This window comes from Toxorhynchites rutilus, chromosome 1 (assembly GCF_029784135.1).
Source record: "Toxorhynchites rutilus septentrionalis strain SRP chromosome 1, ASM2978413v1, whole genome shotgun sequence".
Taxonomy (NCBI): Eukaryota; Metazoa; Arthropoda; class Insecta; order Diptera; family Culicidae; genus Toxorhynchites; species Toxorhynchites rutilus.
Genome location: NC_073744.1, coordinates 135,320,700 through 135,392,788, shown reverse-complemented (window position 1 = coordinate 135,392,788; position 72,089 = coordinate 135,320,700). Strand labels below are relative to the sequence as shown.

The 72,089-nt window shown below is 39.6% G+C and overlaps 4 protein-coding genes across 8 annotated transcripts in view; 3 read left to right on the top strand and 1 right to left on the bottom strand.

The window, feature by feature from the left end:
* Positions 1-4,851, top strand: part of LOC129762898 (trissin receptor-like) — a 311,968-nt gene extending 307,117 nt beyond the window's left edge. The window contains exons 9-11 of one of the 3 annotated variants that reach the window (XM_055761499.1): positions 3,869-4,047; positions 4,128-4,226; positions 4,297-4,851. In XM_055761499.1, coding sequence (XP_055617474.1) covers positions 3,869-4,047; positions 4,128-4,147 — 199 coding nt within the window. In that variant the 3' untranslated portion in view covers positions 4,148-4,226; positions 4,297-4,851. Of the gene's footprint in view, positions 1-3,868; positions 4,048-4,112; positions 4,227-4,296 lie in introns of those variants that run through there. The other 2 variants (XM_055761498.1, XM_055761500.1) reach the window with 2 other exon arrangements.
* Positions 4,852-15,591: 10,740 nt separating this feature from the next.
* Positions 15,592-25,544, top strand: LOC129762193 (dihydropyrimidine dehydrogenase [NADP(+)]). Of its 3 annotated transcripts, none has more exons than XM_055760220.1 (7): positions 15,592-15,663; positions 16,589-16,749; positions 22,088-23,251; positions 23,305-23,437; positions 23,496-25,018; positions 25,093-25,250; positions 25,313-25,544. In XM_055760220.1, the coding sequence occupies exons 2-7, from the start codon at positions 16,702-16,704 to the stop codon at positions 25,398-25,400; spliced, it is 3,114 nt and encodes a 1,037-aa protein (XP_055616195.1). In that variant the 5' UTR covers positions 15,592-15,663; positions 16,589-16,701; the 3' UTR covers positions 25,401-25,544. The 3 variants fall into 3 exon arrangements, with proteins under 3 accessions (XP_055616195.1, XP_055616196.1, XP_055616194.1); XM_055760221.1 differs by having other exon boundaries at positions 15,645-15,663; positions 16,635-16,749; XM_055760219.1 differs by lacking the exon at positions 15,592-15,663 and having other exon boundaries at positions 15,822-16,749.
* Positions 25,545-33,082: 7,538 nt separating this feature from the next.
* Positions 33,083-34,624, bottom strand: LOC129761461 (uncharacterized). Its single transcript, XM_055759184.1, has one exon. The coding sequence runs from the start codon at positions 34,622-34,624 to the stop codon at positions 33,083-33,085; it is 1,542 nt and encodes a 513-aa protein (XP_055615159.1).
* Positions 34,625-37,211: 2,587 nt separating this feature from the next.
* LOC129778461 (polycomb protein Pcl) lies at positions 37,212-71,857 on the top strand. Its single transcript, XM_055785365.1, has 7 exons — positions 37,212-37,387; positions 38,063-38,985; positions 39,045-39,150; positions 55,407-55,775; positions 55,834-56,069; positions 56,128-56,923; positions 65,239-71,857. The coding sequence occupies exons 2-7, from the start codon at positions 38,093-38,095 to the stop codon at positions 65,926-65,928; spliced, it is 3,090 nt and encodes a 1,029-aa protein (XP_055641340.1). The 5' UTR covers positions 37,212-37,387; positions 38,063-38,092; the 3' UTR covers positions 65,929-71,857.
* Positions 71,858-72,089: the final 232 nt, after the last annotated feature.

Below are 72,089 nucleotides of genomic sequence, written 5' to 3'. Positions count from 1 at the left end.
ACATTTTTATCGATGTAGTGGGGGAATATGGACAGGTCAATAATATACGAAGCATAGAAGTTTATCGCTCGCGAGAGGAATAATTTCGCTCTCTCTCAGTGTTTGTGCGCCCTGTTATGAAATAGAACAAAACGAGAAAGCAATATAAAAAAAGTTCAATATTATTCCCTTCACTTTCCATTATGCATTGGATGTGATTATGGATGTGACTGTCCATTTCAACCCCATCAGTGCAATTATTTCAATAATTTAAATTTACCACTTACGAAGGAATTTACTTTTCCGTACGTGCCTAACATCTCTTCTCTGTCAATTCACAAACCGAAATATAACCATCAGTGAATTCAATTTTGCAATTAAATCACTCAAATCGAAGGTGCAAAAATTACATGTTTCATTTTCGGTTTTTATTTCCCTATTTTTGATCAGTATTCATCGTCATAGGATGGTTTAAATATTCTAGAACAGCATGTAGAAGGGGTCCCATGAACAGAAATGTTGTGTGTTATCGGTGCGATACCAGTTGATGTGCCCGAAGAAGTAACTAAAAATGGTTTCCTAATACAGGGTAACTTCGATATAACGTACATTTTGCTTTCAAAATTGTACGTTGTATCGAAATGTACGTTATATCGAAGCATAATAAAGAACTCTGAAACGTAGCTTATATTACTTCATTGTGTTGCTGTTTGAGTATGGTTGATGAATAAAATCAATAAGAAGACGAAGCCAACTTTTCTCATGATGTTTTCCTTTGTTCAGTTGATTGAAGTTTGATTCATTTAGAATCCGGAATCACAAAACAGTAGTATTTCGGGATTGATTAATGTTACAACACAAGCTTTAGTATCAAAATACAGATAATTTATTGTTCTTTCAGAAAAAAAAAAATTTAAAAAATATTTTTTTTGGACTTCGATCATTTGTACGTTATATCGAGGTAAAATGTACGTTATATCGAGTGACGTTATATCGAGGGTACGTTATAACGAGGGTACGTTATATCGAAGTTTACCTGTACACCTATCACTCCAATGGATCACCTAAAATGAAGTCGTGGCCAACATTTACTTGGAATATTCTCTCAAATATATATGGCAAGGTTTGGTTTTAGCCCCCGATAATAGATTTTATAATTACGAATTAAAAACACAGTATCCGTGCTGTATTTTCTGTATTTTTTAAACGGTTTTATTTAGCTTGCCCTGTAATTTGTATGTTTGTAGGTTTGTATGTTTGTAACATGTTTGTCTGTAGCGCTTTACCACATTAATATAAATTTGAACCCCTTCCTGTTGACCGATTGATCTGAAATTTGGAACACACCTTTATCTTTGCTGTTATTATAATACTGTGTATTCCATTATCTTGAAAAACCCAATTTGACCGCCGTTAAAAAATTGCTGAATGGCTTGACTTTCAGAACACACTACATTATGAACAACATAAATTCAAAAAGGTGTATATATATTTTTTTTGTAATCCCCTCAATATTGGTATCGAATAAAAAAATGATTTTGCCAATAGAAGTACATCATCAAAATATTTCGAAGAAAATCTATATAAATAAAAATGTAAGGCAAAATCTGTTGGTAAGCGGAAAACCCGAAAAGGGATGGTCCGATTTTAGCCTCCTGTATTTTGTTGTATTCGTCTCTTCCCGTAGATCAATATAGTGGAGAGAAAAATCGGAAAATTCGGAAAATTGAATTCCCATATGTTCAAAAAATACATCATAATAAGCGTTGTTAGTCCATTCGATATTTGCGCTATCGAAATTGATATTTGTTCGTAAGTAGAAATGGATTTTCAAGCAAAATAACGCATTTCCATATCTTCATATCATATCTATATAAATAAAAATGTAAGGCAAAATCTGTTGGTAAGCGGAAAACCCGAAGAAGGGATTGTCCGATTTGAGCCTTCTTTATTTTGTTGTATTCGTCTCTTCCTGTAGATCAATATAGTGGAGAGAAAAACCAGAAAATTTTCGGAAAACTCTGAAGGAAGGTCGGAAAATTGAATTCCCATATGTTCGGAAATTACATCATAATACGCGTTGTTAGTCCATTCGATATTTGCGCTATCGAAATTGATCTTTGTTCGTAAGTGGAAATGGATTTTCAGGCGAAATAACGCATTTCCATATGGAAATGCGTTATTTCGCCTGAAAATCCATTTCCAAATGTGTTGGTAAGCACAAAACCAGAGGAAGGAATGCTTCAATTTGAGTCATCTGTATTTCGTTGTATTCGTCTCTTCCCGTAGATCAATATAGCGGAGAGAAAAATCTGAAAATTCGGAAAATTGGATTCCCATATGTTCTACAATTAGCTAAGCGTTGTTAGTCCATTTGATGTTGGCGCTAACGAAATTGATTTTTGTTCGAAAGTGGAAAAGGATTTTCAGAATAATGCTTTCCTATATCTTCTATCTATATAAACAAAAATGGAACGCCAAATGTGTTGTTGTGTTCTAAACCCGAGGAAGGAATGGCCCGATTCGAGCTGTCTTTATTTTGTAATATTCTCTGTATCAAGCATGTATTCCATGCAACGGAGAAACATGTTATTTCCAAATGCTTGAAGAATCTTGAACGAGAATTGTGTCTGAAAATAATTTCATATTATAAGGACAATTTTTTGTAGAAGTACTAGACAATTTATAGTAAAAGGAAATTGTAAAGGGTCAAAGGGTAATCAATCAATGGAGAGTTCAGTGATTGGACTCACTAACGTTCACTTAGTAAGAAAACGTGGATGTTTGAAAGTATTCAATTCAAAAAACCTATTTTGGGCGGGACGAAGTTCGTCGGGTCAGCTAGTTAGAAATAAAGATAAAGAATAACTTGAAAGGTTTTATTGTAGAGAAGTAAACTAATCATACAGGTAATGTACTAAAACTAGAAGATAAAAAAGAAAAAAAAATATTTAAGTTAAACGGTTTGATGTATTAAAAGCTAGAAAATAATTAGGCAAGTAGCAGTTAGTAGTTATCACATCCCTTCCTTCATTAATCTAGGGCAATGATGAAACTTAAATAAAATCGGGGGGCACATCGGATTTCCATTATCCACAGTTAGTTGATTCATCATATGCCCACGATATGCCAGTCTCATCATTGCCCTAGATTAATGAAGGAAGGGATGTGAAAACTACTAACTGCTACTTGCCTAATTATTTTCTAGCTTTTAGTGCATTAAACTGTTTAAATTAAAAAAGTTTTTTTTTACTTTTTTTATTTAATTTCGAGTGCATCAGTAAGTGTTATCTTAGTCTACAGGGAATAACTTTTCGGTTGATCGTTTTATTGTTGACAACAGTTTGTCTCCGGTTTTGCCAGACATTGATTTGTAACTCGTCATGAGAAAAAAAAAATTGCCGGTTTTATACCTTGCAGCGACAGACACTGATACACTCATGTGGTGATCCTCTTACTCCATACCTCTGGAAATATTTGAACTAGACGATTTATGAGTAGACAATATATGAGCTTCTGTATGGAAATTAAACGGACATTGATCACTTATTCAGAGTACGCTCCATCAGCATATGTATCCTGGAATACCCATTAGTGTATACAAGGATTTTGACTGAATTAACTGCTAAAATTACATTTTCTAAACCGAATATAATTAAAATCTCTACCAAGATCTCATCCCAATGCTATATTCATACGAGCAATGCGATGGTCGGAAGAAGCTGAGATCCTGAAGCTTCGCATGAATGTCACTAAGAGGATAGATTTTGACGACAAATATTTTGGCTCGCCATTCCATTGACATGGTTTTTCATTAGAACAACTCACTAACAATAAACCATTTTTCAAACATTTTTTGAAAAGCCGAACATTTTACATCCATTGACAGTGTATTCCCTTGCCTGTGCTGCTGCTTCCGGTGCACTGCTGATGAACAGCAGCTCGATGCGGATTCCAAGTCAGCCGGATCGCGAACCAATGCGAACAAAGTGAGCGGTGGAAACAACGGGGATCACTCGGGAAACGATTCTTTGGCCTACGCAGGACGCAGCATCGTACAGCGCTCTGGTAAGTCCTGTTATCGGGGCATTAATGCGAATATTGTCATAAACTCTCAGCATAAATCATCACAGAGATCATGGTTCTAGAAGCCGAGGATCGGGTTTAGCAGTGGCTCCGATCACGTGACAAGCTCTGTTTCAATAGTCAACTCGATCAGCTCGAATCGAATCGCACAGGTGACGCAGGTTAGTGGGCATCCTCAATGATCCAGTCATCAATGTGCAAAGCTTTATTTTTTTCCTTCTCATTTTTCAGATAATAGAAACAGACCCCGAGGATGCAACGTTTCGTTTCAGAATCACGTGGTCAAAATCTTCATCCTCGGCTAATCAACCCAAGACTGTGAATGGTTGTGATAATGAACGGTATTCTTAATACTCTCCCTCGGGAGTGCAGCAATCAACGGAGGAATATGCCGGATATGCTGGTTGATATGTTTGGTATGGTTGCAGGAGCCAAAATGGAGATCCCAAAACAAATGAACTTTTTTCGTAGAAGTAATTCTTGTTAGAATTGATGTATTCGAAACAGTCCTTAGAAACGTGTTTCAGTTCATAAATCTGTTGTTCACGCGAAAAAAAACACTGCATGTAAAGTTAAATGTTACAACGAAAGTGGAATCGTGACTTCCAATCTTCATCTATATATAGTTATAACGCAATCTGTTTGCCAACTTTGTTTAAATGTTGTGGCCCGGTTTCTATCGACATGGAATGTAATCTCGAAATCCTACATCGAATGAGCGAAGTTCTGATTCTAATTGAAAGAAATCGATACGTTCGATTCTCAGAATAAAACTTCAATGATTTATATTTGAGTTTAAACATATCTTATTTCGAAAATCCATACGACTGCAAAAACAAAATACCTTTCAACGTGTAAATGAATACTTTTCCCGGACGTTTGCCTTCATCGGCTGTTATGAGATTTTAGATTAGATCATAACCAATTAATTAGTCAAGAGAGTTATCGGTCCATAATTACATTATCGCCTGGAGATGTACTGGCTATTGGTTGAGTTCGCCCAACTGAAAACACACCCAACTTGACAAATTCCTGGAAAACTCTGAGGACGAGAAAAGTTTCGGCTGACTGATTTTCAACTTTTAACTCTTCCCTCCTATAAATTTCAAAAGCGAAACCAACGCTGCCGATGGATTGTTGTTAAGGATAACCTAATTTCAAACTTTTCTATTTTACAGATCTGAATTTGATATGAAGAGGAGCTAGAAAATCCAGAAGACTTCCAGCAGATGATTTGCTGTTGAAATTCTAGTTGGAAAGATTATTAAAGATGTTTATCCCTATTTGAAAATACAACTTGATTAAAGTATCGCTGTTGGAACACACAGAATTACTCCTAATCGTGCTTATATTAACTTCTGTTGCATAGCTTGCTGGTGATGCTACTCTAGCGCTATTCGCAGATGACACGGCTATATTGTATAGAGGATAGAATACACATCATCAATCGAACACTCACAGGGTTAAGGTCTTTCATAAAATACCTTTTAACATGGAAGATTAAAATCAATGCGACAACAACTCAACTAATAGTGTTTCCTCATAGAAAATCTCGGAACCTAATTCCTGAAGCTGGATCAGAATCCAAGGACAGCAAGTTGATTGGTCTAATTGAGTGAATTCCTTGGTCTCACTATCGATAGGCATCTCACCTATCGGAAACATGTTGAGAATCTACCACTGAAAGCATAATACTTCTTCGAAAATTGTACCCGTTAATTAACAGAAGACTTTCAATTCGTAACAAGCTTACCACCTATAAGCAACTAGTTTTACCGGTTCTCGAATACGCGTCCCCAATCTGGATGAACTGTGCCAAAACTTACCTGCAAAAGATTCACAAAAACAAATGCCTAAGAATGATTATCAATGCACCTCCACGAACACGAACCACCGAGATCCATCGCATTACTGGATTAGTAACAATCGCCGAAAGATTTAGAAAAAAGTTGGATAATATTCGTAGACGAACGCAGCATTCTACCCAACCAATACTAAGAACTCTGTTCAGAAGATCAACATTTATCCTTTTGTTTTGTGTTTATTTTGTAGATAGTTGGTATTTTATTATTTTTTTTGTTTATATATGTTAAAATATAAAAAACAAATCTTGTTTTGTAATAGTATTTAAAACGATTTTCCTAGGGAAAACGAAGATTAGCTACATGAAAACCTCGTTTATGAAGCTGGAAAACTATGTTGTGTCACTTAAAATTAGAACTAAAATTTATGTCAAACATGTAATTACTTTGATTAAGATAAATTTAATCAAATTCTGTTGCTTAGATGGAATTCACTGTGAATAGAAATGAAGCTGAGTTGATTGGAAACGTTCGAACAACAGAGCCCACCATCACATCAACCAAAATATGACGAACGGTCTCGAGAGAGATAAAAAAAGTTTATTGTTGATCTGAATGATAAAAGTTGCAAGTGCCTCATAGACCTCCTACGAGGAGTCAATTTATCTCTGCTGAAACATCAATTGGTCAATTGATTCCTACACCCAAACTAGCGTTGGCTGAAAACATTTCATCTTTGGGACAAATGATGCCATTTCGTGTGCAGGTGGGTTAAATGCGCAAATAATGAGCTGTTTTGAAAGCTTAAAAATGGTTTGTATGTATGCGATCAGACATCTCTTTCTGTTTTCTTTTCTCATTTCATTCGGGATTGTGCCAAAAAAAAGTCCATACGACGTCAATGGGGATCGAACCAAGGCCGGCTGGTATGTAAAGCTATTTCACACGACCACGCTATCCATATAGCTGCCAGTGCTGTTATAAAGAAGTGTGATAATATTACACCTCATCATAACATGAAGTTGGGAAGTATTTTCTAAGAGGATAAGGAAGAGCATGAACGAGAATATATCTTTCTCTGTCTGGGCCGTGTATTTGGCAAGCTATACGAAAAGCTTTCATATGCTTACATTTAGATTTGTCTCCTATTTCACTCGCTCATGTTGGCTCTAACATATATATTATACAAATGATATACATGTATTGGGGAGTAGAACATTTTTTGTCATTTAATGTAATAAATCGGGATGCCATAACATATGCTAAAAATAAACTTTGGGTGTACTATCCCTATGCCAAGAAAATGTGCATTCCTGACCATTCTTCGATGTTTGATGGCTATCCACCGAAACAATCAACTTCAGTACAAGCAGCAACCTCTTCCGAAAGTACTTCTTTTGTTAAATTTTCTGTTTCATGATTCCAGAAGTAGTTTTTTTATTTGTCACTCCGAGGATACAGTTCCTTTTTCCGTCTCAACGTATGCATTAATTAGCGTCATTTATTAATACTTAGTTGAGATTTCTTAAGCCAAATAACACGCCTTGAATGTATTCCGAGGGGCAAGCTCTAGAATACGCGTGACCACAGTGCAAGTCGAAGGAAATTTCTTTGACTTGCCCCCGGCCAGAACGGGAATCGAACCCGAGCACCCGGCATGATAATGTGAGACACTAACCACTCGGCCACGGGTGCACGTCATCCAAACCAGACGTTCCTGAAATGGTTTCAGAACACCTCGAACCATGTATATGGTATGATTGAATTAAAGGAGGCTCTAAACAATATCTTAAGTGCCTTCTCAGTTTCTCAACACTCTTACTGAAGTCGCAGGAATTACGAAAGCTTCTAATGTACCCAAAGGCAAAGGTCATATTGTGTAAAAGTTATTCCTAATTTCATTGAAGCAGCATGAAGAAAATATAATTCAAAACAGTGCTTCAATCAATTTATTATAATTTATTTGCATTGTTCGCAAGAATTTATAACATCGTAGTTAAAAAAAATAGACATTCATGAAGAAAAAAAATTCGAGGGGTTGTATCCGAGACACGACCGCTTAGGTTCTTTTTCGAGGGCCTGAAGAGGTCTTTCTTGGAGGCGGTCGTGGAGGGCATTAAACACGAAGGTTTTGGATCGTCTAAAACCTCACATGCTTCTTATTTACATAATAAATACTCATCAGGATCCGGACAAATATTTTTCACAGTATTTTTCTGTCTCTTGAAACAGTATTTTCTATCTCTTGAAATAACCGATATAGCGCTTTTTTTCTAAGTTCCGTTAGGGTCACCATGAATAAAAAAACTGTTGTTTTGCTCCAACTTTTATATTTCAAATTCTACATTCAAAGAGTTTTTAAAAGGCTTTTAGCATTTTTAGCATTTAGTTCTGCATCGCAAAATGTTTACAAACATTTTGCGATGCAGAACTTGTCAATATCTCAACTCTGCTCAAAGTTATTGATATTTCTTCCCGAAAAATATGCTTCCTTCATTTGCTCATCTTTCCTTTTGGGGCAAACATGAATAATGTTTATTGGCGGTATTTGAAACAGCATATTTCACTCTACATAATGTGAGATTTTAAAAACTATGTTATTTTTTGTATTTGAGTAAATTCAAATTGAAATCATGAGTTTATGGGTGACAAACCATCATGTGTAGGATTATGATATTAACAAGTTTTGCATCGCAAAATGTTGGTATTGATAAGCTCTAAAAGTCGTCCGAAGACAATTATATTAGAATTTCAAATATAAAAGTTAGAGCACAGTTTGGATGTAGAATTGAAAGAGTATTCAGGAAAAATATACTATTTTAGACTCGCAACAAATCAAGACCATCTTTCCCAGACATTTCACAAAATTTCTTCCAAACCTGTTTGATTTTATCCGATAACAACTTAAACTACCTACGGAGACTTTTTTGACTATTATCGGAAATGTAAATACTAACGCTACAGACAGAGCAACCTGATGATTACGTCTAGCTATGCGAACAAATGTTCATTGAAACGATTGATTGTCCGCATAAATAGACGTAAGCGTTTTCCAAATGGAAAAAATATGTTTTAATCCGCAAAATCTCCTAGGTCCTCTTTTTGCCGATCATATCCTTCAACTGGACAGATTATTTTATTGGAAATTTGCATGGCTACGCTTATAGGCAAAAACAGCAGAATTGCGTTATCCCAACACTAATGGCATTGGTGATTACGTCTCCTATGCAAACATGGGCAGTATAGGGGGTCGTGTCCAAGACACGACCGCTTAGGCCGTGTCTTGGATACGACGCATTCGTTTTATTTAATTTGCCTGTTTATCATTTCGAATATTATTTATAAATGCAACGAATTTTCATAAATCACTCTTTAGTAGAAAATTTCGGCGGGCCTGAAAATGGTTAATGACTTGGGATGCTTTGTAGAAGCAGCGTTTCTTTTTTGCCCTTGCGAAAACAATACACCAACTAGTTATATGTGGCAATTTGTTCCTTTGTATTTATCGCGCTCCCGGCGGTCTTTTTCACATTTCACACACATACTCGACCGCCTGCGAGAAAATATTTATTTCACGAGCAGTCACCGTTATTCCGCATTCCTTAGCCACTTCACCATATCTTTGGCAATCAAAAAAAAAAACAATAAAAATGGCAATATTTGCAAGTATCAAGTGTCATGTTCATGTTGTGTAATGTTGCTCCAGTAGTATCGCCCCTACAGACATCTTCCATGCATCGCCATTCAATCCTCCCCCACCCATCCTCCTAAATCCCATCCCAATCCATTCCACTCCTTTCTGTCTCATTCCACTCTTGTTTTTCGCTACGTACTTTGCTTGGAGTCAGGTTCGGTTGTGCTTGGTGACCACTTTGGTCCTCGGAATAATAAATTTATATTCTCTTCTTTACAGCTTAAATATCTTACGTAGCATAGGATTCCTTGCTACCTTCGCCTTGAATTTATAGCTGAGCGATCAGGTCTGATTGGTATATTTTTGCAGTCTTTTCTTTTCGCCAGCCTCTACAACGGCTCTTCTCAGGGCTAGAGGCGAATGAACTGAATAGTTTAAGACCTCTTAAAACAAAGAACAGCACCAAACAAGCATCGCACAGAGATTCCACACGACAACACACAGATGCGTCGATAAAAATGAAACATCGCCAGAATAATTTTTTCTGAGAAAACGTTTCTCGAATTCTCGGTCTAAACCGTTCACAAAGCTAGGAAGTGAACGGCTCCCACCGCATTGCATTCTAGAATCTTCTAGTCATCCCAATAAGCACGCCTTCTAGCATCTTCTAGTCGCCTTTTGTCTCAATGCGAATCATTGGTTCACTGTACATACTAGTGCTAATGTCACAAACATCGAATAAAGTGTAGTTAAAGTTTGAAAAAGGTTTTCTTATTCACACGCGGATAGAGGCAAAACTGTCTTTCTCCAGACACCCCAAAAGAGTTTACAATAGCCCATCCAAACAAAGTCCATTTCGCAACGTGAATTGCAGCAGTGCTCTGAAGAGTGTCTCAGCCGATGGTGCTGTTGGAAGAGGAGCTTCAAACGAATCCTACCCTAGGAGTAAAGTCCGAGGATTTTCTGTCCCCCCATCCTTGCAAATGTTCAACCAAAGAGTATTATTGGCCTCGAAAAAAGACGATCTCTTGGCGAGGTGCAGTTGCAGTTATAATGCGCAGATGTCATCCTTGATGGAGACAGTTTTGCGACTAGAATGCGAAACTAAATCACACATAGTATTCCAGCAGAAGATTCGTTTCCTTGTGATCCGGCGATGATGGCCAAGCTTGATCTTTGCCTACATTATGATTACGTCTGTTTTACCAGGGCTCGGCACGATGTGTTGATTGTAATGCCAGATGTAAAGCGAATGAAATATTCGCTCGCATCCACAGCTCAAGGGAAAGCGGGGCAAAACGAGCGGAATAAGCGATGTTAGTAGTTTTGGGTATAGAAAGAGACTTAAAATTTTCCTCTGAGGAGACACAATACATATACGCCAGCGACGGCGAACTTAATGGGCAATAGTGGAGTTTATGACTGGCAAACGGAGCTGGCTAGATACTATTGGGTATAAGCCGCTTCATCCATGGTTACTATGGTGGTCTTCACGGATTACTTCGAGGAGATCTTCAAAGAAGACTCCCCGGAGTAGAAAAAGATTCAGATTACGGAAATGCCCTGTTAGCTAGTCTCAATTCACTAAGTTGTTTGATGATACTTATGCATATTCTTGCTAACCTTAGACTGCTCACCATTTGTTTGCTAAAGGTTTTGAGCTTCCACACGATTGCGTTAATCATATGCATGTGTCTTTTCTGCGACAATAATTTTATCACATCAAACAATCTCACTTTTGGGGCACGGTATTCGTATTACAGCTCTTGTAAATCTCTATCGCAGAGACCCAAAAAACGAGTTCCATTATTACATTGATGTTTGATTGAGAAAGTTTCTAGGATTTAACATTGCAGCAATTCGAATCATTGAAATCGAATCTTTTTCTCATCTGCTACTACTGAACCGATCGACATGAAAATTGGTATGTAGGAGTTTTCGGGGCCGGGGAAGATTTTCATGATAGTTTGAAACCCCTCCCCCCTCTCTAAGGGGGGCTGCCATACAAATGAAACACAAATTTCTACATTACTCGAGAATTTATCAAGCAAATGAAACGAAATTTAGCATGTGGAGGTTTTAGGGTGCAATAAATGATTCTATGGTGGTTAGATACTCCTCCCCCTCTCTTAGGGGAGGCTGGCAAACAAATGAAACACAAATTTCTGCATTACTCTAGAATTAATCAAGCAAACGAAACCAAATTTGGCATTTGGAGGTTTTTGGTTGCAATAAATTATTCCATGAAGGGAACAGAAAACGTTTCTATGGTGAATAGACACTCCTCCCCCTTCTCTAAGGGAAGAATAAGGGAAGGGGTCTGTATTTATTATATCATATTTTCTGTATCAAACATTTATTCCATGTAATGGAGAAACATGTTATTTGCAAGTGATTGAAAAATCTTGAACGAGAATAGTGTCTGAAAATAATCTGATATTATAATGATGAGTTTTGGTAGATTGGCGACTCATGAACTTAGTAAGAAAACTTGAATGTTTGAAGGTATTGATAACAATAAACAAATTTTGAGCGGGACGAAGTATGCCGGATCAGCTAGTAATAAATAAAATAGAAATTTCCCTTGAAATACATTTCATCCGACTTGATATCTTCGAAAAATTCTTGTAGAGGTAAACAGATATTTTGTTTGATTTCTGGGATTAATTCGCATTCGAAATTACTTTGATGTTTGGAGGCAAAATGAGCCACCACTGGATAACGACTTTCAATGTTATATTTTCTAAAACTGATATACCTTATCACATTTTGCTCTTCAAGGGGTTCCTTCTGTGGTATTGGCAATGGAAAAATATCCCACCCCAATCAAAACGCAACCTCTTTATGCGAAACGTTGTTCTTACAACATTTTTGTACGCTTTTTAAAAATTCAATTAGGCGTCGTGCACAAAATACGTAACGCTAAACATCCGGATTCTGGACCCCCTCCCCCCTAACTAACGCAATTTCCTATCTCTAATATCCAGTAAGTAACGCAACCTCGACCCCTCCCCCCTTTCTCGCCTTACGTAATTGGCACACGACGCCTTACGAGTCTAGGTGAATAATCCTAGCTTATATCATTTTTCGATAAGAAACAACACATAAATCTATCCCATTCAGAATGATATGTGTAACTGTTCGTTTTACATTAGGGTGGCCATTTCCATTTCAGAGTGGTCCGAAAAATCAACTTTTCCTCCTTTTTTCCAGAAATGACTTTTTTTTAAATCGTAACTTGTGAACTACTGGAGCGATTCAGGTGATTGACATATCAATTTGTTCACACCCAACAAGGGAAAAAAGGATTACTATGGAACTCATTTTTGCGGATAACCGCGATTCTACTAAGGTAATCCACACTTTTTGACGTAGGACTACGTCTTTCATTTCTATACCGGGGTGTAAAATCGAAGTTTCGAAAACGAAGGCGTTACGCCGGACACCGAGATTTTGGGCGTTAATAGCTTTTAAACAACTGAACGAAATGGTATGATACACACTTCATTCGAAAGATAAAATGTCTACGCGTTATATACTTGTTACTTTTTCATCCAAAAACTTGTTTCAATAGCCTTAAAATTGCTTTCAAAACAGGCTATTGAAATCACCAATCGGTATATAAGCGAGCGCCGCTCGTAAACCCACTCAGTTATAATTGAACAACGATTGGAGCATGTTGTCGCTGTTGGGGTGAAGCTCTTCGTTTGTCATGAAAGCGCGGATGAACGGTGTCACCAAGAGCCTGTTTGTGCACCTTAGGCCAGAAGAGAATCCATCAGGAGGAGAGTGATGCCCAAACTGTTCCCCGGGAAGAGATCGGAGCAGCCGCCACACACATACACGCGCGGAACTCTTCGTTTGGGTGCCATTCAGCATCGAGAAAATTCCGGAAAGATTCAATCGTTGCTGAAAAATAATCTGCCAGTTCCCCTGGGAACTGAAAAATACATTCATGCGAAAGAGTTTGTTTTAATGTTTTCTAATCATATAACACAGCGACCAAATACATTTGGTTTTGTAATTTTTCAATCAAGTGCTATTAACAGGTGGTTATCGAGTTAGCATTAACCACTGGTGGGCTTCGAGTATCGAGGAAAATCTAGAATGAACTAATCGTTGCTGAAAAATACTCTGCCAGTTCCCCTGGGAATTGAAAAATACATTGATGCGAAAGAGTTTATTCTAATGTTTTCTATCCATACAACACTGCAACCAAATACATTTGGTTTTGTGATTTTTCAATCAATCGCAATTAACAGGAAAGCTTCTGAACATTATTCTTCCCCATCAGTAGGATATGTTCGTTTCCAATATTGGATGCGCGCGCAACGGAAAATGTTTCACATCGCGAAAAACATAATTCTCAATCGATTATTGCTCAGTCGCCAAAAGTTTCAAACTCAGAGAATTCATTCGCCTCTAGTTTGCATTCCAAATTGCCATCGTAAACCACACCTTCTTTCGATTCAGTCACGGACAAAAAGCATACTTAAGCGATATTCTGGTGGTGAAACGCATCATTCTTTGTGTGGACACCGACTGGACAACATCGTTGCTGGACGAGCTGGACGGCGAGGGATCGAGTGCCTTTCTCAAAGCAATGAGGGTGGAGGTGTAATGCAGGAGTTAGAGTAGAGTTCCAAGGGCCTTTCTCAAGGCTAGAGACGAATGAACTGAAAAGTTTAAAGTCTCTATAATACAAAACCATTCTATCCATGAAATGCATTCATTTTTCGTGAGGACATTGACAAGACAACATCGTTACTGAACGAGTTGAACGAGCTGGGACGAGCTGAATGGCCTGACCTAACCTGAAACGCATTCAGTTTGTTTGGGACTGTGACGGAGCGCAGAAAAGTCGATCCATCAGAAGGAGAGAAGGCGACCGAAAGAATACCAGCATCGAAAATTGGTTCCGCTTGAAACATCGGAGCAACCGCCACACACACACACACACACATACACGCGCGCAACTCTTTACGTTTGCTGGTTATCGAGAAGAATCCGGAAAGAAGTGATCGTTGCTGCAAAATAATCTGCCAGTTCCCCTTGGAATTGAAAATTACATTCAAGCGAAAGAGTTTATTTTAACGTTTTCTGTCCATATAATACTGCGACCAAATACATTTGGTTTTGTGATTTTTCAATCGAGTGCAATTAACAGGTGGTTATCGAGTTAGCATTACCCATTGGTGGTGGACTTCGGGAAGAATCCGGTAAGATACCGCTGCTGCAAAATAATTTGCCAGTTCCCCTTGGCATTGAAAATAACATGCAAGCGAAAGAGTTTATTTTAATGTTTTCTAACCATATAACACTGCGGCCAAATACATTTGGTTCTGTGATTTTTCAATCAAGTGTAGTTAGCAGGGAAGCTTCTGAAGATTATTCTTCCCCATCAGTAGGATATTTTCGTATCCAATATTGGATGCATAAAACCTTGTACCTCCAACATAACGCTCTCGTTTTCGAAGTTCCCCAAATATTCATTTATTCATTCATTCAGAATGGATTCAACAACACTAAATCAACGATAGTCCTACGTCACCATTGCGGTTATACCATAGATATAACCCACTCCCTGTTTTTGTTCTTTTGCTCTGGGTCACCCCGTGTGTCCTCCCGCAAGTGGAAAGAATTTTGGAAAAAAAAATCTTATTTCAAAACTACGCGAAACTTTCCTTCGAACGCCAATCCTATTGGAAACAGAATTGAAATTGAAAGTGGAAAGATAAAATTCATTCATCCAAACATTATTCGCTTCGGCGATGAGCGAATCAAGTTCTTTTTTTTGCTTCATATCGGAACACAATACTATATGAGCTAACGATTGCAAAAATTTCATAACACAACAGCTGACGCGAAATCAGCTGAACCCCGAAATCGGATACGTGTTTATGAATATTTCATTGGTAGTAACATAGCTCTCCTCTCTGGAACAACTTTTGAATTGACTCCGCTGTAAGCATTGGCAGAGATATTGAAAGAGCTAATCCTACAAAAACATTCTCGCTCCATCTACAGCAATAAACTGATAACAGCTGAGCTATGTGTGTTGGCACACAAACTACCCGACAGATTGGATCTTGCAGAGATTCCAACTGGTCTCGAACACAGAAATGGACTCAGTCTATTGGTGATCGTTGTGGCGTTCGGAAGGTTTGTGATTTGTGCTATCCCGTTTGAGTTGTTTCGTGTGAGCAAAATCTCTAGCTGATTGATTGTGATGGCCATGCGTGTCAGCCTTAGCTACTGATTGAGCTAGTGGAGTTGAGAAACGTGACTGACCCTTGCGTGCGTTTGTGTAAAATAGCAAATCGAAAGACTTCGAACGAGAATAGCTTGATTGACAGTAAATAGGTTACTCTACGCCAACCGATATTCTAATTACAATGCGCAGTAGCGCATAAAGTAGAATAATGCGTCGAAATAGAATAATGGTTGCGTCAGTGTAAATTATGGTAGAACAGAGGAAAAATATCAATTAAAAAAGCAAATACATCGTTTTTGAACAGACCCAGAAATATTTTTTTAAAATGGTTCTACTTCACGTTAAGAACTGTCGAATTATAGATTCATTCTGAATGTTCTCCCATCTTGTCTGGTGTCGACAGGCAGACAAAGTCGAGGTTGCGTCGTTATATACATACACCTATTCGCGTACTATCGCAAATCAGATGGAACCGCATTTTTCCGACAAGTAATATCTGTTGCGACTTTTGTTACGCTTATCTCGTCCGCTTGACGCGGTGGAGGCGCGACCAATATAGCATCATATTATCAAACAACAGCCAGACAGTCGCAAACTGGTTTCCCATCAAGGTTAAGTTTATAAAAGCACAAAAATCATATTGACCGAACCAATGTTCACGACCAGTTCGCGATAACGGCTTCGATCTATACACAAATTCAACTGACGTCGTTTGAAATAGAGACTATCTAAAGTGTGAATATTTATTCCGCATGGGATGGCGCGTCACGCTCGGGCTCGTTTGTTTACACGAAATTTGTCTCTGAGAATTGTAGCTTATAATCAAAGTTCGCCGATTTTGTCAAAATAGAAATAAACCAATGAATATTACAGGAAAAACTAATCTGTGTCAACGGTAAACATTTTTGCCACCATTCAGCGTGCTCTTTGTATGGCCCACGTTTAGCGGATTTCGCGAAACAGTTTGAAGACGGAAACATCTCAGCATGAGTTGTGCTAGTGTTTTGACCAGCAAGGACCTGCCGGATATTGAGGTAAGTTCCAATAGCACTTATTCATTTTCGTTAGAATCATAATCATTAACCAAAAGGATGAATTTAAAATCCGCTAATAACTTGACTTAAACATATGTGTACAATAAATTCAATAACGCCATAAGGCTTGAACCATTTGTCTAGCGATATTGGACTCTCATTCAGTAAAATGATCTAAATAACGAAAGTGTCTAAACTGGCCGCTTTTCGTTATCAGTGCTCAAAGTGGATGCGAACAACTAGAGGATGCAATAGATAATGATGAATCGTGTATTATCACTAAAAAATGGAACTGGTGTTATACCAATGTGTAACCTCACAATTGAAAAAAGTGGCTTTAAAACTTTTGATACACTCAACGTACAGAACATATTTTATTTTTTGAACGAACAGATTAGATATTTTATGGATGGATTATCTATCCCGGATTCACGAATTGCTCAAAAGGATTTTATCTTTATTAACTATGCAAGTTATCGTTGGATTGCATCAGTCATTAATCAAAATACGCTGCGAAGTGTTGTTGACGAAAACAAAATCCCCTAGGGGGGGTGGGGGAGGGTTTTTTGGTGGTCTGCCATACAAATGAAACACAAGTTTCTGCAGAACTCGAAAACCAATCAAGCAAATGGAACCAAATTTGGCATCTGAAGGTTTTAAGGGGCAAGAAACGTTTCTATGGCGAGCAGACACTCCACTTGCTGTTTGGGTAAGGTTAATGAATAAAATCAATAAGAAGACGAAGCCAGCCTTCTTTATGATGTTTCCCTTCGTACCGTTGATTGAAGCAGGCTTGATTCATTTAGAATATGTGATAACGCACCGGCTGGTGCTTGAAATGAACACCGGACGTCGAAGGCTTTACTGCTCGGCACACAAATGAACCGATCCGGAAACCGTACCGTTTTTCGGATGAATTAAGAAAAAGCGTTTGAAATTTGAACTGAGTTCTCTCGAGTCTACCTTTCGAGTGGCTTTATTGGGCTTTTTTACTTACTTATATATACTTCGTATAAATTGAATCATGAACAAAACCTTCTGTATCGTATTACAATGACTATTTGTGTGCTTTTAGATGAACCTTGTGTAGCGTAACAAGTGGGATTGTTGTTCAAGACGGGTCATCGTGATGATGATTGTCTTAGCTTTCTATACTGACAATGTTATGGCTAGATGAGCTTTGTTAGTGTGACAATGATAATTGTGATAATGATTCTGAGATTGAGCTTACAATGATATACCTAGGATGAACTTTGTTCGCGTGACAATTATATTGTCATGATTAGACTGGGTTTTTCTAAACTGACAATGAATAAGCTAACAAGAACTTTGTTTGCGTTATAAAGTTTTTCTGTTTTATAGCACTGACATTACGAAGTTTTTATGATGATCGTTTGGCTAATACAATATCCAACAATATGTTGAATTTCGGGATTGGTTGAAGGTACAAAACATGTTTCAGTATCAAAATACAGATAATTTATTGTCCTTTCAGAAAAAGATATTCAAACAATTATTCCTTTACACTTTGAAAATGTGTACGTTATAACGAGGGTACGTTATATCGAAGTTCCCCTGTAACTGTAAAATGTCAAGCGCTATCTAAACGCCCTAATTGCCTCGTTTTGATTGACCCGTTTCACGGTTTCCCCAACACTGCCATCAAAATCAAGATACCTGTGGAAATTGGCATTGCAAATGGTGGTAGTGAGGGCAAAGTAGAGATGGGCAAATCAGCTCATCATGGTGAGCGGCTCAGAGTCGTTCAGCTCATACAAGTGAGCTGATCATACGGAACAGCTCTTCAGCTCAGTTGAATTTTGCGGTTATCCACATAATTACATCTCAAACGTAACTACCATGAGACATTGTAAATTGTATGTTTTCTTAATAGACAGGAAAAAATATACGAATTGTATTGTAATTATATACAAACTAAGACTGATACGAATTCTAATAATATGATATGCAACAAATATTGAACGCAAAATCCAAATTTAATATGCCTAATTTAAACAACGGAAGAACCAGGAGTAGCCAAATGAAACCGTTTAAAAATATGAATATTCAAAATTTGTGGTTTTCCTCACATTCGCCTTTTTCTTATTTCCATCTTTCCATATTTTGTTTCTATCCTTTCCTTCTTTTTCTATTTAACAACGTTTCTAGATAAAACTACCGAGAGAAACCTTTTTTCCATCCACACTCGCAAGGATAATAAAAAAAATCCACTAACAGACGCAACGCGAAATAATTATTCTCTATGACAATGGTCAGCTCAGTTGGGCAGCTCATCAGTTCAACAGCTCATCAGCTCATCAGTTCAACCGCTCAGCAGTTCAACAGCTCAACAGCTCATCCGCTCAACCGCTGAGCAGCTCATCAGCTCATCAGCTCAACAGCTCAGCAGCTCCGATGTGAGCTGAAGAGCTGCGTTTTTTTGATTGCACTACGACGAAGCGATTCGGATGAACAGCTCATGAGCGGATGGCACATCTCTAGGGCAAAGTGGTCATGTAGGGTAAAGTGGTCAACTGCTTGTTTGGAAGTATAACTATTGACGCATGTCGCATGTTAAAATATCAATAAAACAAAAATCGTTCTCTAAAATCGTAGTTTTGTGCATTTCGAATTTAAGCAATTTCTAGTGAAATTTAGTTCGACTGATCCAATATTTTCGACAAATCAACAGCTTGGACGACTGCTCACATATAGTAGAAAAGCTGAACAGATATATTGTTCAACTTCAGCGATTATTTTGCATATAAATTGTTTTGTTGTTTGGGGGCAAAGTGGTCAGTGGAAGATTACTGCAGACAATGTCCTGTTTTCAAAAGTTGTTATGCCTTATCATCTTCTGCTATTTAAAGAGTCCCTTCTGTGGTTTTGACCCAGAAAAAATATGCCACACCAACCAAAACCAAGCCTCATTATGAAAAACGTTATGTGTTTCCTACTACGTTTTTGTACGTATGAGAAAATTTCAATTACGACTCTAGGTGAATAGGCCTAGCTCATTTCATACATGTACCTACTATTTCAATATTGATTTAAACGAATTTGGACAAGAAACCACGCATAAATCTATAAAGTTCGATTTTTCATTTTTTTTTTCTTCTAATAATGGAAATGTACTATTTGCAAATCTATATATACAGCCATTCCATACCAAACCAACATATTGGTTCTCAGATTTTCGTGAAAACTGATAGGTTTGTTCCTTATGGTAAAATATGAGACGGCATTTTTTTACTTTTTCCATTGGGGTGCCCATTTCCATTTTAGAGCGGTTCTAAAATTCAATTTACTCCTCATTTATAAAAAATGACTTTTTTCAAAAATTCATAACTTTTAAATCACTGAACCGAGTAAACCATAAAATTGAAGAATATTTTGTAAAAATATTACATTTGCAGAAAATTTCGATTTTGTTTTCGTAATTATTGATTGTATTTGTTTTTATAGTTTTCATGGTCTCGGGACCAATGGCACAATGTATTTTTATATTTTTTTCCTGAAAGCTAATCTGCATAACATATCCAAAATTCAGAGAGGCGTTATTTTTTGTTTATGAGTTATGATTTTTCAAAATTAACCGATGCTCCAAAAAATCATTTTTCCCCTTTTTTCCAAAAATGCCCTTTTCCAAAAATCCATAATTTTTGAACTACTGGGTCAATTCAGATGATCGATATATCAATTTAAAGCCAATGAGTTGGTATACTTTACCACACTTGCGTGAAAATCGAATTCTGGTCGCATAGATGTAGTCTAGCTGCATAGGAATATTGAACGAAAACTGAAAACATGTTAACTTTGAAAAATTATAACTTAAAAATGGGTGGGTTCTATCTATGATATAACCGCAAGGTTGACGTGGGACTACCTTAGCTTATCAATCATTTGTTTGTATTGAGTTAATTTTTGATTGAATGAAACAATTTCCGAATTCAATTAAATTCAATATATTTGCTTTGTGAGTAAAAAGATTGTATAATGCCATGTGAGGTCAATTAATGCATTTAGATAGATTATGTTCTTCGTTATAAGTAAATTTAATGACAGTCCTTTTACGTTTGGTATGATGACATCTTGGTTTTTAAAGTCTGTGGTTAGCCGTAATTGTTTGTCTAACAAACACATTTCAGTCAGAACAAAAATGCCCCCGAATGGCATGTATTTGCAATACCAATTTCCTCACGCTCCATGAATTTGAAGTCTGTGTTAGGGAAACATATTTTAGTCGGAATAGAAATGCCCCCAACTTGCATGTATTTGCAATGCTAATTTCCGCACGCTCCATGGATTTGAAGTATGTGAGTAAAAACAGATTTCAGACGGAACAAAAATACCCCCCCACTTTCATGTATTTGCAAAGCGGATTCCCCCAGGCACATTGATGTTAAAGTCCGTGTTAGGGAACTACAGCTCGGTTGGAACAAAAATACCCCCTACTTGCATGTATATTTGCTAAGCGGATTCCCACAAGAACATTGATTTTGAAGTCTGTGTTCGGGAATCGCCAATCAAAACTAGGCAGTAGGGCGTTTAGATAACGCTTGACATTTCACAGTTATTCAATTGATTATCTAATGAAAAATAACATTGTATTAATTGCGATAGAAGCGTGGAAATATTCCGTATCGATTGATGCAAACATCTTTCCGATCCAGTAAGAAATTTTCGAGTTATAAGCATTTGGTATCTTTCATTTTTTCCTGCATGTTCTGTGTTTAGGTTTTCATTTAATGTTTTCATTTCATGTTGTTTGCAAGTGGTTGAAAAATCTTGAACGAGAATTGTGTCTGAAAATAATCTGATATTATAATGACGAGTTTGGGTAGAAGTACTAGGAATTTTATAGTAAAAGGTAATTTGAAAAGGTAGATTAGAAGATCAATCAATGAGCAGTTCTGCGATTGGACCCATGAACGTGCGCTTAGTAAGAAAAATTAATTTTGGACGGGACGAAGTTGGCCAGGTCATCAAGTTTCACATAAAAGTGACCCCAAGTTTCATAAGTTAACAACCCCTTACCACATAGTAATAAACGGGCAGGTTAAAGGATATGTTCAAACGACCAGAGATGCTCTGAAAACCATGGGAACTAGTTACAAAATTCACGTTGCACACCAGCTTCAATAATTTTCTCCAATTATATCGTTTGGAAACGGATGCAACTATCAGTGAAACTTCTCCTAAATTGTTCCTTGGTCGGAGTCTTCGAATGTGATTTGGTCTTTTGAAGCCGGAAGACGTTCAAATAAAAATGACGGCTAACTACAATTACTACAATTACGGCTAACCACAATTACGGTACTACAATTATTCTTTTCAGAACCTACTGGCACTCAACCCTAGGGTCAAAACCCACGGATCGTTGACGCCAACCGTTCAGACCAAATCGAACAAGAAGCACTGGAAGCGTAACACCGACCGATCCTGTGCGAGTTGCACTCCCCTTACAAATGACTTCTCCGACATCAAACATACAACACTCTCGGAAAGAGCGGCCCTACGGGAGGCAGCTCGCTGTCTCAAATGCGCCGATGCTCCGTGCCAGAAATCCTGTCCCACTCAGCTCGATATCAAAAGTTTCATCACCAGCATTGCCAACAAGAACTACTACGGGGCAGCGAAAGCCATTTTCTCTGACAATCCTCTTGGACTAACTTGCGGGATGGTTTGCCCCACAAGTGACCTCTGCGTTGGTGGTTGTAATCTGCAAGCCGTTGAGGAAGGAGCGATCAACATCGGTGGCTTGCAGCAGTTTGCAACGGAAGTGTTCAAACGCATGGGACTGCACCAAATTGTCCCACCTAATGTGACCCCACTGAAGTTCCCCAATAAAAAGGTAGCCTTGCTAGGCGGCGGTCCCGCTTCGCTCTCCTGTGCGACGTTCCTCGGACGGTTGGGTTATAAGGACATAACTATATACGAGAAACGTGACTATCTTGGCGGGCTCAGTTCCGCGGAGATCCCACAGTATCGTTTACCGTATGATGTTGTGGACTTCGAGATACAGCTCGTGAAAGACTTGGGGGTGAAGTTTGAAACCGGTCGCTCTCTCTCAACCAAGGACCTCACGGTCCAGGGACTTCTCGATTCCGGCAACGACGCAGTATTTTTGGGAATTGGTTTACCACAACCTAAAGTCGATAAAGTTTTTACCGGACTAACCCAAGCGCATGGATTCTACACCTCAAAGGACTTCCTCCCGCTGGTGGCGGATGGCAGCAAGCCAGGTTTATGCCAGTGCAAACTGTCCGCAGGAACCCTACCTTCTCTCAGTGGGAACGTAATCGTACTTGGCGCCGGTGATACAGCGTTTGATTGCGCGACTTCGGCGCTCCGTTGTGGTGCCCGTAGAGTATTTGTTGTGTTCCGCAAGGGTAACAACAATATACGGGCAGTTCCCGAAGAAGTTGAGTTGGCCCGTGAAGAGCGCTGTGAGTTCATTCCATTTATGTCTCCGAAAGAGGTTATCGTCAAAGATGGAAAGGTGAGATTCACGATGGTTTTTGGGTGCTTCCTTCTAATGGTTGTATTTTACAGATCACTGCGATTGAATTAATTCGAACTGAACAAAATGAAGCAGGCAACTGGGTAGAAGATCCTGATCAGATCACACGCCTCAAAGCTAATTTTATTATTTCAGCCTTCGGCTCGGGATTGAGCGACAAGGAGGGTAATTATAACTGATGCACTTGAAAAGAAGAATCGTTTAATACGTATTTCCATTACAGTAATCAATGCGCTGAATCCAGTTCCACTGAACCGCTGGAACCTTCCTCAGGTCGACCCAAAAACCCAACAAACTCCCATCCCATCCGTATTCTGTGGTGGGGATTTGGCCGGAGCTGCCGAAACCACCGTTGAATCGGTTAACGATGGTAAAACAGCTGCGTGGTTCCTGCATTGCTACTTGCAAGGGATTCCCTTCGACGCTCCTCCCCAGCTTCCACTGTTCTACACCGAAATCGATAATGTAGACCTATCGGTCGAGGTGTGCGGGATCAAATTCGAGAACCCATTTGGCCTAGCATCGGCTCCGCCCACCACAAGTACCGCAATGATCCGTCGTGCTTTCGAGCAAGGCTGGGGCTTCGCCGTTACCAAAACATTCGCTCTGGATAAGGACACGGTGACCAACGTCAGTCCCCGAATAGTGCGTGGAGTGACTGCCGGGCATAACTATGGTCCACAACAAGGTGCTTTCTTGAACATTGAACTGATCTCGGAGAAATGTGCCGACTATTGGCTAACAGGTGTCACGGAGTTAAAGCGGGACTTTCCCACTAAGATTGTGATCGCCAGCATCATGTGCACTTACAATGAAGCGGATTGGACGGAATTGGCAAAGCGAGCAGAAGCAGCTGGTGCCGATATGCTAGAGCTCAACCTCTCCTGTCCACATGGTATGGGTGAATCTGGTATGGGTCTGGCATGCGGTCAGGACCCCACATTGGTGTACAACATTTCTCTGTGGGTTCGAGCAGCGGTGACTATTCCATTCTTCGTCAAGTTAACCCCCAACATCACAGACATCGTAGCAATCGCTCAGGCAGCTCAACGCGGGAAGGCAGATGGCGTATCCGCCATTAACACCGTCCAAGGGTTGATGTCGTTGAAGGCGGATGCTTCTCCCTGGCCAGCGGTTGGCATTGACAAGAGAACAACTTACGGTGGAGTTTCCGGCAATGCAACCCGTCCACAAGCCCTGCGAGCGGTTTCGTTGGTTGGAAACAAACTACCCGGTTTTCCTATCTGCGGCATCGGAGGTATCGACTCAGCGGATGTTGCTCTACAGTTCATTCAGTGTGGAGCTCCAATTCTACAAATATGTTCCTCTATTCAAAACCAAGACTTTACCGTTATTGAAGACTACATCTTGGGACTTAAGGCACTACTATATCTGAAAGCTAATCCTCCGCCGGAAAGTCTATCGTGGGATGGACAGTCGCCACCAACTCAGAAGCTACAGAAGGGTAAAGCTGTGGCGCCGATCCGTGATGACGATGGAAAGCCACTGCTCCATTTTGGAGAATATATGAAAAAGCGCGAGGAAAAGTTGGCTAAGTTGCGTCTAGAGAAAGGACCACTGTGGGATCCGTGTGTGGAAGATGACAGAACAGTGAAAAATGGAACAAACGTAACTGTTACGAAACCGGCTCTGAAGATCAAAGACGTTCTGGGAGTTGCGTTACCCAAGATAGGATCGTACAAAAATTTGGATAACAAAAAACAAGTGGTTGCATTGATTGACGATGTACGTTTTGTGTATTTATTTGTGATGATGTTTTTTTTTTAAATTACCATGTTTTATCTGGTTTCTATCGACAGGATCTCTGTATCAACTGTGGTAAATGCTACATGACCTGTGCCGACTCCGGCTATCAAGCCATTCGGTTTGACGCGGACACCCATTTGCCACATGTGACGGATGATTGTACGGGTTGTAATCTATGTCTGTCGGTTTGTCCAATAATTGATTGCATAAGGTAAATACTTGGTCATAACCTATAGCGAGCGTGAAAGCATTGATTTTTTGTTTTCTTTCCAGCATGGTCCCAAAAACTATTCCTCATGTGATCAAACGAGGACAGGTGAAGCAAGGAGTTGCCGTTCATGCTCTTTCCCCAAGTCAGTAGCATGCTCGATGGCTCACGTTGCTGGAAAATTACATTCTAATTGCATTTAGATAGACGGAAGTCAACTAAACTGCCTTCCAATAACTGTCGTTTCTTATTCCAAGGACACATTTATGTTGAAGAAATAAAAATATTATTAACAAATTGCGTATGGCTTATTTTTTCATGAGAATCATTTGGATAATTATGGTCCCGAACTTGGAAGTCGTCAGCACAGATCGACACTGTATATCTGTCATCGCGAATTGAGTGCGCTACACATACAACGTCTCGTCACCGCAAAGTCAACGTGAAAGAATGAAACATCATATATTATCCCATGCAAATTGTAAGGTCGTATTCACATACACCATCAACGGCAACTTCGACTTCGGCAAGATAAGTCCAAGAGAGTAGTTGACGGAACGGTGACGGTGACGTTGTATGTGCATCTCATCTTAACCAACAGAAATTCATTGTACCATTCAGTACAGGGGTTCTCGAAGTGGTCAAAGTGAGTTTTTAAGGGTCAACGCGGTCTACAAATCGACTCCTATTAATTAACACAAGTTCTTATTTGAATCTTTCAATATATTACATAAGTTGTGTTACGTGAACCAATTTGTTATAAGAATAGCTAATATTTTAATACAAAGTATTATTGTTGTAATTTGTATTAATAAGTATTAATTACACTTGACATTTACTGAATTTTATGTATATTTATTGATGAGAAAAGAATGTCAAGTTAACTCATTTAGCTAACCGCAAAGAGTTTAAATTGATAAGTATTTTATATGAATAAAATAAAGATAAGTTTTTGAAAGAAACTTCATTCATTCTGGAAAAGGGGGTCTCTGCATTTAGAAAAAAACCTCGATAGAAAACTATCAAATACCTTTGGTGATGCGTTAGTAGAATGTACAATCTTTTAGTACATATTGCCAACTATCCCACATCCATACCAAAAGATAGTATATTTTACTCAATAAAATTAGTAAACTTGAATGTTGTCATATCTGGAGACCGGAGAGAAAAGCGCGTATTAATCATCTTTATTGTTGCCATAAGACAATACGGAGGTATAATGAGGATATAATTCTAATACGTACATTTTCGCCGGTAATTGTAGCCGATATTGATCTTACGAATCATGGTTTTGCTTGACATATATGTTTATCAGTATGGTAGATAATGGCTATAAATCTATAGCATATAGGTAGCATTTACCAGAAAAATCGTTATATTTAATAATTATTCCTCTCAGTGTGGTCCAAAATAGTTTGATAATCCCTAGTTTAGTGCAATATCTTCTTGAAGGGTGGAACAATTAAAATTTGGCCATTCTCAATTTAGAGTATTTCTTCTGATTTTGCATTAAAAAATCTGAACACTCCACATTTTGTAGGTGTGGACGTGTAGAATAGTTCCTCTATCTTGTTTTCTATATAATTCCTCTTAAATTTTCATAATGGTGTTCAAGCAATAGAAGCAACGTTTGGAAATCTTGCTCACGCTACACAAAAATAGTGTTGGGAGTGCAACTTAGTTCATTCTCTTTTTGTAAGGTGCTATAGGCAGCAGCGATTGCTGATTGTTGCTGAATCGTAAAGTGTGTATCTGTCAAATATTGTTCACAAGGCTTTGGGTTTTACACAACAAGTTCAATTTTTACTGCGTTGAAAAGGTCGAATTTCGTCTCAAATAAGCACTATTGCGAGGAGTTCTGATTATTTGTTTCCATTGGAATAAAACTGCAAATAAATTGCCTGCGGCGAGTGTCGCGATAGGTTTGATTGGAGGCGAATCTCGACGACCGTCCATAGAAAATTGTGCCCGTCGCTACGTTTGGGGCTAGCGACGCTATTTATGAAACACCGAAAAGCACAGAATAAATGTATGGGAAACCAGGAATACACAAATGAACAAAACTTAGTGATATTTCGCATCGATTGGTATATAAATCAGCAACATTTGAAAATATTGAACATTGACAACTATTATTAATGTTATTTTTCCACAAAGTGTGAAAAATGATTTGCTCTAAATATTCTCCGTTTGAGAATATTTTCTATCGCTCATAGCTGGGGAACGTTGGGAGGGTTATCGGTTTTCGGTACAACATTCTTCTTCAGCCGGTTCATTTCTTCCAGCGATTTCTTAGCAAAACGAACCTTAGCCAGGTCCGGTCAAAAGACCTACTTGCATGATATTTCTTGATGAAGGCGTCAACAAATAAGGAAATAACAGCAGTTTGGACATCCCCGTTACGCTGAGTTTCAGCCACAGAAGGACCATCTTCGGGAATTTGGTGTGGGAGTTATATTTTCTAGTCGTTGCCGTCCAGCATCAAATAGGCGTCGTCATCTATTATAACCAGGGCGCTGCATGTGAGGAACGATGAGGCCACCTTGCCTTTCAGCTTCTGCTGCACTTTACGAACACACCGTCGGGCGACCGGAACCAGACTTACGTTACGCCACCTCATCCATTTTGAGCTCTGCAGAACGTCAGTTTACCAAACCGTTTTTTATCCTTCTTCAGATTCCGCTTCGCGATAACCCAATGACTCGTCGATTTGGCAAGCTCTTGTTCCGTAATGGCTGAATGTCAAACTCGACCTAAACAGCACAGAACAATCGTGTTACTTCAGAAAAAAACACTAAACGTTTTTCCAGACACTTCACGTCAATTTTCAGGTTGATCATCCAGTTTAAAATAAAAAGCCATAGCCTACCGAATTACATTTTCTTAGCAAACTTTCGCAGTTTCTCAAGCTGAAATATGTCTGCACCTCCCGGTTGTTGAATAAAGCTCCTGTCGTCTATCACCACGCAATCGAATTTCTTCAGCATCGTTGTGTTTTATTTGCATGCACGTGAGCTATAATTCATATCATAGTAGACTGCGAGTAAAAGAAGACAATTTCTTAGTTAGACAGTTGCACCATGACGAAGTGGTAGCGTATTCGTGATTTGTCCGCACAAATGTCACAAAAAGACTTTTCAATCGCCGTAGGACGTGGGGCCGTCAGACCCACGGTCTACCGGACAGTCAACTATCCGAGAAGGTTCGCAAAGGTCGTCCGAGCTCTGGATCAGAGGGTCATCGTTTTCATCAAAGGAACATTCAGGCGAATCCAATGCGTTCAATGTGGAAAATGGCGAAGGAACGCGGGATCAGCGACTTTACGGCATAGTAGATCGTAAAGAAAGATTGCGGGTGAAATCGAGGGCATGGATAAAATCTCATATAATTACCAACCGCGTCCGGGGGCTACGAGACGAGCAATGTGAGAAAATCTAGAAGATCTCCAAGAGAAAAATCCGGTAATCCTAATCACCGACGAGAGCATCTTTACCATCGATCCCGTATAAAATTCCAAAATCGATCGCTATATTAGTTCTCTCACGGAAAAAACGTGGCCGACGAACATAAAAACGTGTATCGAACCAAGCATCCTGCTAGTACTATGGTGTATGGTTCAGTGGCTTCCGACGACAAAAATGAACCTGGTGTTCATGTCAGGTGGCGACAAAGTAAAGACGGGATCTATATATTCTAAACACCAGCCGAGTACAGCATCCCTCAGAAAAACATTGTCCTGTACATAAAGAGAAAATGATCCAGGTTTCATTATTATGACCTATCGTGCATTCAGGAAGCGTGTGTGGGTAATAATTGCAGCAAGTGGACACTCGATCGATAGTAAACATAGCTTAAATTTCGCAGAAACATCCTCCTTTTGAATGAAACAAAAAAAAATCTAAGGGAGAGTTTTGAGAATTTTTGAGAAACTATTTTCGAACACTGCCTTTGAACGAAACAACACGGAACACATAGTAGAATCAAGTTGCTTAGAAGTACAGAGAACTTCGATTATACGTGGACCAGTCTGGCAAGGTCACCGTGAATAACGAAAATTACGGATAACGCATTCAAGGACTAAAAGTGAGGTGCAAATACAAACAAAAAAGATATTTCAGCATGAAAACTATGTTCCATCAATACAGAAATCATTCATTTAACTATCCATACCCAATGTCCTGGAAAAAAGGTAATGAAGATGGTCGAGTTTCGAGCGACACAGCATGCTCTGCTATAACTATTTCGCAAATAGTGACGTCAGTCGTTGTGTTTATCTTTGATTGCCCACCGCATCCATGTAAAAATGCTATTTTCAGGAAGTAATTTATCAATTAAAAACGTACATTTTTGTAGAGCTCCCGCTGAATATGAGGCTAATGTGATAGTGTGGAATGAATATTTGTGAAATCACGTCGAAAAAGACGGATAAAAGTGATATTTCCATGTGCGATTTTCACTCCCCCACGTTCATAGAAACAAACGAAGTTTCATGATTTTACCGTTATTGAAGTTGATATTTCGAAGGCTCTCAGTGTCGGTTTGTATGTTGTGAGATAATAATCGCCAATGAATCAAAATTTCACCGAAAATGTTACTGCTTTCGAGAACTAAGCATACGACTGCTCTCTGGACCATTTTACCACATCAATAATCGAAATAAATCCCGATATAAATGTCATCTGTTAAAAAACAACCAGTTGAATGATTTCATGAGAATTTTGGCTCAAATTATCATGCAACCGTGAGTACTTTCAACATTGTTTTGTTTCTTTCATATACATTCCATATTGAATGCAAATAATTACGACACGATATTTTACTTGCCAATACAGATACACTTCGCCTACTGCTTCACCTCTATATGTACACATTGATCCATACCTATGATCGTGTACAGTAGTAGTCAGGTAATTTGAAAGCCATGATTAAAACAAAAAAAAGCAAAATGCTACTACTCATTGACGATTTTCGGGAAGCACTAAAGATTTACTAGGCAACTCATTGTCGCAGATCGTCCGCTTGCGGATGATTGAGGTTCTACTGTATATCCTAAAGTGGACCAATATGTCAAAACTACTCTGCAGACATATAATGAAAATATACTGTGTTTTGTTTGTAGATAAAATACAATACGCTTGTGCACACTTTGTGTACTCTATTTAATACGATACCCAGGTTGTGAATGATTCGTCTTTAGTGTACTAACTGACCCAGCAAACGTTGTTCTGCCATAAAACCATAAAATTATTTCTAGCGAATATTTTAGCTGTTCAATAAAATATGACTAATGTATTGCGAGTGTTTTTAAATGTTTTAACGATCTATAAAATTATTCGATTGTGATCGATGAAGGATAAATTCCACGTAGATATCGAGCAGATACGTGAAGATTTGACTGTGTATTGCATTGTGCCGTGGGAAAATGAACTTCCCGAACCCGAAAGTGATGTGGTGATGGAGATAAGATCTATAGCATACAGAGAAATGGAGCGCTCTAGACGATGACCGCCGACAAAAATTAAACCAAAAAAATATTTTATCAAATTGCTAAAATTTAAATGAAAATCATTACTCGATGTTGCTTAGATACTTAGCAGACAGTCCTAACTTAACGTCTTCTCTACAAATCTCTTTATATTTCCGCCAAAACATCATCCATAATATAAAATCATTATCAGAAGCAATTTTCGTTCAATATTTTTCCCAACTTGCAGAGAATGTGTTATCCTGTTACATAGAACAAATATTAGAGACTATTTTCATTTTTTCCGTATTGTCCTGTTTTCGTTTATAATTTTTGTTCTGAAAGCATGTTTATTCCACCCGAAAGTTTATTACCATTTTCGCTTCACAGATATAGTGCAATGTGGAATTGCACGGCAAGGCTGCCACATTTTTACAACTTGATTGAACTTGGGTTACGATCTGTTTGGGTAATTCTGATTCGATCAAATTTCAGAATACAGGATAGTAGTTGATCAGTAGATGAATCTTGATTTTCCAAGAAAATTACTCTATATTTTCGCTCAGAGCGTATTTTGTTGACTAACCAAACTAAAAATGTGGACGTGGATGTGGATGGAATACGTGTAATTTTGTAATTAAGCTCATTGAAGACTTCATTTCTTTTGTTAGAACACACGTGCTGTCATTTGAATAAAGACTGTGTGTTGGTGTTGCTCATGATAGCGTCTCGCAAGTGAATGTATTCTTCCTCAAACCGCTTCTGTTGATTGTGTCATAGAAATCGCAGTAATTCGCTCTCTACCTTTGCGTATATGTTGATCATGGATTATTGACACAGCTCAAGACATAGTAGAGTGACGTTGTCTTAACCGCGTCAATTCATCAAACGACACACATAAGAATCAATCGATCACACTCTCTTGTTTGTTTCGTCTCCTCCAACCACATGTTCGAAAATATTTATTGAAAATTAGTAATGATGTTCCTAATGATTGAAGTAACTGTGGCACATTGGATCTACACACGTACTCTTCAGTACCAGGATTGACGACAATAGTTTTTTTTGTTTATTTGTTTATTTGTTTAGATATAACATTTATCTGACAACATCGTCTTAATGAACAAAAATTAGTAAAATAGTCGACCAAAAACATGGAAACATAACATTAAACACATCGGGATTCTCAATTCGGTTTCTGAAGCGTAGTGATGATTCTCCAAAGTCATAAAACTGCTCTACGGATGAAAAGGTTCTGATCATTTCCGTGACCGGCTCATGTTGACCATACGATGAACGATGTGCAAGCGGTTGCAGCAAAAACGAGGATCGTAGAATTCTACTGGGAGCGCGAAAGTTCATCTTCTCGAGCAAGTTTGGCGCATCGATTTCACCACAAAGAAATTTGGCAACGAAGGTGGCTTGTTGAATACGCCTACGACGCTCAAGAGTATTCAAGTTCAGTAAGCGACATCTAGCTGTATACGACGGCAGGTTCCGCGGGTCACGCCAAGGCAGATTCCTAAGCGCTCTACGGATGAACCATTTTTGAATCCGTTCAATCCTGACGATCCACATGTGTTGGTAAGGGCTCCATACTACAGATGCGGTTTCAATAATCGGCCGACACCAACTCACGAACTGGTCAAGCAGACTCTGTAACCGTCGGCAATCCTCGAGGGTTTCGATGGCTAGATAGATTTTCAAGTCGTCTGCATATATCGACACACAGTCACATGCTAGAATAAGCGACACATAGTTATAGAAGATCGCGAACAGCAGTGGTCCAAGATTGCTGCCTTGCGGAACACCCGAAGAAACAGCAAACGGAGATGAAGTGTGAGACAGGAGCTTGACACGGAGCGTTCTTCCAGACAGGTATGATCTCAGCCAGTTGGCGAATCCGTCGGAATCACCAAGACAGAATAGTTTTCTCAGTAGGATGCGATGGTCAATTCGATCGAAAGCGGCTTTTATGTCGGTGTAGATAGCATCAACTTGAGCGCGTTCCTCTAGACGGTTGATACAAAACGACGAAAACTCCAGAAGATTGGTACTAACCGAGCGTCCTGGCATAAAGCCATGTTGTACTGGTGAGATATAACGCTTAACTTCAAAAAAAAAGCATCGTTCACGATCAGCTCAAAAAGCTTAGAGGCGGCAGATAAACTGGTTATGCCACGATAGTTAGCCGCGTTACACTTATCACCTTTTTTAAACATGGGAAACATAAAGGAATGCTTCCATACATCTGGAAAAATCCCTTCCCTCAGCGAAGCTGTGTAAATACGGGAGAGCGGTAAAGCCAAAGATGTAGAACAGCGGCAACGCCATCTGGGCCAGAAACTTGATCGTTGAACGTTTCAATTTTTTACGCCCTTCTCAACCATGGTTGCAAGTCTATTAAACTGTCTGGAACGATAGCTGCAGCTCTCTCGGCTTCTGACGGGGTGGCTGCATCAGCGACAAACACCGATGCAAAGTGTTTTGAAAATAAATCACACATTTCAGAAACAGAGGACGATTCCTGAGCGCCCGAGAACACCTTAGACGGAATATCTGCTGTTTTTCGCTTGGAATTGACAAACTTCCAGAAGCTCTTTGCATTCCTACGCAGGTTTGTCTGGACACGAAGCACATATGATTTGTAGAGGGCACGGTTAAGACGTCGGTATACACTGCTAGCGAGTTGAAAGTTGTATATGGTTTCAACAGTTCGTCGACGGCGTAATTTACGTTGGCAGGAATTTTTGTCGCGCCGTAGAACGCGAACAAGTGGAGTGCTCCAGGCTGGAGACATTGGAGGTTTCCTTCGTGGGGTATTCGTCACGAGCCAGCTGCAAACGATTTCGCAAAAACGCGTCGCCATGTCGTTAACGTCCTGACCAAGAGCGTTCCAATTGTAGCTACTCAGAAACTCGTTAAATGCAGCGAAATTAATTTTTGCGTAATTCAACGCTTGTTCGCCTTCGTTCCGATCCTCAACAGCCAACACTGCTCCTCTTGTATCCGATAACGATAATACTAACGGAGGATGGTGCAAATCCACCGCTAGCAGTAGCGATACAGATTCGTTGATAGCGATGTTAATATCGGGAGCACAAAAAACCAGATCCAGTGTTCGGCCACGAAAATTGCGAATGAAGTTGCGCTGCTGGAGATCGAGAAAGTTGATTCCATCCAATAGAACAGCACTCGCCGCAGAGGTCAAAGACGGATTCAGATCAACAACAGAGTTAGCATGTAATTCCCATGCAATATGAGGCTGATTGTTATCGCCACATATCAATACGGTGTCATCAGAAGACGCACGGTCACACAGCTCACGCACAGAAGCCAAATGGGAATCATAAACCCCCACGTCACGACTGCGGTCGGGAGGAATGTATACTGCGCAAAGTAATATCCTTTTCCCACGTATGGTAGTGGAGACATAAATCTGTTCCAAAGAGTTTCCATTCCTCGTTTGAACCGATACAGCAGAGAAGTGACGAGCTACTGCGATAAGGACACCACCAAATCTTGACTTGGAACTGTTGGAAGGACTACGGTCACAACGGAAAACGTTAAACTCAGCTCCAAATAGCTGTATGGAGTTGTTGCTCTCGTCAAGTCCGGTTTCAGTCAACATGATGACGTCGTAATTACAATCGCATACTGCTACATAGAGATCGTCAATTTTCGTCCTCAGGCCGCGTACATTCTGATAATATAGCCACATAACATTGGAAGTCGTGTCGTTGCCCCTAGAAATGAGAGGCAGATCAGGTTGCGAATGGTGCTCGATTGAATCGTACTCGCCTAGAGTGGCTCGTTGGAAGACCCCTTCCCCAGACTCAACAACAGAACCGGGACGGCTAATCTGACGCTGGCTACAAGGTTCGACTGAGTTGGATGGGTTAGGGGCTTCCATGATGCCGTTAATCGTGCGTCCCAGTAGTCGAAGCTCATCATCGAACTGATCAGTTCATATAAGTATTGGCTGGAAATTTGAACGAAGTCAGGCAGATACGAGTGATCATAAAATGCATACTTCCCTGAAGATTCAGGTTGGGAGACTCTCCTCTAACATCCGACCACAGGACCGGGATGACTTGAACGGCAAGGGTCAATCCGAGGTGGATGAAGTCCGGCGTGTGGCACGACTGGGTCGGAGTAGTTGAGAGCTCCCATGGTACTTTGTTTATTGCATCCCGGTTGTACAAACGTTAATGATTGCGGCTAATGTGACTCGCTGAATACATATTCTCCCCGTTCTCCTCGTCCAATCTGCTTTTCTACTTCAGACGGGGCGTTTAGGAGAACCCCGACTGAGTTTTCCGATCTTGATAGTCAATGAATTCACGAAAGTATACTCCATCAGGCCACGTGTCAGCACATAGAGCCACTTCCGATATTTTTCGTCAATTCCAATTTTGAACGAGACGAAACGCGTCGAATTCAGATCAGCGTAATTTTTTTACCAGCTTTTTAACAACTATGGGTTCGTCGCACGGAATGCACTCGGTGACTAGCGAAAGTATGTCATCTTCAGAGGCTTTTGGATCGATTCGGAACATGTATACATGTATTAGGCTCTGGGGCAACAACAGGGATGGTGGTTTTTGTTTTTCTCCTACCGCACGACATTGTAGGTAGCATTGGAGATTCTAGTTCCCCAGCATCAACGGATCTTTTAATAATTGGTCGTTTAAGGCTCGGCCACGGATTGGGAGTTGTAGGAGCAGTGGATACTTTGGTTGCTAATAATTCCACTTGCTCCCGGTTCTTCACCAACTCTGATTGGATTCCTTCCAATGTAGTACGATGTGTTTCGCTCAGCTTGTGAAATGCATCATTCAAAGCGGCGAACGCATCACGAACATGCTTTGACTTCATGATCGCAGTGCAATTGTTGCAAAACCAAAACAGATTGGGTTGATCGTTGATGAAATCCATGTTCGCTCTAGTGAATGAAACGCAATCCAAGTGCGCATTTTTTTCTCAAAATCCCTGACATTTGATGAACTTCAACGTTTTCACCGGCTCAAAGCACTGAAGGCAGCTGGATTCCATCATAAAGCTTAATGCGGGAAAAAAACACTACGCCAACAGTTATGCAACCCTCAAGGTAGGTAATCTTGTGTGGTAAAAGTTGAAATTGTACGCAATTTTCAGTACCGCTGCTGACCAGCAGATGTCGCTTCGGGAGAAAAATTTTGCGTGGAGAGGTGATAGAGCGAGGCTCTTTTCAATACGCCAAAAACAATCACTACACTACACTGCCGAATATTAATGAATTCGGGACAAAAACAAACAAACTGCACTACACCAACGGATAAAAACTGTTCACAAAGCGAGTTACGCGTTAGTATGAATTAAAACCAATAGAAGTATTTCAAAAAACGGTAAACAAAAATGAACAACAAAAAATCGTACTTTCAGTCAACTAGTGTTGCCATATTTTTATTTTACAGTGATTGTTATTTTACATTCCGAACATTGTACTCATCCAAAAAGGTTTCCAGTTCACCGGCGATGCGCCTAGCTTTAGTCGAATTGAGTTTACTTGCGTATGTGTGTGGTGAAACTTCGATGAAGAGGACGAAATTCCATCTGGCATTTAAAAGCGTAAATAAATACGTCCAGTTTGAAAAACGAACGACGGATCAATTATTTGGTATTATTTATATAACAACACAAATATCACAATTAAAAATAGGAGATAGGGTTGAAATTCGGTGATATATAGTTATATGTATTTTTTTTTCCAGTCAAGTTTATGCAAATAATACAAAATCAAAATTGCTCAGATTTTTTTTATAGAACCACCCTAATCGGTATTAAATATACAGTAATCTGTATCCTAGCGGTAGTTTTTTGAGTATAATTCTATTAAAATCAGTCGAGCCGTTTCGGAGGAGTTCGGCCACGAACATCGTGACACGAGATTTGGATATAGATAATAGATAGAATAGATACATTTAGATAGAATAGATAGATTTATATTTCTATTCTATAATATATTTTCCAGGGGTATGACTAAAACGTCAAATCCCTCATATTGCCAATGTACCCAATATTGCTGCGGTTTACTGACATTTTGGTTCTGACAATTACTGTTGTTTACAACACGGGCCGGTTATATAGTTGAAAAGTGGTTAACTTTAAACTCCATGTTGAATCTGAACACCTCCATGTGAAACCGAAATATGAGAATCGCTTATGCAGTTAGAAATAAAGCAGCGCAATTTCCGCGATTTCAACGATTTCAATCCTCGCAAATGGTATGTTGGTAAACAAATGACGCCATATTGATTTTGACTTTGGGTAGCCTATATTCAATTGATGTCTAACCCCTGATATTTTCGTTATAAATACACGATACACCCTTTGCTTTTCTTCGATCTGTTCAAAAGTCGCGCCACGAGCTCTCGGCCTGCCAGCTCTCAAAAATAACTGTCAGTTTCACCGGGTTGTTGTACTAAAACTTCGTGAGTGCCCTCCCAAAAGTTTTTCCTCTTGCCACAGCCAAGTGTAAGCAAAGAGAGCGAGGAAAAAGATGGCAACCGCTGCTGCTGTTGGAATTTTCAATTAATCCGAGCAAAATTACTCGATTTTCCAGTGTCTAGCGGGTGGGAAAATACTGCGATCAGTTAGATTTCCGTCTCATCAATGGAAATTTGATCCAGCCGTGGTAAGTAGCGGTCGATCGGTGGCGTTTGTTGCCAAAGTAAGAATTGTCTCAGTGCGAAGCGCAAAGTTTTGATCGATGGAGCTCATCGATGTCGAAATGTTTGCGCGAGAAGGGAAGAAAGTACTTGACGTGGGAAACAATTTCTGGGCGCCAATGGTGTCGATGATGTCTTGTGCGAGTAGTGTTTTTTTTTTACATAAGAAATGAATGATCAATGAATCCTAGTGATCAATTTAATTGAGGGTGTTGCTCCGAGTGGAGTGAAATAGCATAATTACCGCTGCCCCGTGTTCTATCGCTGCCAAATGGCTGCGAATAAAAACGACAAAAGAAGAAGAGAATTTGAAATTCCGCTGTATCTCGGTTTGCCCCAAACCATAGGCAGAGTAGGCGTCGAAACATTACGGTTCTCATCGACTTCGCGAACAGCAGCTAAAAGCAATAAACGCGGTTTTTTTTTTCGTTCGTTTCCTTCTCGCGTATCTTTCCGACGAAAGGTTTGTGTTTATGCTTTCCTGGAAGTGACGACAACTTTTCTGAAGACATACGATACTGTCGTAGAATCATTTATTTATACTCTGTTTCTTAAGATGAGAATTGAGAGGAAACTTGTTAACTTACGCAAATGTCATTACTATTTTATTAAGTTTCACTACTATTATTCTCTCTTCGCAGCTCACTTAGAAGCAAGGAGGTTTCGTGACCATGTCCACCAGCAAGGATGGCTTCCTGACACCTACTTTGTCGTCCACATCTATATCAACCGGTGATTACGGTCACCCGACTAAGATGGTGGATAAGCCGCTAGTGTCCATAGAAACTTCCTCCACCTCCAACGACGCAGTGGACGACAAATACTGCTGCAAGCAACTGGAAGAATCCCATCCTGGCGGAGGGCAAACGAAGCAGCAGATCATTATCCATGAGTTCCTCAATGGTCATTCCGGGCCGTTCATTAATCACCACCACCCTGCCCCGGTGACTGGAGATGGGAGTCCATCGAGTACAATCAACAATAGTTCCATAACGATTCTGACATCCCACCAGACCAACTCTTCGCCAAATGCCAGCGCGAATGTGCCGAAGCGGTCCACCATGGTGGTGGATCGGATCAACATTTGTATCAACAATCATTTCAACGAGCCGCCGCAACCGAATGTTGGGACGGAGAACGGCCCAATTCCGACGCCGAAGGCGGCCAGTCACAAGCGATCGAGCACCGATTTGGAACCGGACTCGACCACATCCTCACTTGGCCAGTTGTTACCGGTGACACCGGAGAAAAACTCAGGGGAGTACAAGCTGCAGGAAGACGTCCTGGTGGAGAACAAGGACGGGAGATTTTATTTGGGTACGATCATTGCGATTGGGAACAGCCAGTGTTTGGTGCGGTTCAATGATAACACGGAGTGTTGGTCGGATTTTCGAGAGCTGACCAAGTTGAGTAGCGGCGAGGCGGATGCTTCGCCGGCTTGCGTGGTGTGCAAACAATACAGTGCGGAGAATAGTGTGGAGGTGTGCGAGAACTGTGGCCGTGGATACCACGTTAAGTGTATGGATGAGAGCTTCGAACGGAACGGGTACTGGTTCTGTCGGATGTGAGTGCTTTCGATGGATGTGCAATTGGAGCGGGCATTAACGTGCTGTTTTATTTTAGGTGTACATCGCCAAATGGAAAGAGACGAGATATAAGATATGTCTGCTCCGGTGTTCTGTCAGAGTCACTGGATCCTTTGTGTAACAAATCCCAATTGCCGTACGATGTAAGTTTTTTTGTCTTATGTTCCTGGTGCCACAATCTTCTATATATATAAAAATCTCGTATCATGGTGTTTGTGGTCAAGCTCCTCCGAAATAGCTAGATTGATTTTGTTGAAATTATACAAAAAAAATTGGCAGTTATGAGAATAGGTCGTAAACTATATATAATGTCACTAGGATACCGATCAGGGTGGCTCTATGCAGAAAAACATTGTTTTCTGATTAGGGTCTGTCCACATACCACGTGGACACAAAAAGCACGAATTTAGTTGACGATAATTGATTGATGATTCATTCTTGCCCTCGCAAAACAATTGTATGTCGCAATTCATTTCATGTCAATGCATTGAAAATTTACCTCGAAGGCTATTCCGGTGGCCTTTTTCGAAATTGACATAGACTCGGCTACAGTCGATTATATACATGTTGCACCAGCACCATTATTCCATATCTCATACATCATATATCTCATACATCAATATATCTTTGGCACCGCATGTAAACAACAACAATGACAACACTTGCAAGTATCAAATATCATGCTATATGTTATTTAGTATTGCCTCAAAGGAATCGTACCTCTCGATATCGTTCGTACAAAACTAAGCATAAACCAAGCGCCAAACAAGCGTTCACCATAACATGCATACAGAGCCATACATTGGTGGCTTGAAACTACTAGCAATATAAACATTTTTCATCATTTTACGCTATTCTCAAAAGAATCGCTTCTGTTAATATTACTGGCCTCGAAAAGAGTTGCATTACTTTCTCATGATCGAGAGAAGCGCAGCTGTCACCCCTAGTGGAGGAAGTTTTGCTACTGGCAAGCAAAACCTAATCACATACAAAATTTCAGAACATTTACTTTCTTGATGACTAAACAAGAGAAATAAACTCTTTTTGTTAATAACAACCTTCATTATGATCAATATTAGCGCAAATGCAATCCTAGTTGAAGGCAGTTTTGCGACTGGCACGCGAACCAAAATAACTTATAACATTCCAGTAAGACATTCAAGAAGCTTGGTATTCCCAAATAATTTTTTGGTGCACAACCTTAACGTCTGCTTCGCCATAACGTCAGTTTAATTCATTGATGCATTCTCAAAGGCACAAACGAAGCCCTTATGAAGACGGAAAATAAACAATGTTAACTGCTTGGAAAAAGACCGAATTATGCCACACAGCTTGTACTCTGCTGTAACACCCATCGATGCGAATTCGCTGATGAGTTTGTCAAGAGCGACCGCCTTCACCACCAGCGGGGGGAACTTGATTTTGGTTGCTGCCCTGGCGTTTACATTTTCGACCGACGCGCTGAAATCGCCTACTTCGCTGTTTTTCGGTGCGGTGTCACATTCGCGAAGGATCGGTTCTGTGCGAGCGCTTTTCACTGCACCAACACCGCGTGCATCATTAGATGACGCTTACCTCGAAATTTTATTGCCCCTGGCAATGCGTTTGTTTTTTGCAGGGCTCGAGCCTGCCTTCCTCTTCTTCTTGCTCATCACACACTACGCGAAGTGTCCAATTTATGACGCGGAAAGAGGAACACACGATACGAATAACGCGAAAAACGAACAGAAAAATCAAACGACGATTTCCAAGTTGGACTACCACTGGTCCAATCTTAGATGTTCTGCCGATTTGTGTGCTAACCCTACCCGTATTTCGAGTGCTTATAACTCGAACATTTCTAACAAATGTGTGCATCAATTGAGAGGAAATATTTCTACGCGTTTATCTACGCATTAATAATGTTATTTTTCATGAGATGAACAATTGAATAACTGTAAAATGTCAAGCGTTATCTAAACGCCAGACAACCACATGACTCGATGAGTGGCACCCGGCTCGAGTCCAACTCGAATTATGAAAACATATCCCACAAATTATCATTTCATCGATTCCCGATGGATGTGACCATTCGGAAGAAATGGATTCCATTCTTCGGACAGGTCCTGAACAGCAATACTAAAAACATGTACATTTGCTCGCTTCACTTCAGTACAGATTGTTTCGTGCATCCCCCTTCCCCTTTCGTCCCCCTGTTGTCCACGTGGACATTCCTGAATATTTTTTACATTTAAGATTACCAAGTAAACACCTCGGTTGTACCCTTGTTCCATTTCAAATTTATTTCATGTTAGATCTTATCTATCAGAAAGGACTGTTTAAAATGATTTTTCCACTCACACGAATAAAAAGGTTGGGAGTTAAAGGGTTGAGAGACGTATGAACGGGAAAGTTTAAAGCCTCTTTGAAACAAAGAATGTCAATAAGAATTAAGAAAGTATTCCTGAATCATTTGCTGCCGTTTTTGCATCGAAACCACCGTGCTATTCCAACAGAATAAAGCATCATTTCAAAAACGTCAGAAGTCCTTTACATGGTTTATAGGACTGGGGCATCGATTCTGGACTACTCTGCTTTTTTACCAGTTCCAACCCCAATCGATAACTTATGTAAATTGATCGCACGAAGAATAGAGGAATAGAGCTGCCAAAGAATAGGCAGTATGTGATTTTTATTGAGCTTAAACAAGCAGCTACCTCTGCGTGGAGCGAGATTCAAATTTCCACATGCCGCAGCTTGGCCGAATACATTGTTTGGATAGATTGGAAACTAAGGATGGCCTACGAATCATAAACTTGTAGTAATTCGTGCGAAATTTGTTGTTAATTTTGTAAAGAAGTGACAATTTTTCATTTTTTTTTTCAAATTGCTCGAATTTTAATTCCTCTCGAATGTGTACATTTTTGGAAAAAGCAAGTGAAAAATTGAATCTTCGCGTTCGTATGTCTGTTCTCAGCCAAAAAACCTTTTGAGGGACTGTTTCGAAAGATGACACACGAGCGAGAGTTTTAGAATATATTGTTTTATATAAAAACAGCATTTTCAAACACATTATTCAGTAGATATACATCTAAAGTTCACAACGAATTGAAAAAATCTTGTTTATCTTTCATTGTCATACACATTATGCATCACTGCTCTTTCAAGGTAAATAATTCCAACCAGTATTGCACCCATATCCGAATTGAATACGACCGCAAAGGGTTAACATGCAACTGTGTATCTATATAAAGATTATCATTATTTTGACATTTTTATACAATTTTGGTACTTATTCACGATTTGCAACTAGAGTGTGCATTTTGCATGTTTTATATTGAAATGAAAAAAATCTTCTGACGGTCCACGACCAGGAGCTCTGACTTCTGTAAGAAGATTGTTTGGACCGATTAGAGTAAGTTTGAGGTTAAAAGACACAAGGAAATGACAGCCTGAAATCTGAGCTATCCAGCCTACTCAAGCAACAGCAAGCAAGTGGAGGATCACTGCTTGTGTGAGGCTGTTTACTTGGAATAGGGTGGACAATCTCGTCAAGATCGATGTAAAGAAGACTGATGAGTCCTACGCCAATGTCTTGGAGGAGAACTTAAAGCCGTCACTGAGGAAAATGAATATTAAAGGCTATATTTTTCAACAGAACAATGATCCCAAGCACACCTCGAAGGTTGCGAAACGCTATTTTCAGTCCAAAAAGATTAATATGCTTGAGTGGACATCCCATTCCCCAGACCCCAACTCCATTGAACATCTATGCACAATACTGGATGAAAAAATCCAATTGGAGTTTTATAATAATTTGAAAATGAATACAAACAATGGCTTGTTTACATCATGTTCATTTTCAAAAACAAAATCATGAAAAAGTATTTTGTGTAATGATGTTTACTATTTTTCCTTCCAACACTGTACATAGGATATTTGGAAACTTATCGAGAAGCTTTTAATCAACCTGATAAATCTTCACAAACTGCTTTGTGATTAGTTCTCTGACACCAAATTGCTAGATTATTTACTTCCGTAGCAATTTCATGTTGAGTATCTTCAAAAATCACGAATTCTACCATTGTGTTCACAAAAGTATTTGGAAAAAAAAAACATCAGGCAGCTCAACCTTTTTATTGTTAAATATGCAGAACAAGCATGAAGGAAAGTTTGAAAGTTCTTGAAGATGAAAAACAGATTCCGTTGATTTTTAAATATATATGTGATTTTTTGACGTAGGACTACGTCTAACCGGAAGATATAGGGGGTGAAATGGAAATCTAGGCACTGAACAAGTAGAAAAAAATGCAAGATTTGGAACGCTTATAACTCGAGCATTTCTCAATAGATCGCAAAGGTTTTTGCATCAATTGATAGGAAATATATATACGCATCTATCATAACGAATAACATTTCATTTTTCTTGAGATAAATAATTGAATAATTGTGAAATATCAAGCATTGTCAAAATGCACTATGTGCCCATTTTTGATTGGTCCATTTTGTGCTCCTCAAATCGTACCGACCAAATCGGGCGACCAGAGCAGCAGCGAAATAGAATGAAGCACGATTGGAAAGGAAAAAGAAAAAAAGAACGAAACATTGGTCGCAGTCTCACACATGTGTAATTCTCGAGCCAGCCAGTCAGCTTAAAAATCCCCGCTCCGCTGCCGTAACGATCATTCTCATTCAAACCGTACACCACATCGTTTCGCATCACAACACATCAACAAACCAACCCAAGCAGCCATGTCTGGACATGGTAAAGGAGGAAAAGTAAAGGGAAAGGCAAAATCCCGCTCGAACCGTGTTGATCTGGAGTTCCCCGCAAGGGTAGCTAGGCCGAGCGCGTTAGTACCAGTGCACCAGTCCACCTAGCCGGCGTTATATAGTTTCGGCCGCCGAAGTGATCGAGTTAGCTGGCAAAGCTGCTCGCGACGATAAGAAAACCCGCATTCGGAACAGAACACATTCGGTTCGGTGGACATCAAGACAACAGCCAGTTGCAGCGAGTGGCGAGTGGCAAACGCAATCGCAAAACGGCAGCTGGTAGCAGAAGACAAAAGTTTGTTCTTTATACATTCGTTCGTCTCGTTGGACTCGCCCCTCTGGCTGAGTCTGCCGATTTGTCTCTATCCTGTGAGTGTCTACCGCTAGAGTATAAAACTCGCGGACCCCAAAAAAATATCTTATTTTCTTTCAAACCGTAAACCCGTGTGGTTGTACGGCATCGGCATCGTGGACGTAACAGAGGAGGACAAATTAAGGGAAAGGCAAAGTCTCACTCGAACCGTGCAGGTCTCCAGTTCCCTGTTGGTCGCATTCACTGATTGCTCCGCAAGGGTAACTAGGCCGAACGGATTGGTGCCGGAGCACCAGTATACCTAACAGCGATTATAGAGTTTCGGCCGTCGGAGTGCTCGAGTTGGCTGGCAAAGCTGCTCACGACAATCAGAAAACCCGCATCAAGAACAGAGCAGCTTCGGTTCGGCGCTCATCAAGGCAACAATTAGTTTCTGTGAGTGGCAAAGTGTTTTTCCGGCACGTCGCATTAAATGTAATTTACTGAACAACATGTCACAAGCTGGATGGGAAGAAATTTTCCAACTGTGAAAGCTGTGGTGAGTGGCAAACGCAATAGCTAAACAGGGAAGGTTTAACCGAACAAGATGGGAATATCGAGTGATAACAAAAACACAACACCAAAGGTTCTTTTGAGAACCATCAACATATTCATTAAGAGTAAACAGTAAACTAATCTATTTTTCAGGTAGATAGGTAGGTATTCACGTAGGAGAAGAAAATGAAACAATATATTTAAAATATATATTTAACAAAAGCTGTCCCCTTTGTATAGTCCTACGTCACTCCGGTTATGTCCCCGACATTACCCACCCGTCTTTTTATCTCAAATATTTATTTCACTTATCCACGTGGACATTGACTATACCCTTACCCCAGTTACCGTGGACAATCGTGGACATTTTCGTAACTCCTACCTCCCTAAAGTTGTCCACGTGGTATGTGGACAGCCCCTTATTTGTTTTTCTTTTATTTTAATTTTATTTATTTTTAAACCATACATATGACCCTAACTTTCAACTCCCATCCAGGGTTGCCCACTAAAATTTTAAAAAAATCAGGAAGCAGTCAGGACAGCTTATATGTATGTCTGGAAAATTCGTGACAATTTTTTTAGGAGAACGAAAGCATTATTTTTATAGACAGACTAGCTGACCCGTCAAACATTGTTCTGTCATAAAAAATATTTCTAGTGAATATGTTGGTTGTTAAATAAAAAACAACTAATGTATTGTAAGTGTGCTTACATGGTTTAACGACCAAAACTCAGATTTTGTAGCTAAAAACCCAATTTTTGGTAGACTGGGATTTTCGGATACGCTGAGTTCATTTTTCAACTCTGTTTCACCAAAAAACCAAAAAGGGAGGAGGGGCAAGGGGACAAAGTTCAAAATTTTCAGTTTTTGTCATGTTTGGTATCAAAATGTATGTTTTCGAATACACAGAGTTCATTTTTCAACTTGGTTTCACCAAAAAACCAAAAGGGGAAGGAGAGGCAAGGTGGAAAATTCCAAATTTTCAGTTTTTATCGTGATTAATACCAAAATGTCTGTTTTCGGATACGCTGAGTTCATTTTTCATCTCGGTTTCGCCAAAAAACCAAAAAAAAAGAGAAGAAAATGGATTTTTCCAACCATCGGTCAAGTTTGAAAAATCATTACTCAAAAACGAACAAAATGCCTCTCTGGTTTCGACATATTATGTAAAAAATCCTCAGCTTTTCAGAAAAGAATATGAAAAAATATAGCGCCCTTGGTCCCGACCATATGAAAACAATAAAAAAGCAATACAATCAATAATAACGAGAATAGATTACGAATTTTCTGCATTTTTTCAAAAAATACCAGGTGATTGGCTTTAATTTGATATGTCGATCATCTGAATCGGGTTAGTAGTTCAAAAGTTATGAATTGTTGAAAAAAGTCATTTTTGACAAAAAGTTGATTTTTCGGACAACCCTAAAATGGAAATGGTCACCCTACTGGAAAAATAAAAAATACGGATCTAATGTTTTGCGATAAAGAACAAACCTACCACTTTTCACGAAAATTTTCAGTTGAGTCAACTCTTTTTTTCAGTAATGTATTTGAATCCGGACACTTTGCATTACGTTCAATATTATACCACAGCCATAACATTTTTTTGCATATTGAATTAGTGCGATTGATAGTTACTAATATAGTTACTGATAGTTACTTGATAGTTTTCTTGATTTTTCTCTGCAATTTTTTTTTCGACACCACGATTTTCGCTAAATACTCCTTTAAGTTCGGCCTGCAGAAACTTTTCTGAACTCTTAATTCATCAAATTTGGTGTCCCTGAAAAGGGCCGTTGATTATATGCTAAGGTAATAATGACGAAAGCGGAAGCGCGGCTGTTTAAACACACTCTGCTCAGATACGACGGACCATCTGGATGTCCTTGGGCATGATGTGACGTGTTTTGCGTGGCTTAGCACACAAATTGATATCTTCGAACAGGCCGACTAAATATGCCTCGCTTGCCTCGTGCAGTGCCATAACGGCGGAGAACTTTGGGAGCACAAGTCCGTTTTGAAATCCTGGGCAATTCCACGAACCAAACGCTGCAAAGGTAGCTTGCGGATCAGCAATTCGGTCGACTTCTGATAGCGACGAATTTCACGCAAAGAGACGGTTCCCGGTCTGTAGCGATGTGGCTTCTTCACACCTCCTGTGGCTGGCGCACTTTTCCGAGCTGCTTTCGTGATGCCTTACCAGCGGTAGACTTACGCTGTCTGCTTGGTCCCGTGCACCCGTGGCCGAGTGGTTAGCGTCCCACACTATCATGCCGGGTGTTCGGGTTCGATTCCCGTTCTGGTTGGGGGATTTTTCGTCAAAGAAAATTCTTCCGGCTTGCACTGTGGTCACGCGTATTCTAGAGCTTGCCACTTTAGAGTACATTCAAGGCGTGTTATTCGGCATAGAAATCTCAACCAAGTATTAATGAACGACGCTAGTTAATGAATACGTTGAGACGGCAAAAGTTCCACAGGGAACGTTAACGCCATTCAAGAAGAAGAAGCTTGGTCCCGATGAAACGAGTCCTCACGGTGCGAGAGTAGAGGTAGAAATGAACGAAAGCAAAGGAAGCGTAATATTATAAACTGAAAAATAGTAATGTAGAGCATACAAGAAATAGCTGAGGATATTTCCTATTCATTCGTGTATTTAGAATCGAAATCCATCGTTAAATTAAAGAGGTATTAACGTTCAAAAACTGAACACTTTTACACATCGAAATATTAGAATGGCCCCTATATTGAAAGGTTAGACGTAATCCTACGTCAATAAGTAATAAGAGTGTTTTGTGGCACGAACGAGGAACGTGACAAGGTTTTTTTTTATCGCATTGTTTAGTTAGACCAGAGAGCGGAGACCATTGATGTGATCGACATAAAGATGGTCAATTGAGGCCCCCACGCAGATTTCAGAGGCGAAAAGTTTGAAGTCTCTCAAAACAAACGAGCAACTACCGGATTCCACATCACTAGAGGTGCCTGATCCGAGCTTTTGATGTGTTATGCTTGCTATAGGAGTTTGTAGTAGCAGTAAGCAGTTTGCAGTGGCAGTAGAACCCTCATAGTGATCAAGAAGAATTGTATTTTTTCCTAATTGGTAACGGAATTCCTCGATATCCCATGATTTTCAAGGTATTTCCAGGTAGTCAATACCCTGCATGATTATTGACACACTTTTGCATTCTCTCAAACCGTATGAACCACTTCAACTGGCACTTCGAAACCATGTTAAAATACATGGTTTGGAGGTACCGCCTCAACCGCTTCTTCTATTATCGTTTAGTCATTGATCACGCAGTTTATTCTTGAGGTTCGGGAACAAGAAAACGACATTGGGTGCCAAATTAGCAGTTTACGATGTGTAACCAATTCAATCGACGTTTGTGAGAGAGCTTGCATTATCATGTTGAAGAATGCTTCGATAAAAATCGGCACCTACACTGTATCAAAAAATTGTCCGTACAGCCTCAAATATTGCAGCACAAAAATGTATGTATGAAATATAATCTATGCAGCAGTAAATCTGTTTCATTTTATAAACAAATATGTCTTTTTTATTGCCCGTAACCGAAAAAAATTGTTGAGCTCGATAAAATCATAATAAAGTTGAAAAGTTAAAAAATTCGTGCCAAAAAATTATCCGTACAGTTACGACTTTTTCAAAAATAAGCAATGTAAACAATCGACCATCTGTCACTCAGCACAAACAGCATCTGTTGCGTAGCGCTCCAGTGTTTTCAGCTGCAAAAACGGTAAAATCTTCGAAATTTGGTGTTTATTTTCAGTTACAAACACGGCCGTTTCCCACAGTGAAAAAAATCCCAGTTGAGATTCGCAAACTGATCGTGGATCTGAGAAATGAAGGCAAAAGCATGTCCGAAATCGCAGATGTTGTGAATCGACCACGATCGTCTGTTCAATATGTGCTTCAGAACATCAAGAAAACTAATTCTTTGGAAACAACTCCTGGAAGAGGACGCAAGTCAAAGCTCACAGACCTTCACCATCGCATACTTCTGCGGGAAATCAAACAAAATCCAAAGTTGAGTGCTCCTAAGTTGTCCGACAGCTTGTCACAAAAAGCCAAAATCAAGGTTAACCCTCAAACAATACGGAATGTGCTCCATGACAAAGGGTATCGAGGATGCGATGCACGAAAGAAGCCATTCATATCAGCTAAAAATAAGAAAAAACGTCTGGAGTATGCCCAGAAGTACGTCGTTAAACCAGAGAAGTTCTGGAAGAACCTGATTTTCACGGATGAGAGCAAGTTTAACATTTTTGGGTCTGATGGACAAGTTAGAGTGTGGCGTAAACCGAATACCGAATCAAAAAATTTGCGACCCACAGTCAAGCATTGTGGGGGTCATGTTATGGTATGGGGTGCGTTTAGTGCAAGTGGTTCTGGAAACCTGACGTTTATTGAATCTACTATGGATCGATTCGTTTACGTGAACATTTTGAAGACGCATTTGAAAGCAAGTGCGTAAAAGTTGGGTCATGGATCCAATTTTCAGTTCGTTCAAGATAATGATCCACAACATTCGTCGCATCTTATCAAGGAATGGCTCCTCTACAACGTCAAGTCAACACTTCCCCGTCCTCCCCAGTCACCCGATCTCAATCCGATTGAGAATTTGTGGGACCATTTGGAGCGGAAGATCCGTGAGCACCCGATTCAGAACAAGAACCAGCTGAAGGAGGTTCTGATGCAAGAATCGCAGAAGATCTCTCCGGAAATAACACAAAAGTTGGCACTGTCTATGAAAAGACGTCTACAGAGTGTGATTGCTGCGAAAGGAGGCCATACCAAGTATTGACTTGGTACTTCCGATCGACTTGGTACGATTCTTTAAGATGTACGGACAATTTTTTGGCGTCTTTTTTTAAACAATTTTTTGTTTTTATTGTTTTTCAATAAATGGAATGAATTCTAACATGCTTTCAATTATGCATATGCATAGGGGAGTGTTTTACTATGAAACGAAATAAATATGACATTTCTGTTGATTGATTAAATATGTGTTTAACCTTATTTTTTATTAGAACAGCAATTGTACAGGCAATTTTTTGATTCACTGTAAATCGAAAGGCTAGACGTAGTCCTACGTCAAAATAACGTATTCTGAGATCGGATCTAGTCTGAATTACCCGAACGGATCTCAATTTCGCATTCTGGAATCTGATCGAGTCAAATTCAATTGGGTTGTACAAATGTGACAACCTTGCCATACATGTCGACAACGATGGCATTGAGCTTTGTGTTCCTTTGCGTAAAAGGAAAGCAATGAACGCACTTTCAAAATGGAAATTTTAAATCAAAAATAACTTTTTCGCATCGAATAGGGGAACCGCGGGTAATACGGACAGTGGGGTTTTTTTATATCTGTATTATAGTGACTTTCAACACTTTTGGCTGGTTCGTCACTTTTTACTTCCAATTTTGGAAGAATGTTGGGAGTGAGAATTGAACTCGTGATCTTCAGCGGGAGAGGTATGGATGTTACCACTACGCCAGATCGGCTCCACGGACAGTGGGGGTAATATGGACAAGTGGTTGATTTGTATAGATACATTTTGAATTTCCGATTTCTGTTAATGAGAACACCTTCTACATGTTATTCTATAATATTTGAGCCACCCTATGGCAATGAATACTGATCAAAAGTGGAAAAGGGATACAAAAACCGATAATCATACATGATTCCGCGTGTGGATGTAATTGAAGCTGCTACAATATTAAACATTTTGAATGGTTTAGCATTAAAATTCGATTGGCTGATGGTTATATTTCGGTTTGTGAGTTGACAGAGAAGCGATATTAGGTATGTACGGAAAAGTAAATTCATTTTTGAGTGGAACATTAAAATTATTGAAATAATTGTACTGATGGGGTAAAACGTACAGTTGCCAATGGGAGTGAGATGGGCTGGGAAAAGTCTGTTTAATCTATTCCTAAGGAATGCAATGCGTCTATAGACGGAAATCCAGTGCTTTCACCATTCATTCAAATTTGAATGAACGAACAGTAAAACAGTTCAGCTGCTCTGAAACTCTCACACTAACACACCGAACAACTGATGTTTGCGCTGAAGATGCCACGCGAGGGAAAAGAGCGAGAACGAATGTTTCCATGCGTATGTGCTGAAGAACTTGTACTCATAACGTTAAACAGCTGTGAGAATTTTCGGAGAGAGTCTAGCAATACTCTCTTGTCCACTGAACGTAGCCTGTAAGCTGTATAATTGGTTCGGTAGCATATGAGATTCACGGGCCGGTTTGCCGTTGAATCATTCAGATTCAGAGATGGTTACTGAGTCTGAATGCAGATATTTTTCTCTGTCCTATCAAGCGCATTCCATTTGAGCCAGCTAGAACTAATATGTTAGAACTACATGCAACCCGTGGGTCGTTTCTTTAAGTTGTGCGTTCGCTAAATGTGCCTATTTTAAATGGCTCTTAAACAGGGCGTGCGTTGACTAGGCTGCAGCCCATTTGTATATCAATAATAGGCGTCATATTCAATTCGTTCTTTTGATTTCGCTGTTCTGCAGCTCACTAAGCGAGTGGAATTCGCTAATTGGATTGAATTTCCAGCCTAGTTAGCGAACGAGTATTGTATCGACTTTTTTTTGAACATGTTCAAAAGGTGTTTCATCATAGGCTGTGAATTTACATAAAGGTAATATGATGCTCCCACTTTTTTTCCTTTGTAGTGTTTATCACTTTTTGTTTAACCGTTTGAGTACGGAGCCATTTTTTGAGCATGCAGATGAGCTTGGTTATATTTATATGAATTGAAGGATTGGTGCATTGGTTTGAAGGAAAATTCTTAAATCCACCGAAAAATGTATGAGTAATAAGCGTTAGAATCAAGATTTGTTCAATTTGTACACCCAATGTAAACACGTTGAGCCCAGCGTCGGTCCCTGGGGGATTGACAGTTACCAAATAAGAAAATAAAAATACATCTGGTTTGTTTTCGGATGTTTTACAAAATGTCGAATCCCTGACTAATTTCTATTTATACAATAAGTATCTTTGGGAGCTGGGACCGTCACTGATATTGTGAAAATGCTCTTGATACAGGCTGAATGGAATGCTCAGCAAGAACAATTCGGGGCTCAACGTGTTTTTTTTTCCAAAATATATATTTTATTAAGGCTCATATGGCGTCAGCCTAACGGGGCCGGGAGTTCAATATTTTGACAATGTTTGCTCAGACTATGTTAGTAATATGTAACCGATTACTCGCGGTTGACTCGAGGTTAGTATTACAAGTGTTCTCATAATTGGTATGTCGCAGTCTTCGATGCTCTGTACGTGTGCCCGACACGGGATACTTCCTATTGGGATGCAGCTGACCATTAATCAGCAACGCCCCCCTAGTCTGTACCCCATATCTAGCGTGCGTGTTAAAAAGTGCCAAGTCTAAAATGTTAACATAAAACGAGAGGAGCGCTAACGCGGTACACGTCCCAAAACGCTACATGGTTGGCCCCTCATTCTTAAACATTCCTATAGAAATTTCGCCGTCTCAACGTAGTGTTACTTGCGTCATTTTTTTATCAATACTTGAAATTTCTATGCCAAATAACATGCCTTGAAAGCATTCTGAGTGGTAAGCTCTAGAACACGCATGACCACAGTGCAAATCGAAGGAAATTTCTTTGACGAAAAATTTCTCCGACCAGAACGGGAATTCAGCCCGGCTTGTTAGGTGTGACGCTAACCACTCGACCACGGTTTGGTTCCTCTGAGTATTGAATTTTTCTTTTAGTTGCCATTTTTATCAAATTCCACTAAACGCATAGTCCAAACACGTGTCCAACGTTGGATTTTAATATAGAAGAATAAGAAAGTAACTCAAGCAATGTAATCTGCTGACAGAGCACAAGTAAACTTGCTTTCCGCGATAAGAGAAAAATGCTTCCGTTCAATTATCTATCCGTGCCCCACACATCATTTCATGCACCACAGCTCACCCGATGCCCGCTAAAAGAGCACATGCGACTACATTCTGTTTACAGCTGAGAGTGGATGACGTCCACTAAAAGGTATTACACGAAAAGAAGAGAGAATGAGCATTGAATGTTCCCCCTCCACGTTTAGCATTCAAACTTCGAATGTTGATGGTTCACCGACGTTGGTGGTAGTGAATCAAGGCAGTTCGCCCGGCATCACGGTGTTGGATGGTTCAAAAGGAGTATTGTTCATGAATGAATAAACGAATGAATGGCATTGGTTCATATTCAGTTCATTCAATATCCAAGCACTGCGGAAATCATATCGACAAATGTGGACCTTTTAGAAGCTGACTTGAACCAAAAGCTAAAAAGTTGGGTGTCTGTCCGTTTATACTGCTGAAAAGCATGATATCACTTTTAGGTGGATTAATTCGATTTTTTCATCATTCGACGGACATTCGTGATGAGTTCAGACCTTGGTTGAATAAAATTATTCCTCTGGCGGTAAACCTCTACGCTTCGTATATTACAAACCTATCCATATTACCCCCACTACATGTCCATATGACCCGCATCGAAAAAAAAATTTTACTTTCGGTAAAAAAGATTGAAAAACACTTTTTTGTAAAATATTTCGCCAATTAGGTAGAGAAACAGTATATTGAATTGCAAGAAGCTGCAACAATGTTTTGGGAAACATGAGTTTCCAAAGACATAATTGAAGTTCTTCTTAACATGTCCATTTTACCCCCACCTCCCCTATATGTTCTCTGTAATAATAGAACACATTTTCTGCAAGTGATGGAAACATCTTGAGCGACAATTATATCTAAGAATGATTTTATATTATTGATGAGTTTTAGTGGAAATGATGGGAAATTTACACTAAAATGTATCATATCACGAAGTAATTATTTTCATTCAAATCCAAATTTGTGCCACAAATACAGATGAATTATTTCAATGTTTGTTACGTGTCAAGGCAATGCAGCCATATTTGCACATGTCGACTGTATTTGGAACAAGCAGAATTTTAACTTGTAATAATTCTATTTTCTGCTTTCAAACTGCAGGTGGTCTTTTCCGATGCTTGATTTGGTATTTACGGCATGTGAGATGAGCCCGCCACATTACATTCAGTTTATGAAAAACTGCTTGACCCCATTCAGAACAAAGTACCAAAAAGTTTATATTTTAATACGATATCACCAGCATCTACACAGGTTCAACCCATAGACAGTTCGTAGTTGAACACAGACAGAAAATGTTCGACTGTGGTGAGCGCTCAGAATCTTCCATAATACTGAAGGTGAAGGCACTACGCACTACAGTATAAAGTGATAACAATGGCCGGATTGTATTCGTATTTCATTGAATCTGTGAATCTGGGTCAGATGGTAGGAAATCTTCCATATTATTGAAGTCAGGTAGCGGGTGGATGATCCGTTTTTTTTTGGGTAGGTTCAAACATGCGAACGGTGATGACAATGTCCTGAATATGATGCTTCAAATCGTTTTCGTTCTGTTCCGGTGCAAGAGGGGGGTAACGTAGAAAGACGTCATGTCGTTTCGGAGACGAATGAATCGTATGATTTATAGTCAAAATAGAAGTTGAAGCCATGTCGTTGTCAACCTGATCCTTTGTTGCGACCTTCAAGGAAGTAGTGTTCGAATCAGTGCGAATCAACAGCTCACGTAGATGATTCGTGATATTATTTTTTTGTCGTTTCTCGACTCGACTGGGACATTGAATCAATTTACAACTCAGCCATTTCTCATCGGAACTTTGGGTTGTTCCTCTTGGACCCGAAAGGAATTTTCCGGATTCGATCTGGCGACAAAATACAGTAAACATTCGCTAACTGAGCGAAAAGGGAAGACCAGTTATCGACATTCGCGTTTTAACTGGTCCGGCAAGCAAAACGTCAAATAAAATCGAGGGGAACTTCAATGAATTGTTTGAATCGCGTTGATCATGAAATTGGATAAACAAAGGGATTCCAATGGAAAATTCGCATTAAGTGCAACAACAGGTATATAACATAGTTTGAGGAAATTTTTTTTCTGTAATTTAATTTAATCAATGTTTCTATCATGCAAAAATTATGTCAATTTTCATAACACTTCAAATGACATTCGAATGCCCCTCACAGCAAATCTTCCATTTGAATATGGCGTCGATTGTTTACAAAATTCTGCTATTTAACAGGTCCAAGGACCAGTTAACGTTCGCCCAGTTAAAAAGCAGACCAGTTAGCGAACGATTACTGTACATGGTGGCTCCGACCGTTGGCGTGAATGGCGAATCCATCGTATGGAAGCACCTTCGATGTTGATAGCTCAGGAACTCAAGAATTTGCTCTTGAGGAAAACGGTTTGAAATGTGGCTCGTTTGGAGAATCAAACTTTGAAGAAAAAAAAACATTTGAAACTGCTAAACAGACATGGATTTATTCGCGATCTTGCACGGGTAAAGGATGGATACGGAGTGAAAATTATATTGGTAGTGTTCTTCTGTATGAACATCGGGTTATCGTGCTGGTTATAGATGTGTCATGCACCTCACATTGCATGTAGAATGGGAGGGAGTGATTTGGATGGGGATGAGGATGATTTGGATGGGGATGAGAATCTATTTCATGCAATGCTGCGAGTATAAAATTTCTAAACACAACATCTTTGTCGATTGCATATTCGGATATGATTTTGACCAATGAGCGTGCTCGGTTTATTGTGTGAAGTTTTGAGGCATCGATTGATTATCTACAAACACTTCTTGTAAATATCAAAGTACAGATTGTGTGACAAACTGAATTCATCCATCTTCAGATCGAATCGCTGACATGGGACCCCCAGCACCGGATAAACAGCGAACAGCGCTACTGCTATTGTGGACAAGATGGCGATTGGCTACGGGAGATGATTCAATGTAGCCGATGTCAACAATGGTTCCACGGGCGCTGTATTCGTAGCCTGCAGTACCCCATCTTCCTGGGGGACCGATTTTATTTTTTCATCTGCTCGATTTGCAACCATGGGCATGAGTTTGTGCGGCGTTTGGACATTAGTTGGCCGGATCTAATACATCTAACGCTGTACAATCTGATCGCACGCAACGGGAAGCGCTTCTACGACGTGACGAAGGCGATCGCTCCATACGTGGAGGATAACTGGAAGACACTGCAGTTATCCGATCAGGTAAATTAATTTGCCTCTCCAGTTTAAAATGTTTGATTATGTGTCTCTCTGGTTTCAGATGTCGAAACTGTCCCCGAACGCGAGAAAGGAAATCATGACCCAAACTCTTACCAACGACAGGATACGGTTCAAGTGCGGCACAGAAGTGAAAAAAGCGGGCACTATGTGGACCTTGCGCTCGGCTCAACCTCCGAACCCTCCTAATGTGTTACTGCAGGCGGGTCAAATTATCACCGAGCACATTCTGACGCATATGTCGAGGGAAAACAAAGTCTTCCGCTTCCTACCGAGAGTGTGAGTAACGATTTATTCCAATGCTGGTATCGATGATCATGGTTTCCCTTTCATGCAGTGCCCTGGAAAAATCTTTCGTGAACGATGCAGCCAGTAGAGAAAAAATGACCGGTGTTACGTACTGTTCTCCACTGGTATCGGAAGAGGATGACACATCGGAGATATCCGACGACACTAACCAGGACGAGGACAGTTCCGATTACGACGCTCCGGCCGGTGCTGGCACCGCGGAGCTTGCGATCGGTCGCGATGGCGGAGATCTGGTGGTGCTGAACAACGACCAGGCCCGTCTCAACAATGTTGCAATATATGCCAGTACAGGGAAAACTGTTAGTTCAAATTTAAGTGATTCATTGTTTAGTTCCAATGCCAAGGATGGCTTCCAGCTGTTCGGGACCAACAACGGGGCGGGTTCGAAACCTCAGAGCGAAACGGGAAGTGTGACGAGTGGGAATGGCAATCGACGCGCGTTCAAGTCGCGCCCGAAGAAGGCCGAAAGTGAGAAGTCGTTCGATGTGTACGACTCTTCGGATGATACCTCGAGGAACACGCTGGATTTGATTATACCTCCACCCAAAGATTTCACAGGGAAGAACAATCCCTTTCATCAGCCAGCGACGGCGGCGGTGGCCACGGCTATCGGTACGAACGGTAGCGGCCCCGCACTGCTGGTGAGAAACAACGAAACGAAAGACTTGATGCAGAAGGCTAGTACCAGTAATGTTAGTCATAGAAGTAGTAGTAACCTAGTGAACGGTGAGCTGCGTGTCGCGCGAATTGTCAAGAGGAGGCTCAGCGCTCGGGACATCATGAATGGGGCCAAGATCAAGCGGCGAAAGTTCCGGAAAAGCTCGGTAAGTGCGAAGAAACGGAAACAAATACCTTTAACTTTTTTTTTTCAAATTCGTACCAGCTCAGTTTCATTGGGCTTGGAAACAAATATCATTTATTAACACTAGGGTTAATAAAATGGGAATTGATCACTCAGGTACGGTACAGTTTTAGTGAAGTGACAATCGAGACGAAAATACATATTTCAGAGTCTGATTCAGATTACCTGGATTTGGATCCGGAGGGAATTTTGAAAATTCAAATAGACGATAAGATATTCAAAGAGGATGTTTTGCTAGTCCCAAGCGTCATTCGGTGTGTTTTTTGTGCACCGGTTCTGGTGAATCACGGAGAGCAACTACGAAATGTACAGTCTACCCAAGCTCAAGCTCATACCCGAATAGACGATAAAATATCGTCACTCGGACGATCAAACTACATGTTTAATGTCGTGAAAACCGTGGCCACAAATGCATACACTAATGCCAGAAAGTTTTTACCCGGAATAGCAATTCCGTGTTCTATCGTTTCTCGCGATGTCACGTCGATCTATGGCAGCGTACTTTTCAAGTTGATGAGATTGTTGTGTTCGTTGTATTGATGATCAATCAATAAAAATGCGAAAATAATAAAATTGAGACAGTTATCGAGCAAATTTGTGGTTCGCGAAGTACGTAGAGGAGCCACGGGTAAAACGGACAGTGGGGGTATAATGGACAGGTGGTTGATTTGTATAGTTGCATTATGAATTTCAAATTTCTGTTGATGGGAAACCCTTCTTTATACTATTCTATAATATTTGAACCATCCTATGACAATGAATATTGATCAAAAGTGGAATAGAGAAACAAAAAACCGAAAATCAAACATGATTCCGCGTGTGGATTGCGGTTTCGATATTAAGCATTTTGAGTGGTTTAATTGCAAAATTGAATTCGCTGACGGTTATATTTCAGTTTGTGAGTTGACAGAGAAGCGATATTAGGTTTGTACGGAAAAATAAATTCATTCGTAAGTGGTAAATTTAAATTATTGAAATAATTGCACTAGTGGGGTTGAAATGGACAGTCACATACATAACCACATCCAATGCATGATGAGAAGGGAAGGAAAAAATATTCAACTCATTTTATATTGCTTTCTCTTTTTGTTCTATTTCAGTTAGGCGTCGTGCAAAAATTACGTAACGTGATAAGGGGGGGGGGGGTCGAGGTTGCGTTACTTTCTATGTATTAGATATAGGAAATTGCGTTACGTAGGGGGGAGGGGGTCCAAAATTCGGATTTTTAGCGTTACGTAATTTGTGCACGACGCCTTACTGGACGCACAGACACTGAGAGAGAGCGAAATTATTTCACTCGCGAGCGATGAACTTCTACGCTTCGTATATTTTGGTGGTCCCCATGGCCTAGTGGTAAGCGTTGCGCTTGCCAAAATGGGGGCTTTGAGTTCGATTCCCGTTCGGGTCAGAAATTCTATCGTCATAGATTTTTTTTTTCTGGCTTGCACTGGTAAAGGGGAACTGTCTAGGGTGTTGTAGGACGAGCATTGGACATTGCCAGTCCCCAAGAAAAGCCACAAAAAACCCGGAAACAGCTCCTCTGAGCGAATTGACGCCGCTGTAAGCGTCTTTGCCCAGTCCAGGTGGTACTCGGGACGTTAAGAAGCAGTATCACGATGGTCCTCCTGCGAGATAGTGGGGTTGGTCGCAGGCCTTGCAAGCCGCACCACTAACACACCAAGCAACGAACGATACACAGAAAAAAAATTGTGAATCAGGCCATGTTGTTGTTGACCTGTCCATATTCCATTATACCCGCATCGATAAAAATGTTCTACTTTTCGGCTTGTTTTAATTTCAGTAAAAAATATGGAAAAACACATTTTTACAAAACATTTGGCCAGTTATTTCGAAAACCATTATATTGAACTGTAAGAAACTGCTTTTAAATTTTTGAAAACATGAGTTTTCAAAGATACAACTGAAGTTTTCCTTAACATGTCCGTCTTACCCCCATCTCCCCTACACTTGAGAGATGCAATAACTTCAGAGGGAAATGTAAAATGCATTGATCGTTTAGCCATTCTTTCGTTTACATATTTTGGAAATCCACGATAAAGTATTGAAAAGAATAAAGGATCATGCCATACGTCAGTGTTCCAACGAAGAACGCAATCTATCACAATGTTTGAATTGACCCAGTGGCGTAGCTTGGCCGGGTGACACCCGTGGCGGGTTACAAGGGTGTCACCCCTCCAAACTTATCTAAACATGTAACGTATTTATTATAATATTAGATAGCTCACTGGCAGTTACAAAATAAAAAAATAAAGCTGAGACCAACACTAATATTGTATAAGTACTGATATCTGTTAAGTGCGCTTTCGCTTTCTTGTTGTGGGCTCAACGTGTTAAACATATCTTCCCCATCGTTCACCGCAATTTTTTAATTAATTTCAACTCTGATAATCCTCTCCACAAGATGCCACTGAAACGTACACGGTTAGAAACAGTTTCAAATTCACTGTAAAATTTAGAACCGATTTATGGAAGTCCCACTTCATGATGAACTGTAACACATCCAACGCAATCTCATTAATGACATCATTAGAACTGATTCCAGCGGCCTTCAAATGACTACGGAGTCCTGGTATCTCTAGCTGCCTTTCCGAAACCTTGTACAGTAAACATTCACTAACTGGGCGAAAAGGGAAGACCACTTATCGACATTCGCGTTTTAACTGGTCCGGCATGTTAAACGTCAAATAAAATCGAGGGAAACTTCAATGAATTGTTTGATTCGCATTGTTCCTGTAATTGGATGAATAAAAGGATTCCAATGGATGTTTCGCATTGAGTGCGATAACAGGTATGACATATGATTTGAGAAAATTATTTTTCTGTAGTTTCATCAATGTTTTTGTCGTGCGAAAATAATGTCTATTCTCATAACATTTTAAATTACATTCGAATGCCCCTCATAGCAAATCTTCCATTTGAATATGGCGTAGATTGTTTACGAAATTCTGCTTTTTAACTGGTCCAAAGACCAGTTAACGTTCGCCCAGTTAAACAGCAGACCAGTTAAACCAGGACCAGTTAGCGAACGATTACTGTAGTTGCCAGTCTGTCAGATCGACTTTTTCAGTTCGCTGTCAGGTAATAAAATGATTAAATGATTACAACCCACTGTGTTTAGCTGGAAAACAATTATTAACGCCCAAAGACGAATCGATTTCTTCTCGAAAATACCCGGCACAAATAATATCTCCCTCCCTACCAATTAGAATCACCGATCGATGAACAACAACGTCATGATGTCATGATGAACGTCAACAAACGAAATTAAAACTCCTGCTTTCATCAAACAATATGGTTTCTCTGATATAGTGGAATATTATCTACACCATATCAAATCTTTCATTTTCTCCGCTATATCAAATACATAGCGCATAATGATTAATGAATGAATGTTTTAACGTCAATTTCGTTCTGAAGAGTTGTTTGTTTATTTATTGTGCTTAAATGTGATAATTTCAGCTGTCCAGTTTCTATAAGACGACTTCAAAATTCATAAGTATTATCAATTTGAAATTCAAAACGAACGGCTGATTTACATGTCAATAATTGGTAACCTTGCCATTTCGATTAATAACCTTAGAAATTCGTGTTGGAAAACTATTTACCAAATTCTGCTGAACGAATTTCTCGATATTTTTCCATTTTTCCGAAATTGCGAGCTTGAGCTTTTCAATCGTGGTGTAAAGTTTTCCCACAGTGTAGATTTTGCGTACAAGCATCCCCCCTAAAATTTTCAACAGGATTCAAGTGTGGAGAGCGAGGACAGGATTCAGTCCAAACAGGATTCAGTCCAAAAATTTGAGTTTTTGATCCTTAATCTATTGCTTAGTTTCTTTGCTGGTATGAATAGTGTTCGGATTCGGATCTAAAAATCGGTGTTCGGTCGTCGGACTTGTAGGTGTCCACAAAGGATTACCACTGGTGGTGTCCTGTCATGGATCTACAAGCTAAGTCCGGTTGGAAACAAGACACAACGTTTGAAAATAACACACTTCGGTAGTTTAACTTATTTAATAGCTCTACTTTTAATGTTGTCGATTTGAAGGTTGGAATAAGACTGAAATTTATGCATTTGCACACGCGCTCGCGTTGCTCACAGAATTGTTGTTGCAGTTGTGTGCGTTTCTGCACTCCCTAGGGGTGGGGCTTATGGTTTACGCTCATACACTCGGCGGTAGACGGAACAAATAGTAACATCGTTTTGCTGGAATGTAATTGTTTTTTGTGACGATATCCAGGCAAAAACGGTAGGAGAGAGAATTCCAGAACATATATGTAATCTTTGAATGATGTGGGAGCTATTTTGAGCCTTCCGATTGCACAGAATCCCATCCAAACCATGCACGAGTCTCCATCAAAATTCCTGGTTGAAAAATACTGTTTCTTTTTCTGTAAATCACGCCAGTACCCGTTGAAACCATCAGGACCATCCAAATTGAACTTTTTTTCGTCAGTGAAGATAACCTATACATTAAGAAACTTTTCGTTATAACAAAATGTATTTTTTGAAAACATTCTTTGCCATGACATATCTTGCCCCACTGTCGGCTTATGTGAGCTTTGCCAAAACTCAGACGTCTTCCGATGTGAAATTGTGTAAGATGAGAAGTTTTAACCTTTTAAGCCCTCTTTATGTGAGGATTTTTTAACAAAAATTTGACGAATTGTCACCCGATCAGTTAAGTAGTTGAAATATTGCTTTATTTGCACATGCGGTTTTTAGGTATTCGAAGCTGTTCTAGCTATTTCCCGCTCATCCAAATCAGAGAGCTTCGATTCACGTGGAACTCTCTGCTTCTTACCATATCCTTGAGGATTCGCCAAATAATTGAGCACTACTTGATGGAATCGTCCAATCCGACGAGAAATTTCTCTGATATCAACATTTTCTTGGTGAAATGCATCGATTTGTCTTTCTTCTTTCTCCATGAGGACTTTTCTCTTCGGCATTTGCCAGATTTAATTGATCAAAACAACTAAAACAACGGAAAATGTAACTGGTCTTATAGAAACTTGACAGTTGAAAATACAAAAACTTTCGTTTACGCTCAGCGCTTGCACACACACACATATGAAAATCATGCAGTGTATGGTAGTCACCAATACCTACACACTAGAATATAAATTGAAGCATTGTTCATTCAAACTCTCGTTCTTCGTCGACTTTTTCGGACTTTTCGCAACCAACTTATTCGTCATCGAAAGGAATAGAGAATAATCACTTGGAATTTTCTGAATACTATAAGGCGGATGCATAAGTACCTTCTAATCGTGCATCCGGCATCGTAGTTTGACACCATAGCTCCTATATGTATCCAGCTTTATTCGACTGGTGCAATGTTAATCTTCTTGGCAATCGAAACGGTGTTTACATGATGATGACGCGCTCGACGAATTTGCTTATTTTATCTCATTTTATATTATCTATACTTTACAATCCTTATGTCATGATTTCTGGAACAAAATCGACGAAACCAAATTTTACGTGACTAGTTGTTATAATGATAGGACTATAAACACTATTTAGATTTTGAGCCACCTGCATTGCATTTCCATTTTTAATCATTTTTTGATGCGCCCTAGAACAATTACTCTATATTAATAACATGCGAACATATGTGTTTTTACATAAAAATACAGATCGGACTCGATTATATATAGTCGACCTTTTTTTTCAACAATTATTTTCAAATCCTATACATAATCGAATCTCAAGAAAACAATTTTTTCATTAATGTATGAATGTCAAACATTGATAGAAAAATAGCTTTTTTGTGATTCGATTATGTATTGGATTCAAAAATGAACGTTGAAAGTGAAATTGCGATTATATATAATCGAGTTCGACCTGTATTTACTTTTAGCATCAAAGTCATATACTCGGAGAAAATTTGAAATTTCTGTTATGGCTATGATCCATATCAATAGCGGCAGATTGATTATTGAAAAAGTTGCACAGGAACAGTGCAATCTACATATTTCGATTGTATATCCGGATTAGGTGGATATGTTCCCATGTAGACTTTGTGCTTTTTGCCCTGGAATGTAGGTCTCGTGAAGAAGTAGACTATAATGAACATTCGTGTGCAGATATCCTTAATCGATGGTTAGTTCCGCAAAAAAGGCGGTTGATTATGTTGAAATTAAGAACACATTCAGCCAGAAAGATCAACCAACCCTCAGTAATGATTTCCGGGGACCTAAATGCTCTGCAGAGAAGTTAAATATGGTTATAAGAAAATTGATCGGAAACGAGGAAAATCCATCAATTAACTAATTCATGAAAAATACAAGGAAGCATTTGAACGGGAGCTCCAGCCTTTGTGACTTTAATCTAGGTCCGAACATGTTGATAATCCTTTCCTGCCAATTTTTCGATTCAAATCTAGCGAGTAAGTCGCTCAATGAGCATCGTGAAATAGGTGGTAGTAAATTAAGTAATATGCGTTTTACAAAAACTCTTGTTCATGGAATCGCTTGCCACACTGTTTCACATGGTTCATGTTAGTTCTGTTAAAAATTTCGCTAGTAGAAAGAATATTTAATCATCTACAAGATCGCCGATTGATGATAAATCCGCTTCTGCTGCATAGAAACTACGAATGTAAACAAACGATGTGTGCCCAACACATGCTTTGCATGTATGTGTAGCAAGAGCCCTATTCCGAGATATGTTGCTGTTTGTAGTTGTGTCACAACACATTGCATTTTCGAAAAAGAAGGAGTGGATTGGACAGGAATAAAAATTGAGATAGATAAAGGAGATTATTTTATTGGACTAGTGATCCCCGATTTTTGAAATTAATCGTTCATCAGCTAATCGAATAGTTTTCAGCAGTTCGTTATTCGATACGATTAATCGACCCAAATAATCGATTAATCGATTAATCGCAATACTGAGAGAAATAATCCGTCAGACTAATATTTCTCGTTTGCTAGAAAGCCATATGGAATCAAAAATATGTTAATTCCACCTGAAAATCAATTATTATCCTTTACGCTCCCCTAAAGTCGTAAAGAATGCTCAATTCGCGTTGACGGCATTGAGCTTCGTTTATGAACTTAAGGGAGCGTTAAAGATAATGATTGATTTTCAGGATAATGTGCGATTCACATAGCACGTTACGGAGAAGAACGTCTACGTTCCGTCAACGTCTCCACCAATTCACACATGCAGTCAATGCTTCCACCAGCACCGTCACGTCAAATGCTAAACGAATGATTTATTTAATTTTATTCATGGTGTCGCCACCTACAACAATTTTAAATTGCAATGCCCTCTTTCAAATCAGCATGCCTAGAATCAGTTCTAAATTTTAAAAAATTCAATGAATGATTCTCATTGAATTTTTCAAAATTCAATTCAATTATTTAAATGCTTATACCCCGTAGTCCGACCCTTATGCAATAATAATAATAAATAGAATAATTCTTTCAACTAGTCGCGAATGATTTTCACTCCGAAATTTGGAACTAAGAGATATGTTGGCATAAAAAGTACAGTAAGTTACTTGTAAAGCGATATGCTGAGGCGCCACTCAGTGTCGCATTGGAGTCGGTTTTGACCAGTAATAGGACCTTTGCGACTGGTGGCGACTTTCAATGTGGGGCCATAATTTGGGCCCCGAACTCAATGTTTACAAAAATGTCCAACTAGAGGTAAAAATGTCTAATTAAACGTGTTGCATCACAGATCTGTTCAATTAGCTTAATGTCGATGTAGATGTAAATTACTTTACAATCAAATCAAAACAAAAGCCGAGACACAAAGCCCAGACAAAAACCAAACGAGCCGTCCGTCTCCGTCATTATTCTTTTGTATAAACCCTGCCGGTCGTTTTCGTTGAACGTATGCTGACGGGTCGTTACGTTGCTGGTGTATGTGAATGTTTTCATGAGAATTGCATGGTAGAATCATTGACGTATCGTGACGTGACGGGACGTGAACGTGACGTGTATGTTGTATGTGAATCGCACTTAAAACTGCAACGGCCGTACGTTTTTTTCTCTCAGCGTTTGGATCGATTAATCGACGTAAATTATTCGTTCGCTTCGATTATTGGTTGTGCAGTATTCGTTCGATTAATAATCGATTTCTGTAGGAAGTATTCGATTAATCGATTAATCGAACGATTATCGGGGATCACTATATTGGACATTTGCTTTTCATACGCACTTGTCGGTCACGACGAATATTTTTCTTTTTTTTTCACCTCATGTTAATAATACAGTATTAACAATTGATTTGTTTTTCAGGTAATCGGTACCACCATAGCTGCAATTCCTCCTCCGGGCTCGCATTCGGTGGCAAGTCAGCCATCATCCAGCCTGATTGCGACCCTGTTCTCCCAGCCGGTGGACAACGGAGGTTGGACCAGCCAGATCTCCTTGAGCCATCTGCTGCCCTCAACGTCCTCCTCAGGAAGCAGTACACCTGCGAGCTGTTCGTATCCCCCCACCAGTATACAGCCAAATTCTATGGTTCCTCAAGCACTGCCAAACTTACTGACAACAAGTACAACCTCATCGTCATCTTCCTCTGCCTGCTCGGTGCAGACGGCACCATCCCAGCCAGGGCTAGTACCCAAACGTAGTCCCGCCCACGGACGTCGACTTCGGCAGCGACAGGAGCGAAACTACGCCGAATCAACGAGAAAAACGAGCTCAACCTCGGCGGTCGCTGTCACTGCCAATGACTCTCCGGTGAAAGTTGAACTCCCAGTCTGCCTGGATGGTTCGGCCACCAGCGCCACCACTGCTACTGCTGTTGTTGCTACCACTACCTCCACCGGCTCTGATCTCCAGTCGTCGCTGAATTTGTACTTTGGCGCAACCCACCGTATCATGAGCGGCGAAAAGTTTGTCGTCAAAGGCAAACGGGTGTCGCTCTCCGGCAAGGTACAGTATTTGATCGAGTGGGAAGGCTGTCCGACACAGATTATGTAAGATGCTCTGCGGAGACGCGTAGTGTTTTTTACTTGAAGGTTCGATCACATTCGATCGAATAGCAGAACGCAGGTTGCCAATGTTTGAACAGCATTCCACAAACCATATGTTTTGGCAAGGATAAGGTGTCAGGAATTGGGGCTCATCTATGGTAAAAAACTCCTCAGTTCGTAAACTACGAACATTTGAATTCAAATTTGTAGTTGAGAACGTTCAACTATCTTTACTATTGTATCACCACCTGGTCGTGGTTTGTTAATTAAATTTTAATATTGTTTATTGATTTCATTCAAATTACACATTGTTTCCCTTCCGCTCAAAGCGAATTAGTATGTGGGGTAATATTCTCTGTATTTATTACACCACATTTGGTTCATTCTAGTAAGAATTACAACAAACATTAAAACAGTAGTTCAAAGACAACTACGATTATCTTTATGAACGTATTGTCTTTATTTAGTTTTAAGATTGAAATTTTATGAATAAATATTGGCTTAGAAAATCATATTTCATCTGAAACAAAAAAAAATGATGCCTGGGTTTTTGCTCCTCGGCATGCCTCTTAACCTCTCCTGACACAATTGCCACCAAAATTTTATGCTCGGGGGACTCCGAATCCAAACAGCAAAATAGCAAACAAATGAGGTACGAAATCAGGAATAAAACGCTAACATTTTTGTATAAATGAACTTATCGTCAATGCAGCGAAGCAAACATAAAGCTAGAGGAAAGAACAACTCGATATTTTTATATTTAATTTTAGTAAACACAACTACCCACAAACCAATCGGTTTGCGATGAGGTACAATAAATATCTCCTGTTATGAATGTGCAACGTAACAGACACTGACATACTGGATTATTTTCACACTTTTCAACTAAGAAACTGCCAAAAGTTACTATCCTAGTGTACTACTAACAACCGATACACATCGGTAAGAATGATTCCCGAAAAAATCGCCCCGGAAAACAACTGCAACAGAAACAACCGCCCAAAAAAAAAAATGGAAGGTCACAAGTAGGCTAGAAATATGTTGATGCGGAAAAACATCATGGGTATATAGCAGTGGCATCGAGTGAAACTTTCGCCCCCAGGTGCGGAAGAGTTGATTTGCACCCCCGGGCAGAAAAGTAGAAACATTCGTACCCAGGGCGGAAGAGTCGGTGTCGCATCCCGGTACTTAGAAAAGGGGAATCAATCATATTTATTCATTAATTCTACACCCCTAAAACCGTATACCCGGGGGCACTACGGAACAAAATGGGTAACCACATGGCACATGTGGCGTTAGCCTGACGGGGCCGGGAGTCCAATATTTTGACAATTTTTTTTGTCTTACAACTATGTTAGTAATATGTAACCGATTACTCGCGGTTGGCTCGAGATTAGTATTACAAGTGTTCTCATAATTGGTATGTTGCAGTCTTCGATGCACTGTACGTGTGCCCGACACGGGATACTTCCTATTGGGATGCAGCTGACCATTAATTAGCAACGCCCCTCTAGTCTGTACCCCATATCTAGCGTGGTGCGTCTTTCTCGACTTGAGGAATCCAGGATAGAATGGTCACTAGCCGGCGCAATCATCAGCTCGTGTAGAGTTGTCATGAGCGGTACAACCTTTGGCTCTTGTTGAATAATCAGTGGACTGCACAACCTTCGGCCCGTGCATCTGTAAAGAGTGTGTGTATGTATTGCCGCGACTAAGTAAAAGTTTATCGATCGGATAGGAGGGATATGAAACGGGGACACAACGAAGATATACGATGTTAGTTGATTCAATCATTTAAGCATGTTTTCGCTAGGAAATTACGTACCGTAATTCTACCATATCTGCACAGTTAAGTTTTTTCAAAGTATAAACCATTCTGTAAACAAAATATATCCACATACCACGTGGAAAGAAAAAGCACGATTTTGGACACCCAGTCTCCTTCCGTGGACAAGCGTGGGCAATGACTATATCCTTCTCCCTGTTAACCACGTGGACATTCTCTCATTTTTCTTCGTTTGACAGGAAATGAATTATAAACGCTCGAATGAGGGATCGACTCCTTCTCGAAACACCCAGCGCAAATAATACTCCCTCTCCAACCTCCGACAATTGGAATCATCAGCCGATAGCGACATTTGTGGGCATTCGATAATAGAACTGCTTTTTTACCAAAAAAATGCGGCTCCGTTCAGTCCCGCGGCAGAAAAGAAATGATATTGGGAGAAAAGAGCATAGTGCTGGGCGAGCTAGCGAAACCATTCTCATGTCACTTCGCAATCACAATTAAATGGATTTCTTTCTCTTCTTCTTCTTGTTGAATTATAGAGACTTTAATCGTTTGTAGTTCATTCGTCTCTATCCCTGAGAAGCGCCCTTGAGGGCAGCCTCAATTCAAACTTTTTTTTCCTGCCTTGACAAAGACACTTCATTGTCGTTCGACGCTCCTCAGCAAACCGTGTCCGTTTCAGCAAACATCAAACGACGTGAAATGGATTTCCGAGCGGGCACCAGCTTATGTACACATTTGTGATTTCATCAGCCTGTTTCAAAGCAAAAATCTATTGAAACAAGTTTACGGGTCAATGATTAATGAGCATATAAAATTTGCACATTTTATCTTTTGAATAAAATGACTTCCTTCAGCTGGAAAAGAATTATTAACACTCAAAGAGGAGTCGATTTTTCCTCGAAAATACCCAGCACAAATAATACCCCCTCCCCGCCAATTAGAATCATCGATCGATTGTGACATTCGTCAACAAATTATATTGAAACTCTAGCTTTCATCAAACTATTTCTTTGATATGGTGAAATATTCACCCTTATTCTGTATTTCGATCGATTCGAAACATTTCGAACGGCTTGATAAAATTCTACTCTGTATTCCGTTCGAGTGATTTTTGAATTTCATTCGATCTGTTTCTCTTCGAACTTTAAATGGGCAAAACGTTCGAAATAGGGAATGCGAAGTTATAATTCGAACGAAATGGAAATCCGTTGGAATACAGAATAGGGCTGATTATCTACACTCTTTCGAACATTTAATTTCTTCGGTATCAAATCCATAGCCAATGTCACCATTTGTAAACAATCTGTATCGAATTGTCGTTCGTTTTTCACTAAAACAATTTTCCGAATCAATAAATAACAATCATATGGATCTTAGACATTTTATCTCTCGAATTCAATGATTTTCATACAACTTCGTTCAGCCACCAAAGAGTTAATAACGTTCAAAACCTTGCACTCCAAGTGACGAGAGACGCTCTCGTTTTCGAAACATTCAATTTACACCTCGGTAAATAAATGAAAGACGTAGTCCTTCGTCAAAATGGAACTAGGGGTGGACGATATATGAGATACAACCACAAGGATGACGTAGGAATACCGTTGGGTTAGTATTCATTTGTCTAAAGTTGCAACTGAATTCATTCTCAATGAAAAGATATTTGGAAGGATTGCCGAAAAGTGCAATTTGTTTTCTATGCATCTTTCGTGCATATTCTGCGAATGAATTCAGGTGTGAAAAATTTTATACATCCGTTAACACGGTTGCAAAATCAGTTCACTATCTAGGAAAAATGAATAGACGGTTTTAGCAAAACGTAGATATATATTTTTTGTAAACTTGACTAAATGCCAATGCTTTAGGAAATTATCAAGAATAACAATACAAGCAATCGATTTTACATGAAATTCTATGTGAACAACTGTGTTAATAATATTGACTCTTATGACTAGCTTGACAAAATTTCAGCAACTTAGTCAAAATGTTGAAGTTGAAGTGTACATTTTAATTATTTATTTGTCCTCAGACTCCAAAGCTGTCAAACGTACATGTAACCAGTGTTGCCATACGTACACATTTATCTTGAAAGGTACAGATTTTTTCGTCACAACAGAAATCTTGGCAATCTATCATTTCAGATTTGTTGTTGTACTAGTACGCAAAACATCAGTTGGTGCTGGCAATTTGTTGATCTGAAGTGAAAAATATCGAAAAAAAAAAGATATTTGAGTGAATCAGAACAAAGAGTTCTTCGTTAACTGAAGAAAACTAGTATGAGTAACCGGGAAATAGGAGTAGAGTAAACAGCTCTGAAACATCGATTCGAAATGTGCTGAAGAAAGATGAAAAATATGGTGTTAATGAGAAAACTAAGAGGAATACCAAAATAAGATATCGTGACAGAAATCGAATTCTGGAGCTGGCCGGAACTGGGAATTCCAACTTTGTACAAATTTGACAGTTGTTTTTATAGATTTTGTTTGAAAAAACATCCGGTCGTATTACCCCAAGCTGGTATGCCCATTCTGTCCCGTACATTCACGCTCGCTAAAGCTCGATCGGACCTTGCTAAATAATCGTAACCTATGTTTCAACCTAACCGGACAATCAGTAGAACACAGGTTTGCGTGCGAGAGACCGCCGCTTCCGTTGGCGGGTCGGCGGCGACGAGGATCGCGTCCTCTTAGGGGCTTGAGTCACCTGAAGTCAAAGTACCTCAGAATAAATTTCGAAAAACAAGAACGAAAGATAAATTTATAATAATATCGAAAATAGAAATCACGTTTTTTTCTGTGAGGCGTTCATATCCATGATGTTTTCACCGCACCACAATATTTCTAACCTACTTATGACATTACCCTTTTTTTCTGGGCGGTTGTTTCTGTTGAAGTTGTTTTCAGGTGCAGTTTTTTTTCCGGACACGGTAAGAATATGTGTTGTCTTTCGCCGCGAGTATATTTTTAATTGACGTTAGACTCAGAACACGCACTTATCCTAATTAATTTTTTCACTTCGTTCTGTTCACCTAATCATCTTTTTTTTTTGTTCGGTTCAATACACATTCTGCTGCAAACACTCAGTTTACAAACGACGTGATAAGTGAGATGAACACAAGTAGAGGAAAAGTCTGCGCTGCCACAGTATAACCACAAACAAACAAAAAGCGTTTAAGAAACTGAACACTGCCGATATCGTGTGATAAAACTATTGAATATTTTGTGAACCACGTTGGAAGTAGACTAAAACAAATTAGAGAAAGCATTGAGAGACGCCCAAGAAGAATCTGTCGAAACACATTTTTTAACCATATTAACTATAATCGGATAATCGCCGGATGTTCAATGTCTTATTCGAAATTGGCTTCGTGTGTGATGTATGATTTTCGATGTTGAGACCCAATAAACCACCAAGACAACACCCAGCGAATAGAACACTGATCCTCAATGATGCTGAGCTCCTTTGCTCTGTCCTCAACAATTCGAACTTTATCGGGTCTTGCATTTTTAGCGAAATTGTGTGAACTCATTCATTTTGTTTCTATGTTTGAAGCAGTAGTGTAAATAGTCAAGATTCTATGCAAATGGCACATTAGCTAAGGGGTCGGCCTGGTGGTGAAACGCCACAAGGTTGGAGTAAAACAAATCGAGAAAGCACTGATAACACTAAATTAGTTGTTTAAATTATTGTCATCGTAGCGCCTAGGTTCTAAACTTAAGCCCTCCCTATTTTATATTCCTACATTCTAGATTCTGTTGAAAGCTATATATGTATATGAAGAAATTTTGTTGACTCTAAGTTATAGAATTTTAGTTTAGTGTATAACCTAAAACCTCCTTTTGAATTTTTACGCGAGAGATGGAAGCAAAATAGTTAGAAAGAGAGCGCGGAGAAAAAGAGAACGAGAACAAGCAGATAATAATCATAAATTTTAAACGGTTCTACTAGATGTGTAACACTATCAATTAAATAATCAAAGAAAACAACAAATGAACGATTCGAACCGGAATCGATAAACTATGAATGTATTGTAAATTATGGTAAAAATTATTCAACTATAACAAACTATTGTCTCTGGGTGAGCAAAAGATCCACAACCGAGTGGTGACAGTGGTCTACAATAAAGTGGGAAAGCATGAAAAATGAATACTGAAGCCTAAGGTTACGAGTGTCTACAGTAGTGAATATCACGTACTCAATTGTTGCACTTATCTTAGACTTTGTTCTGACGATTCTGTCTGTTCTTATTACCCCTTTACTTAAACTTTTCCGTACTTGAGATTTATTGATTCGTTCTATGATAGAGTTGTACTGTTCGTAGTTGCTCTCCGTGATTGACCTGAACCAGCGAAATTGCACAAAGAACACACCTAATGACG

Excerpts from the sequence above, each read along its gene's own strand:
- LOC129762193 (XM_055760220.1), top strand. The coding sequence starts at position 16,702 with ATGAGTTGTGCTAGTGTTTTGACCAGCAAGGACCTGCCGGATATTGAG. Across the intron at positions 23,252-23,304 it reads TTATCGTCAAAGATGGAAAG|ATCACTGCGATTGAATTAAT; the intron begins GTGAGATTCACG and ends TGTATTTTACAG. Across the intron at positions 25,019-25,092 it reads TGGTTGCATTGATTGACGAT|GATCTCTGTATCAACTGTGG; the intron begins GTACGTTTTGTG and ends TTCTATCGACAG.
- LOC129761461 (XM_055759184.1), bottom strand. The coding sequence starts at position 34,624 with ATGGAAGCCCCTAACCCATCCAACTCAGTCGAACCTTGTAGCCAGCGT.
- LOC129778461 (XM_055785365.1), top strand. The coding sequence starts at position 38,093 with ATGTCCACCAGCAAGGATGGCTTCCTGACACCTACTTTGTCGTCCACA. Across the intron at positions 38,986-39,044 it reads GGGTACTGGTTCTGTCGGAT|GTGTACATCGCCAAATGGAA; the intron begins GTGAGTGCTTTC and ends GTTTTATTTTAG. Across the intron at positions 56,070-56,127 it reads TTCCGCTTCCTACCGAGAGT|TGCCCTGGAAAAATCTTTCG; the intron begins GTGAGTAACGAT and ends CCTTTCATGCAG.